Source organism: Bufo gargarizans, chromosome 3, assembly GCF_014858855.1.
Source record: "Bufo gargarizans isolate SCDJY-AF-19 chromosome 3, ASM1485885v1, whole genome shotgun sequence".
NCBI lineage: Eukaryota > Metazoa > Chordata > Amphibia > Anura > Bufonidae > Bufo > Bufo gargarizans.
The window spans coordinates 52928721-53000809 of NC_058082.1; the positions used below are offsets into that span (position 1 = coordinate 52928721).

The 72089-nt window shown below is 46.0% G+C and overlaps 1 protein-coding gene across 3 annotated transcripts; it reads left to right on the top strand.

The window, feature by feature from the left end:
* Positions 1–299: 299 nt before the first annotated feature.
* DLEU7 (deleted in lymphocytic leukemia 7) lies at positions 300–34046 on the top strand. Of its 3 annotated transcripts, XM_044287964.1 has the most exons (4): positions 300–317; positions 26825–26886; positions 29563–29944; positions 33614–34046. In XM_044287964.1, the coding sequence occupies exons 3-4, from the start codon at positions 29588–29590 to the stop codon at positions 33818–33820; spliced, it is 564 nt and encodes a 187-aa protein (XP_044143899.1). In that variant the 5' UTR covers positions 300–317; positions 26825–26886; positions 29563–29587; the 3' UTR covers positions 33821–34046. The 3 variants fall into 3 exon arrangements, with proteins under 3 accessions (XP_044143899.1, XP_044143898.1, XP_044143900.1); XM_044287963.1 differs by lacking the exon at positions 300–317 and having other exon boundaries at positions 26750–26886; XM_044287965.1 differs by lacking the exon at positions 300–317 and having other exon boundaries at positions 26766–26886; positions 29566–29944.
* Positions 34047–72089: the final 38043 nt, after the last annotated feature.

Sequence of the window (72089 nt, forward strand, 5' to 3'; positions counted from 1 at the left end):
TGCTGTCCTCCCTAGTATATAGGCCATGTCATACGTTATCCTCCCTAGTATATAGGCCATGTCATACGTTATCCTCCCTAGTATATAGGCCATTTCATATGTTATAATCTGGAAAATTGTATATTTGCCTACATTTTCCTTTCTTGTCTTTTTATTACAAGTTGAAAAGGTCAAGAATCGTTGGCGGAGCTGTAAGGACCAATTTCGAAAAGAAATGAAGCAGCATGGGCGGAGTGGTTCCAGGCCCCCCTTCAAAAAAGGCCCTATATATTCAAAGAACAGCTGATGTCCCTCCATGACGTCACGGAGCTGCATCCGTAAGTGAATTCTACACACTGACACTACATGTTTAGCGACGCACACTGTATGTAGACTATGTAGGTACTGTGATTGGTAAGAATAGTTACATTTTAAATGTCATAATTGCCGATAGCAACCATTCCGATTACTCCTTTTATGAGCAAAAGTAGGTGAACAACATGACAAGTGGATTATGAATTGTTGCTATGGGCAGCTATGACACTTCTAATTTACCCAATGTGGATAAATGACCCCATATGTTGTTTGTTTGCATTATTTAAATCAACGGGTAGATTACACATTCACTCCCGGGTCCCCTAAAATATCGTGACTGTGACTGTGAGTGTGAATGCGACCCACCCCTAGGCCCTCCTAACAGGGTTAGGTGTCTTTTGTATTTATATAATTTTTTATAAGCACCTTAATTAGGGAACTAAAAGGAAAAACAGTCGGCACTCCTCTTGCAGAATCGTGGTGCTCGCATCCATGGTATGAAAAGCCCACTTACAATGTAGAACAGAACACCGGCACTTCACTGGTAGAATCTTCACTTTTTATTTTAGCATGGAGGAAACAGCGCAGATGTGACACATGTTTCGGCTGTGAAGATTCTACCTGTGAAGTGCCGGTCTTCTGTTCTACATTAATTAGGGAAATGTGGTGACCCACATTCTTTTTTGGTATCCCTCCAGGGTCTCGTGAGGGCAACACTAGCCCAGGTTCGAGGACAGGGAGTCCCCACCACTAGGGGCTGTCCCTGGGCTGAGGAATAGAATAGGGAGAGCAAAGGGACAGATTTTCCACCTCCCTTTTTCCCTGGGTGCTTATTATTGGTCTGTACAGTCGTGGCCAAAAGTTTTGAGAATGACACAAATATTAGTTTTCAGAAAGTTTGCTGCTAAACTGCTTTTAGATCTTTGTTTCAGTTGTTTCTGTGATGTAGTGAAATATAATTACACACACTTCATACGTTTCAAAGGCTTTTATTGACAATTACATGACATTTATGCAAAGAGTCAGTATTTGCAGTGTTGGCCCTTCTTTTTCAGGACCTCTGCAATTCGACTGGGCATGCTCTCAATCAACTTCTGGGCCAATTCCTGACTGATAGCAACCCATTCTTTCATAATCACTTCTTGGAGTTTGTCAGAATTAGTGGGTTTTTGTTTGTCCACCCGCCTCTTGAGGATTGACCACAAGTTCTCAATGGGATTAAGATCTGGGGAGTTTCCAGGCTATGGACCCAAAATTTCAACGTTTTGGTCCCCGAGCCACTTAGTTATCACTTTTGCCTTATGGCACGGTGCTCCATCGTGCTGGAAAATGCATTGTTCTTCACCAAACTGTTGTTGGATTGTTGGAAGAAGTTGCTGTTGGAGGGTGTTTTGGTACCATTCTTTATTCATGGCTGTGTTTTTGGGCAAAATTGTAAGTGAGCCCACTCCCTTGGATGAGAAGCAACCCCACACATGAATGGTCTCAGGATGCTTTACTGTTGGCATGACACAAGACTGATGGTAGCGCTCACCTTTTCTTCTCCGGACAAGCCTTTTTCCTGATGCCCCAAACAATCGGAAAGAGGCTTCATCGGAGAATATGACTTTGCCCCAGTCCTCAGCAGTCCATTCACCATATTTTCTGCAGAAGATCAATCTGTCCCTGATGTGTTGGGCGTCTTCATCAGGTGTCGACTCATAGGTGCGTATGTAGTTGTGCAGCACTACACACGCTTTGATGACCACATTGATATTTTCTGGGGCCAGCTGGATGGGTGAAAGAAAAATCCCAAAGGCGCACTCCACAAACCTTCTGGCCCTACTTAACCTATAATTAAAAGTGCGCCTCTTTGCATCCAAACCTTGAGGTGGATAGAAAGGGCTAAACCCTATCCCCCACAACCACATAAGGCGCTGGTGGGCCAGAGGAGCCTGGCTATGGTACGTCCAGTTGGTTGGACGGAAGCCAGCGACCCATTCTGGAAGCCCGGAAGATGCGAGCATCTGCAGTACTTCCATAGGACCCAATATCTACAACTATAAACCCGTAGTTTGTGTCAGCCAAGACCAACAAAACTACAGAGAAAAACTGTTTATAATTATAGTATTGGGACCTTGAGTTTGGTGACTTCCTAACCCGTATGTGCTTCCCGTCAAGGGCACCAATACAATTTTGTAATTGAGCCCTCTCTCCAGGAAGCCCTGGGCTATATCAAGCCACTGCTGCCTGGTTGGATGTGGCAGCACTGAAACCTTCAGTCTCAACCAAATGGCGGCCCATGTAGCCCGATGGACGCCAGCAATTGTGGAGGTCCTCATTCTAAAATCAAAATGTAGGGGGGGCGTGGCCAAGCTGCAGAGGGAGATGGATGCGTAATCCTGAGCTCCCGCTCCTACACTGCGACTATCACAGCTAAAGCCCTTCAAAGTGCTCCTTTTCGAGACACAGTTCGTCTGCCAGACACCGGCAAAGACCCCCATGATGACCAGGGGAAAAAGAGTGTCGAAAGCGCAAGGCAAGCTGGAATTTTTATTCAGCAAAGACCAGAGCAAAGATGGCGCCGTCGGGGAGAGTGCATCAACAGCCCTGCACACGAGCAGCGACGGAGGGATCAAGCCGTCGCCTCCAAGACGAACGGAGGAGAGGGTCGTGAATCGGAGCCCAGAGACTGCTGCGGCCTCCACAGCGTCGACTTCTCCCTCCCCCTCTCAGGTCAGTCGGCCTAGCTCGGGCGCGGGATCCCCGCTCACAGGGACTGCCTCTCAGGCCTTACCGCCGGTTAGTCCGGAGCAACGAAGGCCGAGGATCCAAGAATCCGGGCACGATATATCGACCACACTGGAGGAGACGGACTCTCCTTATACAGTGGAGACGCTGCAAGCCTTCCCCACTAACGACTTACCTGCCTCCAGCAGCTTGATGAAGCAAATGCTGCTAGCATTTAATAACTCCATGACCGCTCACATGTCGAATTTAATAATGCCACTGCAGGCCACAGTTACAGACTTGAGCAACAGGACGCTGCATGTGGAAGAGAAAATGGGGGAGTTTGCCACCTCTCATAATAATCTGATTGACGACCATGAGGTATTGGCGGCTGAAGTATCATATCTTAAGGCCAAGGTTGCAGATCTTGAGGATAGATCCCGCAGAAATAACCTTAAACTACGGGGGATCCCAGAGACTGTCTCATCAACGGATCTGTTCGATTATATAAAGTGCCTGCTGAAAGCGCTCATACCCACCTGTTCAGACAGGGACTTGATTATTGATAGGGCACACAGGGTCGCCAGGCCTAAACATCTTCCAGAAGGTTCCCCCAGAGATGTCCTGGCCAGGATTCATTTTTACCATATAAAAGAAATTGCACTGGCAAATGCTAGGAAGAGAATCTGTTTGCCGGATCCTTACCAGTCTGTCCAGCTCTTTGCGGACTTGTCTGCGGCCACTTTACAGCTCCGCCGCACATTTTTCCCCATAACATCAGCTCTGCGGGCTCACTCCATAGTATACCGATGGGGATTCCCAGTCAAGCTTCTTATCCGTAAGGACGACTCTGTGGTGGTGGTCAAGTCCGTGGAAGAGGGGAAGAAATTGCTATCTACCTGGGATATCCAGACGGATCCTTCTCATGAGTTGCCACCCAGAAGCAGGATCCCAACTGAAGAAGAATGGCAGGTGGTGGAAAGCAGGCGTAAGAAGAAAAACCGCTGAAGGACTTTGATTCACCGCTTCTGAAGGTGTAGGAGTGGTTGAGTAGTCATTTCCCCATATTGGCTGACTATGTTTTCCCCCAACATACTTGAGAGGCAATTCTACCTGCCTCCAACCTATCAGCCCGATCGCCCGAGTTTAAAGGCGACTCCGGCTTGGATAGCTTTGTTAATATTATGTTTAGTGTTTTCCTTTTCTTCTCCCTTTTATTTTACTCCCCCAGGGTTTCCAGGCTTGAGTAACGACATACCAGATGATGGTATATGTTTTGCTTCTGTGGTTATGAGAAGAGGTTCCTTTATCCCGAAATATACGTATAGGTTCTTAACAATGCTATGTGATCTTTACGATGGTACTTAAATTGGGCTCCCTTAATGTTAGAGGCCTAAACAGCCCATTTAAGCGTCGCATGCTATGGAAAGAGGCTCTTGACCTTAAGTGTGACATTTTTTGCGCGCAAGAGACGCATATTCTAGAGAAAGACGCCCACAGGCTCAAACACAATAGTTTCCCAGTGATCTTACAAGCTCATGATACAAAAAAGAAGAGGGGGGTCCTCCTAGCCTTCAAAAACACGGTGGCGCATTCAGAAGTCTCCACCTTCTTAGATCAAAGGGGTAGATATATCATCCACATCTGTCACCTTAATAACGTGCTTTACACAGTGGTGGGACTATATGCCCCAAACAAGAGGCAGCACAGATTCATACAAAGACTCCTTAACAAAGTAAACTCCGTACAGAAAGGCAGAGTCATTATATGCGGAGACTTTAATACCGTTCCTGACCTTTCCCTTGACACCACTTCCTCTTCCAGAAGTGTCTCTGCAAATCTTGCCCAATTATTGCTACTCAACTCCCTCTATGATATTTGGCGTATTCTACATGCCTCGGAAAGGGATTATACATACTTCTCACCCTCCCACCACTCCTACTCCCGCATAGATCTGATATTAGTAGATGGAAGATCCATTGGCCAAATACAAAGAGCAGATATTGGATTAATAAGGTGGTCTGACCACGCAGCAATTACTGTGGAAATTAAGGAACAGTTCCAATTCCCCCATAGTCAGCTTTGGAGAGCGAATGATTTCATTCTATCTCATTCCCAATATTCACAGGAGATTACTAAAGAACTAGAAGAGTATTTCCTCTACAATTCGGCCTCGGTGTCGGACCCTTCCATGGTGTGGCTCGCGCACAAAGCGTATATAAGAGGAGTCTTGATAAAATTAGGCCACATTGACAAAAAACAGAGGGAAAAATCCCAGAGGGATTTATTATCCCAAATAGAGCAGTTAGAAATAGTTAATAAAACGGCTCCAAGCGTGAATACATCACACACCTTGCAGACCCTCAGGTTGAAGCTAAGGGAACTCCTTTTACATTCTTACGAACATGCCTTGAAGAAAACTAAAGCTAGATATTACTCCCAAGCTAATAAGGCAGGAAGATTACTCGCAAATAGAATTAAAGCAAGAGCCTCTAAATCCCGCATAGCCTTTCTATGGAACTCTACCAAATCCCAAAAAATATATGACCCTAAGCACATCGCCAATCGATTTAGAGAATTTTATTCCCACCTCTATAATCTCGAGCATGACCCCCTCATCACTCCTCCTTCTTCCTCTGACATAGATAAATTTTTGGATTCATTGTCCCTTCCCACCATCGACACGGAGAGGAAAAAAATCTCTCACTTCTCCCATTACAGTAGAAGAAATTCTCGGCATAATCCGCCATCTCCCGAGCCACAAAAGTCCGGGTCCAGACGGCCTATCCAATATGTACTATAAATTGTACGCCCCAACAATAGCTCCCCACCTACAGGCCTCCCTGTCTCGTGCCGCATCGGATGGAAGGATGCCAAAGGAGATGTTAGAAGCTATTATAGTGACCTTGCCAAAACCGGGGAAAGACCCAGACACTCCACAAAATTTTCGCCCAATATCACTCTTGAATGTGGATCTTAAAATATATGCAAAATGTATAGCGAATAGGTTAGCCCCCATTATTCCGACCTTAATTAACCCAGACCAAGTGGGTTTTGTGCAAAAAAGGCAAATTACGGACAACTCAAGGAGAGTCCTAATCTTAATAGATTACGCAAACAGATCTGCTACACCAGCACTCTTCATTACCCTGGACGCTGAGAAGGCATTCGACCGGGTCAATTGGTCGTTTGTCTTCTCGGTGCTCGAGAAAATGGGTTTTCCACACCAAATGATGAGAGCAATTGGGGCACTATATAAAGACCCCTCGGCAAAGGTCTTAGCTAATGGCACCCTATCAGATTATTTTGCTCTGTCTAACGGCACCAGACAGGGATGCCCCCTTTCCCCACTTATTTTTATTTTATCCATAGAGCCTTTAGCCCAGGCGATAAGGAGGTCCCCAGAGATAACGGGCATTCAAATAGGAGATAGGCAACACCGCATTTCTTTGTATGCGGACGACATCATTCTGTCTCTTACTAACCCTGATAAGTCAACATCAGCGGCGATGAATATAATACGCGAGTATGGCGCTCTGTCTTATTATAAAATCAATGAGACTAAGTCGCAGGTCCTCCCGCTAGGATTATCTTCAGATGAACTAATTCACCTGCAGGGAAAGTTTCCCCTAGACTGGAGATCTGGTGATATCTCATACTTAGGAATCCGTCTTTGCTCCACCCCTCACAACCTCTTTAAAGCTAATTTTTCCCAGTTACTACCATCACTTCAATCTGAACTTAACAACATGGCGAAAGCAGAGCTATCATGGCTGGGGCGGATAGCTGCGTTTCAACATCACGTCCTTCCAAAAATGCTATACCTGTTTAGGACCATCCCTATCCCCATCCCAGACTCCTTCTTTAAGCTGTCCAATAAAATGCTTAATAAATTCATTTGGCAGAAGGGTCCACCTAGAATTGCTAGGGGTATAATGAATAGACACAAAAAGAAAGGGGGTCTTAGTTTACCGAACATCTCTGACTATTACATAGCCTCCAGAATCAACCAATTGAAGGAGTGGTGGGTGGGCGATGAGTCTATACACTGGGTTCATATTGAGCAATCCCAGGCTCCCTCACACAACCTTAAAGCCTTACTTTTAGCATGCATTAGCAAAACATCCCCTATCCCGACCCAATCATTCTTTGTCTCCTCTTCACTAGTCATGTGGAAAGCATATGCAAACAAGGTGGCAAATGACCAGGTATCATTTTCACACTTGGCTCCAATAGATTACTTATCTCTGCTTACCCCTGATTTGCAATTGGCAGCTTGGAAGGAGAGAGGAGTGCGGACGGTCGGAGAGCTGTTGACAGACTCGCTGATCAAACCCTTTGAGGTCTTACAACAGTCCTACAGCATTCCGAGTGGAGAAATATTTAAATACCTGAGGGTTAAGCATATCCTTAATGATACTCCTATGACAATTGGCAATGGGGTCTTACAACTGCTGAAACATTGGAACCTTCCCAATTCATCCTCTCCAGGAATTAAGGCTACTTATTCCCTCCTAGGTAACAAACTTTCCTTCGTTAAAACAACCCCGTTCATTGCATGGGAGAAAGATCTAGGACAATCATATACTACTGCCCAATGGACTACTGCCATTGGAGCCGCCTCGTCCCACCTGCATTGTACTACCCATTTTGAATCATACATGAAGACGATGCTGAGATGGTACTATACTCCACTCAGACTTAGGCAGATATACCCGGGAGTGTCACATGCCTGCTGGAGAGGATGCGGAGGGATCGGGTCCTTGTTTCATATACTTTGGGGATGTCCTAACCTCAAGGAACTGTGGGCCCAGATCTTCAAAACAATTTCTCTTTTGACTACAGCCCCAATTTTGCCTGATCCTGCTCTAGCCTTGTTATTTCTAAGGTTAAGCGAGATTCCCAGAGAAGCAAGAGTGATAAGCTTGCACGTTTTTCTAGCAACAAAGTTACGTATAGTGACCTACTGGAAAAGTAAGAGAATACCGTCCCTTTCTGAAATAATTGAATCAGTGGCCACTACTTCGGTGTACGAAAAAATGATGGCATATAAAGATGCTAGAATTAGCAGGTATGAGATAGAGTGGGCAAAGTGGGAATTCATAAAGGATCAGTCTGGAGCCCTATCCGGTCCTGGACCTACTCCGTAGCATTCGAGACACTTGGGGTGGGTTTAAACATCCTACTATGGATCAAGTCTCACTCATTTAAGTTTCAGGGCGATGATATGGGATATGGAAGATTGTACTATTATGGTATGTTGCATCCTCTGGAAATTCTCATCCTACAGGAAACCCTAACCCCTTTATTCCCTCTTTCCCCTTCTAGGTATTCCCTTTTCTATTTTATTCTTTGTTTATGTATCATTTGATTCATGCTGTAAAACAGAGAAATTTGGCGTGATATATATTTCTGTATTACCTTTTCTTCAAAATACAATAAAAACAATTGACAAATAAAATCAAAATGTAATGAAGAAAAAGAATTGCCCGTTGCCAGTTATCTGAAGTGAAAAAAATAAATAAATGAATACACAAAATTGCTCAAGTTTTAAAAATCAACTACATTACTTTACATTATTTAAAGGCGATGTGTCTGGCAATTTGAAATTAAAATAGGCCATGCTCCAAGATTGGGACTCAATACTTTATATTGATATATACTTTAGGCCTCATGCACACGACCGTTGTGTGTTTTGCGATCTGCAAAACACGGATGGCGTCTGTGTGCGTCACGGCATGGACAGCCATTGATATAACTGCCTATTCTTATCCGCAAAACAGACAAGAATAGGACAGGTTATATTTTTTGGGCGGACCACGGAACGGCGCAAGGGATGCGGACAGCACGCGGAGTGCTGTCTGCATCTTTTGCGGCCCAATTGAAGTGAATGGGTCCGCATCCAAGCCCGGAGGCTGTGCATGAGGCCTTAAAAAAAAGGAATAGCATTTAGCTAAATCAACTTCAACACCATTACCATATACACACAGGTGACATATCCTCTTCATTACAGCCAGGATTAGAATAATTAACCCCCGCGGAACTTGAATCTGGTGTGACTAATCAATCACTTGGTAGTGCAACAAGTTACTTTAGACAAAGTGGCTGGCAGAAAAGCACACACAATTAGGCTTCATTCACACGTCCGCAATTCTGTTCCACATTTTGCGGAACGGAATTGCAGACCCATTCATTTCTATGGGGCCGCTCAATGTGCTGCCCGGATCCGGAAATGCGGATCTGCACTTCAGGGTCCGAAATTGCGATCCCGAAAAAAATAGAACGTGTCCTATTCTTGTCCGCAATTGCAGACAAGATTAGGCATTTTCTATTAAGTGCCGGCGATGTGCGGTCCGCAAAATGCAGAACGCACATTGCCAGAGTCTGTGTTATGCGGATCAGTGGATCCGCAAAACACACACTTATGTGTGAATGGACCCTTAATGAATAAAAAAGAACTATATACAATACATGTGTACTACTTTGAAGTACTTAGACATAAAACAGGTAAAGTTATGAAGACACAGGCCATATACAAAACTGCTATGTATTGGCAAACAGTAGGTTATTAACCGCCTCCCGACCGCTGTACGCAGATATGCGTCCGGGAGGTGGTTGCTTTACTCCTCCTGGACGACGCATATACGCGTCATCTCGCGAGACGCGAGATTTCCTGTGAACGCGCGCACACAGGCGCGCGCGCTCACAGGAACGGAAGGTAAGCGAGTGGATCTCCAGCCTGCCAGCGGCGATCGCTCGCTGGCAGGCTGGAGATCCGAATTTTTTAGCCCCTAACAGGTATATTAGACGCTGTTTTAATAACAGCGTCTAATATACCTCCTACCTGGTCCTCTGGTGGTCCCTTTTGTTAGGATCGACCACCAGAGGACACAGGTAGGTCAGTAAAGTCGCACCAAACACTACACTACACTACACCCCCCCCCGTCACTTATTAACCCTTTATGAACCCCTGATCACCCATGATCACCCCATATAAACTCCCTGATCACCCCCCTGTCATTGATCACCCCCCTGTCAGGCTCCGTTCAGACGTCCGTATGATTTTTACGGATCCACGGATACATGGATCGGATCCGCAAAACACATGCGGACGTCTGAATGGAGCCTTACAGGGGGGTGATCAATGACAGGCGGGTGATCACCCATATACACTCCCTGATCACCCCCTGTCATTGATCACCCCCCTGTCATTGATCACCCCCCTGTAAGGCTCCATTCAGACGTCCGCATGATTTTTACAGATCCATGGATACATGGATCGGATCCGCAAAACACATGCGGACGTCTGAATGGAGCCTTACAGGGGGGTGATCAATGACAGGCGGGTGATCACCCATATACACTCCCTGATCACCCCCTGTCATTGATCACCCCCCTGTCATTGATCACCCCCCTGTAAGGCTCCATTCAGACGTCCGCATGATTTTTACAGATCCATGGATACATGGATCGGATCCGCAAAACACATGCGGACGTCTGAATGGAGCCTTACAGGGGGGTGATCAATGACAGGCGGGTGATCACCCATATACACTCCCTGATCACCCCCCTGTCATTGATCACCCCCCTGTAAGGCTCCATTCAGACGTCCGCATGTGTTTTGTGGATCCGATCCATGTATCCATGGATCCGTAAAAATCATGCGGACATCTGAATGGAGCCTTACAGGGGGGGTGATCAGTGACAGGAGGGTGATCACCCTGATCACCCCCTGTCATTGATCACCCCCCTGTAAGGCTCCATTCAGACGTCCGCATGTGTTTTGTGGATCCGATCCATGTATCCATGGATCCGTAAAAATCATGCGGACGTCTGAATGGAGCCTTACAGGGGGGGTGATCAGTGACAGGGGGGTGATTACCCTGATCACCCCCTGTCATTGATAACCCCCCTGTAAGGCTCCATTCAGACGTCCGCATGTGTATTGTGGATCCGATCCATGTATCCATGGATCCGTAAAAATCATGCGGACGTCTGAATGGAGCCTTACAGGGGGGGTGATCAGTGACAGGGGGGTGATCACCCCCTGTCATCGATAACCCCCCTGTAAGGCTCCATTCAGACGTCCGCATGTGTTTTGCGGATCCGATCCATGTATCCATGGATCCGTAAAAATCATACGGACGTCTGAATGGAGCCTTACAGGGGGGGTGATCAGTGACAGGGGGGTGATCACCCTGATCACCCCCTGTCGTTGATCACCCCCCTGTAAGGCTCCATTCAGACGTCCGCATGTGTTTTGTGGATCCGATCCATGTATCCATGGATCCGTAAAAATCATGCGGACGTCTGAATGGAGCCTTACAGGGGGGGTGATCAGTGACAGGGGGGTGATCACCCTGATAACCCCCTGTCATTGATAACCCCCCTGTAAGGCTCCATTCAGACGTCCGCATGTGTTTTGTGGATCCGATTCATGTATCCATGGATCCGTAAAAATCATGCGGACGTCTGAATGGAGCCTTACAGGGGGGGTGATCAGTGACAGGGGGGTGATCACCCTGATCACCCCCTGTCATTGATAACCCCCCTGTAAGGCTCCATTCAGACGTCCGCATGTGTTTTGCGGATCCGATCCATGTATCCATGGATCCGTAAAAATCATACGGACGTCTGAATGGAGCCTTACAGGGGGGTGATCAATGACAGGGGGGTGATCAGGGAGTCTATATGGGTGATCACCCCCCTGTCATTGATCACCCCCCTGTCATTGATCACCCCCCTGTAAGGCTCCATTCAGACGTCCGCATGTGTTTTGCGGATCCGATCCATGGATCCGTAAAAATTATACGGACGTCTGAATGGAGCCTTACCAGGGGGGTGATCAATGACAGGGGGGTGATCAGGGAGTCTATATGGGTGATCACCCCCCTGTCATTGATCACCCCCCTGTCATTGATCACCCCCCCTGTAAGGCTCCATTCTAGGGCTGCAACGATTAATCGATTATATTCGATAACTGGATTAGTTGTCGACGAATCCAGTTATCGAATAATCGCCGATTCGTTGCTATGCGGGCGGGCGGGCGGTCGCTGCATCTTTATTTTACCTTTTTACAATGACGCTCCTGTAACAGCCAGGCAGAGCGGACGGCGGCGTAACGTCACTCACTCACGTGACGCACCTGCTCCGCCTCCTTCATTCATGAGGTGGGCGGAGCAGGTGCGTCACGTGAGTGAGTGACGTTACGCCGCCGTCCGCTCTGCCTGGCTGTTACAGGAGCGTCGTTGTAAAAAGGTAAAATAAAGATGCAGACGTGATTAGTCCGACTTATAAGCATCGGGGCCGGGGCTGTTATGGGGAGGGGGGAGGATCTGTCTATGGCACTGCTATGGGGAGGGGGGTCTGTGTATAGCACTGCTATGGGGAGGGGGGAGGATCTGTCTATGGCACTGCTATGGGGAGGGGGGGTCTGTGTATAGCACTGCTATGGGGTGGAGGGGGGGGGGGTCTGTGTATGGCACTGCTATGGGAAGGGGGATCTGTGCACTGTTATGAGGAAAGGGATCTGTGCACTGTTATGCCCATATCCCCCTCTCCATAACAGCGCCACCCACAGATCCCCCTCTCCATAACTGCGCCAGCCACAGATCCCTCCACATAACAGCGCCATCCACAGATCCCCCTCTCCATAACTGCGCCGCCCACAGATCCGCCTCTCCATAACTTCGCCGCCCACAGATCCCCCTCTCCATAACTGCGCCGCCCACAGATCGCCCTCTCCATAACTGCGCCACCCACAGATCCCCCTCTCCATAACTACGCCGTCCACAGATCCCCCTCTCCATAACTACGTCGTCCACAGATCCCCCTCTCCATAACTGCGCCACCCACAGATCCCCCTCTCCATAACTACGTCGTCCACAGATCCCCCTCTCCATAACTGCGCCACCCACAGATCCCCCTCTCCATAACTGCGCCACCCACAGATCCCCCTCTCCATAACTGCGCCACCCACAGATCCCCCTGTCCATAACTGCGCCACCCACAGATCCCCCTGTCCATAACTGCGCCACCCACAGATCCCCCTCTCCATAACTGCGCCGCCCACAGATCCCCCTCTCCATAACTGTGCCACCCACAGATCCCCCTCTCCATAACTGCGCCGTCCACAGATCCCCCTCTCCATAACTACGCCGTCCACAGATCCCCCTCTCCATAACTGCGCCACCCACAGATCCCCCATAATAGTGTCGTCCACAGATCCCCCATAATAGTGTCGTCCACAGATCCCCCATAATAGTGTCGTCCCCAATTTGTTTTAATATGGCCTTTGAACATATTTTTTCAAGTAAGATCATATAAACCTCTGTTTTGTAATTTTGTCGTTTTTGCCGATTAATCGATTAATCGTAGAAATTAATCGGCAACTAATCGATTATTCAAATAATCGTTAGCTGCAGCCCTACTCCATTCAGACATTTTTTTGGCCCAAGTTAGCGGAATTTTTTTGTTTGTTTTTGTTTTTTCTTACTAAGTCTCATATTCCACTAACTTGTGTCAAAAAATAAAATCTCACATGAACTCACCATACCCCTCACGGAATCCAAATGCGTAAACATTTTTAGACATTTATATTCCAGACTTCTTCTCACGCTTTAGGGCCCCTAAAAAGCCAGGGCAGTATAAATACCCCATATGTGACCCCATTTCGGAAAGTAGACACCCCAAGGTATTCCGTGAGGGGCATATTGAGTCCATGAAAGATTGAAATTTTTGTCCTAAGTTAGCGGAAAGTGAGACTTTGTGAGAAAAAAACAAAAAAAATCTATATCCGCTAACTTATGCAAAAAAATAAAAAATTCTAGGAACTCGCCAGGCCCCTCATTGAATACCTTGGGGTGTCTTCTTTCCAAAGTGGGGTCACATGTGGGGTATTTATACTGCCCTGGCTTTTTAGGGGCCCGAAAGTGTGAGAAGAAGTCTGGGATCCAAATGTCTAAAAATGCCCTCCTAAAAGGAATTTGGGCCCCTTTGCGCATCTAGGCTGCAAAAAAGTGTCACACATCTGGTATCGCCGTACTCAGGAGAAGTTGGGGAATGTGTTTTGGGGTGTCATTTTACATATACCCATGCTGGGTGAGAAAAATATCTTGGTCAAATGCCAACTTTGTATAAAAAAATGGGAAAAGTTATCTTTTGCCAAGATATTTCTCTCACCCAGCATAGTTATATGTAAAATGGCACCCCAAAACACATTCCCCAACTTCTCCTGAGTACGGCGATACCAGATGTGTGACACTTTTTTGCAGCCAAGGTGGGCAAAGGGGCACATATTCCAAAGTGCACCTTTCGGATTTCACAGGCCATTTTTTACAGATTTTGATTGCAAGGTACTTCTCACACATTTGGGCCCCTAAATTGCCAGGGCAGTATAACTACGCCACAAGTGACCCCATTTTGGAAAGAAGACACCCCAAGGTATTCCGTGAGGGGCACGGCGAGTTCCTAGAATTTTTTATTTTTTTGTCACAAGTTAGCGGAAAATGATGATTTTTCTTTTTTTTTCTTTTTTCCTTACAAAGTCTCATATTCCACTAACTTGTGACAAAAAATAAAAAATTCTAGGAACTCGCCGTGCCCCTCACGGAATACCTTGGGGTGTCTTCTTTCCAAAATGGGGTCACTTGTGGGGTAGTTATACTGCCCTGGCAATTTAGGGGCCCAAATGTGTAAGAAGTACCTTGCAATCAAAATGTGTAAAAAATGGCCTGCGAAATCCGAAAGGTGCACTTTGGAATATGTGCCCCTTTGCCCACCTTGGCTGCAAAAAAGTGTCACACAGCTGGTATCGCCGTACTCAGGAGAAGTTGGGGAATGTGTTTTGGGGTGTCATTTTACATATACCCATGCTGGGTGAGAAAAATATCTTGGTCAAATGCCAACTTTGTATAAAAAAATTGGAAAAGTTGTCTTTTGCCAAGATATTTCTCTCACCCAGCATGGGTATATGTAAAATGACACCCCAAAACACATTCCCCAACTTCTCCTGAGTACGGCGATACCAGATGTGTGACACTTTTTTGCAGCCAAGGTGGGCAAAGGGGCACATATTCCAAAGTGCACCTTTCGGATTTCACCGGTCATTTTTTACACATTTCGATTGCAAAGTTCTTCTCACACATTTGGGCCCCTAAATTGCCAGGGCAGTATAACTACCCCCATTTTGGAAAGAAGACACCCCAAGGTATTCCGTGAGGGGCATGGCGAGTTCCTAGAATTTTTTATTTTTTGTCGCAAGTTAGTGGAATATGAGACTTTGTAACAAAAAAATAAAAATAAAAAATCATCATCATTTTCCGCTAACTTGTGACAAAAAATAAAAAGTTCTATGAACTTACTATGCCCATCAGCGAATACCTTAGGGTGTCTACTTTCCGAAATGGGGTCATTTGTGGGGTTTTTCTACTGTCTGGGCATTGTAGAACCTCAGGAATCATGACAGGTGCTCAGAAAGTCAGAGCTGCTTCAAAAAGCGGAAATTCACATTTTTGTACCATAGTTTGTAAACGCTATAACTTTTACCAAAACCATTTTTTTTTTTGCCCAAACATTTTTTATTTTTTTTATCAAAGACATGTAGAACTATAAATTTAGCGAAAAATTTATATATGGATGTCGTTTTCTTTGCAAAATTTTACAGCTGAAAGTGAAAAATGTCATTTTTTTGCAAAAAAATCGTTACATTTCGATTAATAACAAAAAAAGTAAAAATGTGAGCAGCAATAAAATACCACCAAATGAAAGCTCTATTAGTGAGAAGAAAAGGAGGTAAAATTCATTTGGGTGGTAAGTTGCATGACCGAGCGATAAACGGTGAAAGTAGTGTAGTGCCGAAGTGTAAAAAGTGCTCTGGTCATGAAGGGGGTTTCAGCTAGCGGGGCTGAAGTGGTTAATGGATAAGTATGATAATATATAGTATTACCTTAAAGTAATAATAGGACGTTCTTCAGGTGACACACTCCGCCGCATGTTGGTGTCCTGGAAAGTCAAGGTAGGCCTCAACTCCCCCAACAGCCGATCAAACGTAGACACCGACATGCGGCAATAATTAAGGAACTTCAGAGGGTGCGCACGGAGGTCAGAGTACAAATCAACAAATTGACCGTTGCTGGTCCACTGCGAAATTATAGGATGCACCCACATACGCTTCCTCCGTGGTTCCTCCTCAATCATTTCTGGACACTCTCCAAAACAGCAGGAGACCAGCCAGTGCAAGAAGACATGGTCAGCGGATGATACAGTAAAAGTGGAAATCCAATCACCAAAAGCAATAACACAACGCAATCGCATACAAAACTGGCAGCACTCGCAAGCAAAATCGCACAAGGTGTGGGTGCGTTGCGGAAACATGCGCGATTTTTCCGTGCGAGTGCAAAATATTGTAATGCGTTTTGCACGCGCGTGAGAAAAATCGGCATGTTTGGTACCCGAACCTCTTCACAGAAGTTAGGGCTTCGGATCGGTGTTCTGTAGATTGTATTATTTTCCCTTATAACATGGTTATAAGGGAAAATAATAGCGTTCTGAATACAAAATGCATAGTACAATAGCGCTGGAGGGGTTAAAAAATAAAATAAAATTTTACTCACCTTAATCCACTTGCTCGAGCAGCCCGTCTTCTCTTCTGTGCTGTGTACAGGAAAAGGACCTGTGGTGATGTCACTCCGGTCATCACATGGTCCGTCACATGATCCATCACCATGGTAAAAGATCATGTGATGGACCATGTGATGACCGGAGTGATGTCACCACAGGTCCTTTTCCTGTACACAGCACAGAAGAGAAGTCGGGCTGCACGAGCAAGTGGATTAAGGTGAGTTACATTTTTTATTTTTATTTTTTAACCCCTTCAGCCCTATTGTACTATGCATTCTGTATTCAGAATGCTATTATTTTCCCTTTTAACCATGTTATAAGGGAAACTAATAATGATTGAGTCACCATCCCGATCGTCTCCTAGCAACCGTGCGTGAAAATCGCACCGGATCCGCACTTGCTTGCTGATGCTTGCGATTTTCACGCAGCCCCATTCACTTCTATGAGGCAGTGCGTTGCGTGAAAAACGCACAAAATAGAGCTTGCTGCGATTTTCACGCATCGCACAAGTGATGCGTAAAAATCACCATTCATGTGAACAGCCCCATAGAAATAAATAGGTCCTGATTCAGTGCGGGTGCAATTCGTTCAACTCACGCATTGCACCCGCGTGGAAAACTCGCCCGTGTGAAAGGGGCCTAACTGTATAGGGCTCATGCACACGACCGTATGTATGTTGCGGTCCGCAAATAACGGATCCACAAAAAATAAGGATGACGTCCGCGTGCATTATGTATTTTCTGGAACGGAACAGCTGGCCCCTAATAGAACAGTCCTATCCTTGTCCGTAATGTGGAATGGAAATATGGACATACGGAACAGGAATGCACACGGAGTAACTTCAGTTTTTTTGCAGACCCATTGAAATAAATGATTCCGCATACAGTCTGCAAAAAAACAACAACGGAACAGACACGGAAAGAAAATAAGTTTGTGTGCATGAGCCCTTATACAGAGAATGCTATCAGTCACTGGTAATACCACCTCGTGTACTGGTCTTAATCAAGAAAAGGCAAAGATATAAATGTAAAAATTACAACTTTTACTGAATCTTTTCTCACAAACCTATATATCATTCTGCTCAGCTCTTCCTGCTCTATGAATTAAAGAGATAAAGGTACATTTCTCTGTGGCCAAAGGTCCCTATACACTGAACAATTTAGCAGCCGATTGTCAGGAAGGAAGGTCTCCTTCCGGACAGTCGCCTGCTCATCAGTGAAGGAGACCTCTGCCTTTACATGGAACGATCTTCTCCACAGTAAGTGATCGCTAATGATATTGCTTGTCCCCATACATAATCATTGTTTGACGACAGCAGAGTATGTTTAGACGGCACAATCTGCTGGCGGCAAATGATGATTTGGGTGTCTGCCCCAACGATTTTTTTACCTGATGAACAAGCGTTTCGGCATATCATTGCTAAGGAGCATTCCTACGAATACTTGTTAGCGCTTATCTGGACAGCTTCTCGGCCAGTGTAAAGGGGCCTTAAAGTAGCACTCCCACAAAACAGTTGTGGTGCATGATGTAATCTGTAGTGAAGGTGATCTTCCCAGAAGTGACTATATTTGTGAGTTATAACCTCCCGTCTGATCCGCAGCTGTGTCATGTGACCAACTCTTTGCTCTCGCACTGACACAGGACAGGAAGTGAGTTACGTCTCTATTCATTTCTATGAGACTTACATTGAGGCTCCCGTAGGAATACATAGAGACACTGGCTTCCTGTCCAGATATGACATAAGATGCTGTGTTATTTGGAAAGTCAGAGTGCTGGTTACATGACACAGCTGAGGATCAGAAGGGAGGTTATAACTTACAAATACAGTCACCAGTAGGAAGACTACCTTTCCTTCACTACAGTTTACATCATGTACCTTTCTAACAGGTCAAAGAATAAAAATTTTTGTGAAAGTGCTTCTTTAAAGGGGTTATCCAACCCCTAAAATACTTCCCCATATGCCAGGGGCCCTCATAGAGGTTGTACTTACCTGGCCCCCCGGCACCAGCGTGGCTTCTGACACCCGTACGACCGCTGCTGCATCCGGTGTCGGGGGAGGGAGCCAATAAAAGGCTGCAACGGAAACGAGCCTCCCTAGCATCAGCCTCAATGCTAGGGAGGCTTGTTCCAACTGCTGCCTGCTAATGGCTGCTCCCTCCAACATCGGTTGTTTTCATCCGCACGACAGGGAGATGCAGCAGCGGCCGTTCGGGCGTCAGAAGCAAAGCGGGTTCTGGGGAACCAGGTAAGTACAACCTCTGTTAGGGGCTTGGGGGCATATGGGGAGGCATTTTAGGGGTTTGATAACCCCCTTAGGGCTCATGCACACGAACGTATTCTCTTTCCACGTCCGTTTCGTTTTTATTGCAGCCCCTATACGGAACCATTAATTTCAATGGGTCCACAAAAATAAAAGAAGATACTCCGTGTGCATTCCGTTTCCGTATTTACGTTCCGCAAAAAAATTGAACATGTCCTATTATTGTCCGCATTACAGACAAGGATAGTACTGTTCTATTAGGGGCCAGCTGTTCAGCTACGCAAAATACGGAATGCACATGGACGTCATCCGTATTTTTTGTGGATCCGTTTTTTGTGGACCCCAAAATACATACGTTCGTGTGCATGAGGCCTTAAGCATTTTTGTAGCCAAGCACACATTGAAGAACACATGGAAGCTGTCATATTAAAAGTCAATTTTAAATCACCAAGACCCAGAAGAATTTAGGACACTGTCTGACACACTGACCCCAGGACTGAATTTGTCACATGGATTTATGGCACATTACAAGATCTAGAGTCTTCTATAGAGATAGTGGGGGCACCAGGTCTCTGAGATAACATGAACTTACAGACAATAAAGAGTTCACACTTATCTGTAAGCTAATTTAAGGCTCTATTATACAGCCCACTGTGGCAGACGATTGTCAGGAGGGAAGCGTTCCTATTACATGCAGTGATCCCCTCCGCAGCATGGGGAGGAGTGATCGCTATACCATCGCTCATCCCCCTGCTGTATAGTGGTTTGCCAGCGGCAGATTGTGATTAGACACCACGATTTCCCGCCTGAAAATGATAATTTTTTTACATCTCAAAAGATTTTGGTTGCACATGAATGAGCGTTACCAATTCGCATACCTCCCAACCGTCCCGGATCCGGCGGGACAGTCCTGGTACGGAGGAACTATGTCCCGCTTTCTGGCAGCCATCCTTGCTTCCGTAGAAAGCAGAGACAGTTGCCTGTGTATTATGGTGAAGCAGAGAACTGGCTCCATGCTTCATTATTCCTCCCCCTGCCGACTCTCCACATCTCTGGTCTGTGCCGGGGGCGGGGCCGGCTGGCAGTCAGCTTCGACGACTCCTCCTCCACAGACCAGAGCAGCCAATGTCCTGCTGCTGCTAGGAACTAGGTAAGTATGGGCACATAACTGGACATACCACTGGGGGCACAGCTGGGCATATTACTGGGGGCACATAACTAAACATACTACTGGGGGCACATAACTGGACATACAACTGTGGGTACAGCTGGGCAGATTACTGGGGGCACCTAACTAGACATACTACTGTGGGTACAGCTGGGCATATTACTGGGGGCACAGCTGGGAATAATAATGGGGCACATTTAGGCATATTACTGGGGGCATATAACAGGGCATATTACTGGGGGCCTATAACAGGGCATATTACTGGGGGCACATAATGGCATATTACTGCCTGTCAAATTCGCCCCTGCTGGCATTCCGTCCAGCCACATTTACTATAATGGGGGCCAGTGGAGATTCAGTTTCAACCTGATAAATATGCTGAGGAGCGGCCGGATAAATACAGCTGTGTGCAGTGGTATTTGTCAGGCCGCCCCTCTGCATATTTGCCGGGTTGTGGCTGGATCTCTGCCACCCCCCATTATAGTGAACGGGGCTGGACAGAAAGTCGTCAGGGGCGGATTCGACAGGCTGTTCCTGGCTGGAAAAGCCTGCCAGATCTGTTTCACGCAAGTGTTAAACAAGCCTTAGGATCCCTTTACCACTTTATATTCTGTTGGTTTTCAAATGTCCATTTATTACACCATGTCTCTGGTCTTTTTGTCTATATAATATTATCATTATTATTATTATTAATAATACATTTTTAAATATATATAGATGTTTTTTCAGACACTGTTGTATTATGTCTGAGGAAGAGAGTTGTCGAGTCGAGTTGTCTCGAAAGCTTGCCATGTAACATTATTGCTTCTTTTTTTAGGCTAGTTTCTCCAGCAGGCTGTTCTGGCAGGGAGCAGCCTGCTGGACATATCTGGATCCGGCACTGCTGGAAGCTGTCTGAAGGCCCATCAGCCCCATTAACTATAATTGGGTACTGGCGGAGATCGAGCCGCAACCTGGCAAATATGCCAAGAATTAGCGTGATATCACCTGGTCCCCATTATAGTTAATGGGGCCGGCAGGCGCCCTTCAGGCAGTTTCTGGCAGTGCTGGATCCAGACCCTGCTGGAGATGTTAAGCGCTCTTGTGATAATGCTTTTATTCACATATCTTTGCCTCTCCGTGGCTCAGTGGAAAGACAACAGAGAAATCCACTACTTTGGTCTGTAATGTGGACAAAACAATCCCATTGAAAACCACTGAAGGGACACGGATGGCATTCTTGTTTTGTCAGTGGTTAAAAGAAAAAGAGTCTGCTGCTGTTAGCCAATAGAAAACAGATTTATTGCTTTCATTAAGGCCCCATTCACATGACCATATGGTCGCCATGCCCGTGTTGTGGACAGCAAATAGCGGTCCGCAAAACACAGGCACTGGCTATGTGAACTCCATATATCAGTGCGGACACAAGTGACTTGAATAGGTCCATGATCTTCAAAATACAGCAAAAGATAAAATATGTCCTGTCTTTTGCGGTGCGGAGGCACGGACCCGAAATCACACAGAAGGGCTTCCGAGGGGGCTGAGCTACAATGCCAAGCACAGCCGCTATACAATGTACGACGCATTGATGTATTGATGGAAGCGCTCATTGCTTCTGGCACCCCCCTGAGAGTCGGCATCCCCCCCCCCCGTACGCCACTGGTTCTGTCATGGGACAGACCTTCCGTTCCACAAAATACGAAACACACACACGGACGATATCTGTGTTTTGCGAATCGCAAAAACAGCAATGAACATGTTTATGAGCCCTTAAGTAGATGAGGTATTGTTGCTGAGATCTCCACCAGGGAAACTTTGTTACTGCCTTTGGGATCTCAAAGTAATGGTGCAAATGATCCAGTGTCCAATTAATAGGTCAGTTTTAGAGATGAGCTAAATGAATCTATTCATCACATCAGCAGAACTTCTTCATCTGTGAAGGGCTGTCCCTCCATGTAAAGAAATGCCCACCTGTCTCCAAATTGACAAGACTGGAAATTTAGCCTGGTCAAAAGCAGTGATGGCCAGTTCGCAATGTTTGCCAGCGAACACATGCGGGCTGCCATCTTTAGTAAGGTTAGACTCACTCGTCCGGCGATATACAGGTAAGCCCTTACCTGTGCCTGCGCCGCGAGCCGGTCTAAAATCAAATGCGGTCATCGGGAGCAGGCAGTTCCGAGAACAGCCGCCGGGGGCCTTCATTGGGCTGTTCTCGGAACTGCCTGCTCCCGATGACCGCATTTGTTTCAGACCGGCTCGCAGGACAGTCACAGGTAAGGGCTTACCTGTACATCGCCGGACTTGTGAGTTAAGATGGCAGCCCGCATGTGTTCGCGGGCGAACTGGCCATCACTGGTCGTGATATTTATTCTGAAAAGAGGAAAGAAAAAGAAGCTGCTATCAAGACAATCTGTGTGTTGAGAAGCCTGATTCACTTCCACCATTGAAACACCTGTGGTTGAAGAGAGATGTCCACATTTGTCTTTTTGGGGGACACCTGATCACAGCTTTATTATCTAAAAATGGTAATATTCATCAATCCTGGACACCAAAGTCTCAAGTGTTTACTGTAATCTGAAGTCCATACAGCTGTATCTCCTTGTAATGTGGAAGTGTTCAGCGCCTGACCTCAGCTTGTATTCTCATTATAAAGCAGATTCCTGTGTCATCGTTCTCATACTTTGTGAACACACCCTGGGTGTTGCCATATAGCAATCAAAACTATTACACACATCTTGTTTTCATCATTACAGCTATTTTTATGTATATGCAAATCAGCATATTAATCATAATGCAATAATTAACTTTATAGATGTACGGTATTGTCATAGCTACATACTATGGCTGAAAAAAAGACAAGTTCAACAAAGGGATGGTAGAAGATGTGGATTAAAGGGGATTTCCATGTGTACATGCACACGACCGTTGCCTCTCCTTTGCCGTATTGTGGCCCGCATACGGCAGGTCTGCAATACACGGGGCACCGGCCGTGTGCATTCCATACCACGGATGGGGACCCATTCACTTGAATGGGTCCGCAAATCCGGAGATGCGGTGCGGAACGGAACCACGGAACGGTACCCCATAGAAGCACTATGGAGTGCTTCCTGAAGTTCCGTTCCGTGCCTACGCACCGCAAAAAGATAGAACTTGCTCTATCTTCTTGCGGAACGGATGGATCGCGGACCCATTCAAGTGAATGGGTCCGCGATCCGCATGCAGCTGGCCCATGGTCGGTCGGCAATTTGCGGTCCACAGCACGGGCACGGAGGGGCAACGGTCGTGTGAATAACCCCTTATACTGATGACCTATCCTCAGTATGTGATCGGTGGAGGTCCAGCTCCCGGAAAACCATCTAATCAGCTGTTTGAAGAGGCTGTGACACTTCGGTGAGTGCCGTGGCCTCCTCATGGCTTACCAAGCCTTCCATTTGATAGCAGCTGTGCTTGGTATTGCAGATCAGTGCCATTCACTTGAATAGGACTGAGCTGCACCATGGCCATGTGACCGATGAATGTGATGTCACTAGCCTAGAAAGAGGTTGCGGTGCTCAACAAAGCGCTGCTGCCTCTTCAAACAGCTGATCGGCAGGGGTCCTGGGTGTCAGACCCCCACCGATAAGATACTGCTGACTAGAGATGAGCGAACTTCTGTTTTAAGTTCGGCGTCTAAAGTTCGGGGGCGGGTTAGCGGAGAATCCCGATCTGGAACCGGATATGGATTCCGACTTCCGTTGTGGTCCGTGGTAGCGGAATCAATAATCGGCCATTATTGATTCCGCTACCACGGACCACAACGGAAGTCGGAATCCATATCCGGTTCCAGATCGGGATTCTCCGCTAACCCGCCCCCGAACTTTAGACGCCGAACTTAAAACAGAAGTTCGCTCATCTCTACTGCTGACCTATCCTGTCTACATGATAAATGCCATTTGCTGAAGTGAGACCACCCCTTTAATGTTAATCTTCTAAGCCATCAATGGCTCATGCTGTGACCAGCACTGAGCTAAATGCACACAATCAGGATTGCGTGTGGATTTGTGTGCGGAAAATCCGCACCATAGGTTTAGATCTGGCGTGAGCGGGGAGAAGTCGCAGATTGCAGTGCAACTACCTGTTGCACCTGAAATTTCAGAATGATAAATGACCCCAAGTCCCCCAGTTCTACTGGCCTTAGAAGCATCTGATTGGCATTGCATGCGGTTATGTAGTCTATGATCTACAAATACACCCAGATCTTTCTCAATAAGTCACTCTCCTTGTGTCCCAAGCTCTCCCGGCCAATCATGCATATTTATAGCAGTCAGGTGAAAAAGCACATGGCTTATTTTTCGTTCATGGCCAGGTTAATGTGGGTAATCAGACCCCTAGACACTACACTATTGCCTTAATTATATTTTTCATGTTTGGTTTGATTTACAAGGCTAAATGTATTGATTACACTCCCTCAGAGATAAGGAAAGAGCCAGCGTCCCTTTCTCTTAATTCCTTTAGCTGGAGTACGATGCGCAACCATTCATTTGTCGCCTTCTGTTGCTAACATGACAAAGGGAAGAAGGAGACCGGAGACGTGATCCTAATGATCCAATTTTGGGCACCTAGAAGTGTTTGGAAGTTGACAGTCTACAACTGCTGTACCTCTACACACATTACTGCATGGAGCGACTTTTCTGATTGCCCCTACATTGGGTGGAGAGAATGTTATGTGCATCCTCTGCATTATTAGGATTGGCTGCATCTTCGGCTCCACCGTTCACATATTCTGATAAAAAGCGCTACCTAGGCTCTATGTTATGTACTGTATATTACATTTAAAAAATATGAAATATATGTGCTAGGACATGTTTCAGGAAATCGGGATAGAGCATAGAGGCACCGCATCACGCTTTGACGCGATAGGAATCATGGATGTTGCTTTTCGGCTGGGATTTTCATACAGGGTCCATTCGCCATTCGTTAGGTGTAATAGCTATAGGTCTAATAAATGCTATGTTGTTCTTTATTTTCTTCATCTGGGGCTCCAAAATGAAAGTGGATTGTTATCTCCAAAAAGCCCCCCAGACCTTTTGTGTGTGTTGACTGTGTTTACAGGACAATGGCTCTGTGTGCAGGTCTATGGCTTGCACTTTTTTCATACCCTGCTTGTGGGATCTTGGCTGGGACAAGAGGGACAGCAGCTTCCCTGAAGATGTTGTGAGGAAATACCAACTGGAGGAAATCAAGCCCGACTTGTGAAAGCCCAAGATAAGCCACAAGCTCATTAAGCCAAGGACTTGATGGAGTTTATTCCACGACTCTCTGCTGCCACTGTAGAGACTGTATGGACTAATTTATTGTCTGGCAGGTTAACCAACTGTCAGACGGACTTGTCATGGATGGCTGTTCAAAGATCTAACATCTGAGGTCGTTCTCACATGCCTACAATCTGTGTTCAGCCGAGTACTGCCCAAGGTTACCTTTTTTTTTTTATCACCCATTTACACAGGGTCTGTTCGGTGTCCTGGAACATGAACTCGAAAACTCTGTATCCGGCCTATCAACTTTACAGACTGTTTTGCAGGGATCACACTGTTCAGGGCATACTGGAGACCTGGTGTCTTATGAACTGTTTCTAACGGCTGCCACACACGTTCAATAGCTGTCAGCCAAACGATTGTTCAGCCGACGGCTATTTGTCCCGACTCCCTCACAACTCCCTCATACACGTCTGCATTCAGTTCAGCCGAAGGGAAATGTGTATTTAATGGGAAGAGGGGATAAAGCAGCTGCCAGACACTTCTGGTGGTGGCTTAGGGTACTTTCACACTAGCGTTTTTCTTTTCCAGCGCTGAGTTCCGTCCTAGGGGCTCAATACCGGAAATGAACTGATCAGGCATATCCCCATGCATTCTGAATGGAGAGTAATCTGTTCAGGACGCATCAGGATGTCTTTAGTTCAGTCTTTTTGACTGATCAGGCAAAAGATAAAACCGCAGCATGCTACGGTTTTATCTCTCTGGCCCAAAAAACTGAAGACTTGTCTGAATGCCGGATCCGGCATTTTTTTCCATGCATGCGCAGACCGGTAAAACTGTGGAAAAAAAAATCCAAACGGACAGACGGATCCGTTCTTGCAATGCATTTTTAAGACGGATCAGGATCAGTTGGCATACGTTTTCCCGCATTCCTCTACCGCAAGTGTGAAAGTAAACTTATCTCCATTACAACAAAAGGAGAAGACAAAAATATTAATTTTGTTCCATCCTTCTCTCCCCAGACATCATCTGTCAGGGGAGAGTCGGCAGCTCCCCATACACATTATGCTGTCGGTTGAACCCGCTGAGAACGGCACGGACAACAATAGTCTGCATATTGATGAAGAAGAGGAATGACCCTCATATTCCCTCTGTCCCCTTTATGTGTAAATGCAAATGAATGAAGTGAATGGAGCATGCTGGGAGTTGTAGTTTCGTAGCCAGAGGTTGCTGATCCCAGAAATACTTTTTTTTTTACAATATATTGCCCATTTTGAATAACGTGCCTTCACTGTGACGTCCCAGCAATGGACAGATGATTGCCTGATCCAGTGAGCTAATGTGTTATGAAATTCCAGTCTGATGAGTGCTGCCCTATTTACCCTCCCTTCACGTTTTAGTGATGAATCTTTCGGAGCACACGTCCGTCCCTCTTATTTACTCCCCTAACCAGTTGTGTTAGCTTGCTTTATTTACACTGCACCTTCATGATAAAACGGAATATAATTATCTGAGCTGAGTAACAGCCGAATGCTAACCCTGTGTCATTGTGATGTACAGAGACCAGGCAGCAACACTTGGACTTCAGCGATCTTCAGCCTCCAACACTATGGTGATATCTGGTAAGGAAATAGAATTACTGTACCTGCTATTCGCCAACGAACCTTTCCTATCTATGTGTAGCTGAGCCTCTTCACATCTCGCTACCGCTCTCAGTTTAATGATATACCGCAAACGGAAGACTGCGATTTATCCTATAGTGGTGTATATCTGCCATAAGGTTCTTACATTTAGAACTGGCGCCTCTTCATAACTTCGGCGGAACCATCGCAGCGGTTTATTAAGACCAGCGTCTAAAATGCTGGTCTTAATAAATGTGCCCCACAGTACATGCTAAGCGTACACCACTAACATAAAGTGAACACGCTCTTATTATAGGGCAGTGTTTGTTTAGAGATACCATCTATGGATCTCTGTATGGATCTGGTTTTGTTGAATGAAATTGGCCCTCTAGTAAAAGTCATTATAAGGCCTCTTTCACACTACCGTATGGCTATTTCAGTGTTTTGCGGTCCATTTTTCACGGATCCGTTGTTCTGTTTTTTGTTTCCGTTGTGTTTCCGTTTCGGTTCAGTTTTTTCCGTATGCCATATACAGTATACAGTAATTACATAGAACAAATTGGGCTGGGCATAACATTTTCAATAGATGGTTCCGCAAAAAACTAAACTGATACGGAAGACATACGGATGCATTTCCAGATGCATTCCGTTTTTTTTTTGCGGACCCATTGACTTTAATGGAGCTACGGAACGTGATTTGCTGCCAAATATAGGACATGTTCTATCTTTGCACAGAACGGAGATACGGAAACACGGAAACGGAATGCATACGGAGTACATTCCGTTTTTTTTGCGGACCATTGAAATGAATGGTTCCGTATATGGAATGCAAAAAACGGCCCGCAAAACGGAAAAAAAAAACGGTAGTGTGAAAGAGGCCTAAAGCATATTGTATTCTGTTGAAAAAAGTTCCATGAATTCACAGCCCTTAACGCGGGACAGCACAGCAAGCAAAATCTGTTGCCGATCATTTTTGTGACCGCATGAATGATCTATTGTAATAGGTGGTAATTTGTGACACATTTACAACGTCAGATAATCGCTAACGAGCGTTCCTATGAGCGCTCGTTAGCGATTATCTGCGGGATTCTCGGCCCGTGTAAAGGGTCTTTTAAGCCGTGCTCACATCAGCATTGTTAACTCAGGCAGTCTGTACCAAAGGAGGAACAGACTGCTGGAGTTCTCTGTATTCGGCATAGAGGGATACCACTGTGCACCGCCAGATCTCCATTCACTAAAATAGGATCCGGACGCTTTTTGGCATAAATGTCGACTTTTGGATGGATAAAAAATTTTGGGTTTAATCTTTTTCGTCCAGCTGAAAGCCAGCATATATGTCGGATACAGTGACCGGAGTTTACATCGCAGATATGAACCTGTCTTAAGGCTCATTTAGGCTACTTTCACACTAGTGTTTTTACTGAATCCAGCAGGGTCCAGCAAAAATGCTTCCGTTACTGATAATAAAACCATCAGCATCCGTTATGGTTCCAGGTGTATTATCTGTAACATAGACGGATCCGTCATGAACTCCATTGAAAGTCAATGGGGGACAGATCAGTTTTCTATTGTGTCAGATAGTGCGGTTTTCTTTCCATCATGGGATGCGGAGCAAGACGGATCCATCATGACCCACAATGCAAGTTAATGGGGACGGATCCGTCTTGCTCCGCATCCCATGGCGGAAAGAAAACCGCAGCATGCTGTAGGAGAACGCAACCAAACAGAACAGAATGCATTTTGGAGCACTCCGATCTGTTCAGTTACATTTTGTCCCCATTGGCAATGAATGGAGACAAAACGGAAGCGTTTTTGTCCCGGTATTGAAACCCTATGACGAATCTCAATACCGGAAAATAGAAACGCTAGCGTGAAAGTAGCCTTAGCAAGTAGATAATCATTACGATTTGAACGCTAGTGATTCCTAGTGGACAATAATCGTGTAATTTAATTTATCGTTTAAGTGAGTATGTGATCGAATATGAACAAATTTGCACATTATCATTGACGTTGTGTCGGTAGGTCACTTGTGTCGTCAGTCGTCTGCCCTGAACTATTATCTACTCGTCTAAATGAACCATTAAGCAGTGTGACCCTCTCAGGGTGTCCTTTGTGTGGCATACATCTTTCAGTCTTCAACATTTGTTGGCAAATCCAGTATGTTTATAGTAAGCCATATGAGATCATGAGCAAATCTGAACACTGTTAGCCGGATCAGCCCACAAATACCTAAAGACTATGGCCGGCTTTCCTCTAACGTCTACATTTACAGTTCAATATCCGTGTAACCCATAGAGAAAACGTAAATACAAATGAATATTAGTTTATTTGGTCCAAAATATAACCGCTGAATCAGCATTAGGGACAAGGGCATGTTGCAGTAGAATAGCAATGATGCGTGAAATCCCGTGTTCTTCAAACTCATGACTTGTGTGAAGTACAGCAACTTCCTTGTGAATTTGCAACGACAGATAAGATAACCCAGGTTCCTGTAATATATTATTATGCAAGATGTAAATGCACAGCCTGCCTACTAAAGAGGAGCATCCTAATCTGGCTGTGTGAGAGGACTAAGGACACCCAACGTCTCAGGTTACACAATGCAAGAGTGGACCACATGCTGAGATGTTGGAATAAAGTCAGGCTTCTCTCATTTCTCTTGTCATTTACATCCAGCAGCTGAGGAGAAGACACCGTGGATATGCCTGGACCAACACTAGTGAGAGATGTGCTCAGTCACCAAACCCAGGCTTTCACCACACTGATCACCCTTCTGGAGGAGAGGGGTATAAGGTGCAACAACATCTACCTTGTGGAGGGGGCATCAGGCAGTAGCCTGTGCTACACCAGACCCCCTGCTAGACTGACTGACCTGGATCTGGACTTAGAGGGGTCAGATACTGCATCAATCTCTTCTACTAGATCACTTACACTGGCACAAAAGGCTTCACGGAATCGTCTTTCCAGAGTCGCACGGTCTACTCTGTCACTTCTAGTGGTGGAAGAAAACATTCTGGACCACTTGCCTTTGGACCATCAATTTTCTATGCAGCTCAAAGTAAGTACAGATCACTCGTGGTACAAAGGAGAGGGGGGGGGGGGGATATCACTGCTCATCTGGAAAACATCTTTATGATATTTTCTGTTTTGGTTCTTAGAGGGGGGCCCATATGGGGAACCCTCTTTTATAGCACCTTAAGAGAACCACTTTAATATTGCTTTAAAGGAAGCTTTGCCTTATAGCTTCTTTGCAGAATGGTTGAGGTACTATGTGCAGGACCCCAGAATTGAGGACTCGCAAATTGTTACTTAATGTTATTTGACTTATTCTATAACCCATAACTTTGTATGGATCCGTCCGGGTTAATAATCCTGACTCTGCCCCTGTAGGAAGCTAGGAGTTGGACTTAGATCCTCTCTTTGTTCAGTCAGTCAGTTTGTAGCTGAGGAAGGGAGAGAAGCTACATGTGCTCACTCCTCAGAGAGCAATTCAGTATAGATAAGGATAGCACTCCTACTGCATAGGTGGTGGGTGCACGTCTCCTGGGAAAGAGGTCAGCTTCCCATAATCACCGGACAATCCAAAAAGAAGGAAACTGGTGTTTATTCCAAATGCAACGTTTCGGCTGAAGCATGCTTGACAAAGGCTCTTCAGCCATAATGTTGCATCTGGAATAAACACCAGCATCAAATCTATTTGGATTCCCCAGAGAAAAAGGCCTTCAGCCCAGAGAGAAAACCACAGAGTTCCAGAGAGAAAAAGAAAGAACTAGTTGAGTTTGTCAGGAAGGTATTCAATGCTTAAGGCCTCTTGCACACAAACGTTTTATTTTTCCGTTTCCGTTCCATTTTTTGCATTCTGTATACAGACCTTATACGGAACCATTCATTTCAATGGATCCGCAAAAAAAAGAAGGTACTCCGTATGCCTTCCGTTTCCGTATTTCCGTTTTTCAATTCCGTTCAAATATGAGAACATGTCCTATTATTGTCCGCATAACGAACAAGGATAGTACTGTTCTATCAGGGGCCAGCTGTTCCGTTCCGCAAAAATCGGAATGCACACGGACGTCATCCAAATTTTTTGCGGATCAGTTTTTTTGCAGACTGCAAAATACTGAAAAATCCATACAGTCGTGTGCAAGAGGCCTTACCCTGGGTTCAGACCTGAGCGTTTTACAGCGCGTTCCTACGCGCTGTAAAACACACAACAGGCAAGAACCAATGCTTCCCTATGGGAATGGTTCTCACCTGGGCGTTTTACAGCGCGTACGATCGCGCTGTAAAACGTCCGACGCTCAAACAAGTGCTTGAGCTTTTTTTTGGGCGTTTGTCGCGCGTTCCCGCACATAGATATTCGGGAACGCGCGACAATGTGTGCACGCCTGTCTCTGTATGCGCGATTGTAAACGCCCGTACAATCGCGCATACAGAGCGCTCGTTTCAGAACGCTCAGGTCTGAACCCAGGGTAAGAGTGCAATCACACATCTGTGGACCACATAGTGCGAATCTGCAAAATATGGACACCAGCCGTGTGCACCCTGCATCGCAGTGCGGACCCTTTGACTTCAGTGGGTCCGCGATCCGCATATTGCAGCGCATATTGCAGCCGCATGGACCTGAGTGCTTGAGTGTTTTTTTCAATTCAATGTAGGAATGTTTTTCTTGCCCCATATTTTCTGCATGTGCTTTATGTAGAAAGCTCAGACCAGCTGTGATCTGTACTTATCATGACTATCACTACTGTATCAATGGAAAGCACCAGACCTAGATCTAAATCTTGTCACTACGCATACAAAAACTTTGATAGGTTTAATCATTTACAAAGACTTGTGTCAGAATTGAAAGTAAATTGATGGTGGTTGCAGTTTGTAACCGTCTGCCTTATCAGTCTATGGAAATCTTATCTAATCAGACTATTGTCAGTGTTTTCGTTGGTGACAGAAGACAGTGGCTTGTATAGATAACATACAGTATGTTAAAGGGGTTGTGCCAGGAAAAATATTCTATAGTTTTCAAAATAGCACCTGGATCTGAATACTTTTGTAATTGCATTTAATTAAAAATTAAGCATAGCCACTGAGTTATTCAATAAAATATTTCTGTATAGCGCCACCTGCTGTTTGTTCTTTTTCTAATTTCTTTGTCCAGCTCACTGAGATGGCCGCACATGCTCAGTTTTATCCTTCAACTGCCTCCTGAGCTGTGATAGGCAGAGCTGAGACACGCCTCCTGAGCTGCAGCAGAAAAGATACTCCCCTTGAGCTGTGAGCTTGATATAAATTCAGCAGAGCAATGAATGGGGAGATCTTTGGATCCATGTGAGGTACAGGGCTGGTTCTAGGTTTGCTAGAAAGAGATTTTCATGTACTAAAGGTTGTCTGATTTTCATTTTTTAAATTAGTCATGGGATAACCCCTTTAAGCTGTTATCATATTATACTGTAGATTCAATGAAGTAAAAGCTGCCCATGTATATTAGATAGTAGTATATAGGGCAGTCTATCACACAGATACACCACAGATTATAAGTGTCTTTAAGGGTCCATTCACATGTTTTTGCGGAAGCGCGGTCCGGAAGTTTGGGGCCACAGAACGGAAGTGCGGATTTTTTCCGGCCCCAAGTGCGCATCTTTTCCGGTCCCATTGAAAATGAATGGTTCCAGACCATTCAACAGACGTCTGAATGGAGCCTTAGAGGTTGTGTGCCCCTAAACTTGGAAAAAAAGGAAGACCTGTCCCCAGTCCTGCTGCTGCTACACTCCCGGTTGCTTCCGATCCCCATAGGACTAAGAAGCGGCTTTCTCTCATTACTGCTGCGGCCAGTTACAGGCCTCAGTTGTCCCAGAGGCTTAAAGAGTACATTACTGCTGTGACGTAGCGGTCAAGCCGCTGTGACCGCTAAGGCCTGTGATTAGCCACAGCAGTAACGGGACCCAGCTTCTTCCTGGTCCTATGTGGACTGGAAGAGGTCAGGAACAGAGTAGATGAGTCTTCCTTCCGTTTTTTCATGTTCAGGGGCACAGGTCCAGATCAAGGGGGTTGTTGGCTCCAAGTCCAGACAACTCCTATAACAGAGAGTGAGTGCGTATGCCAGGTCACTTCCCCAGCAGAAAAGATGGCAGGGCATCTCCAATCTCAGGACCAGTGGGGCTCTCACCCATTAGACCCTCACTAATCATACTTTAATCGCATGAATTTTTTGTGGGAAAATAAACTCTTTAAAATATATATATTACAAGAAGCCACAGACAACTCTGTCCAAACAAGGTGAGAAATTACCTCCTCCCTACTAGTTTTCTGCACATCAGCGCTGTCACCCAATGACCTGTGCATGGAGCTGGTCATCAGCACCCTGGACCACCACAGATCATGGAGCATACACGGTTGGTGGTACCAGGGAGAAAAGCTGATCTGATTTCCCTGCGCATGCTTTTTGGCATTTGGCAGAGCATCGGCGTCTGTCGGCAGAATACAGGAGTGTCTCATGGCCTATGGCACATCAGACACAGGCTTCCTAAAATACCCCATGTCTGTTAATGGGACAGGCAATATTTGGGGAATGTGATTTCCCTGTGGCTCCTACTTCTATTGTCATATTGCTGCAGATCATAAATGAGAATAGTATGAATTGTAATTTCTCTGCTTATGAAGAAGCTATGATGAGGTTATGATAAATTGTGAACCATCCCTTTCAATTATATATGTGATTTGTTTTCTTCCCCAGGACAGTATAGAGTTCAGAAACATCTGCACACATCTGGCTCTCCAGACGGACGACCGGAGGTTTGATCAAGATCTGAATTTAGCTCAGAAATGCTTATCCACGATAATCACCAATATGACCTGGGATATAACCAATAGGAATTGTGATTTCTGTGAAACCGTCCAGGAGCAGCTAAAACTCATACTACAGAAGCTCCATGAGGACTAGCAAGAGATGCCAGCGTCCTGTGGAGGACAGATGTCGGTGTACTGCAGAGGGCATGTTATAGATTAATTTATTGACTATTATATTCACTACAATATGCCTTGCTCTTCTAACAAAGCTGTGACATGGCCTGGACATGGTCCGACCATTGATATAACCTTTATTGGGGACTGGATATTTCGCCTGCCATTGGCCATTGGGTTGACATGGACTTGGTGTCACACAACAAGTTATCTTCTCCTGATATCACGATTATCATTTTCCAGGTTGATTTTGACTGGTTGTCAGATGATCTGTTTGTGCGGAGGAGTATGAGTATTATTTATATAGTGCTATATGCAATTTTAAAATACATTTTTATTCTGACAAATTAACGATAACAGATTATGAAGCTGGTATTTCACAGTGAAGGTTCAACTTTGAAGAAAGTTTACTAGTAGAGCCACATTGTGGCTGTGAACTTACCCTATGGGCTCTTTCACATGGGAGAGTTTTCCGTCCGAATACAATGCACATAGCATCCGGACTGAATCCTGACCCGTTAATTTCACTGGGTCTGTGTATGCTCACTTTTCCAACCAGCTGCTCCATCCATTTCAGGAGGGCTCCATAGGGTACGGGGCTCCCGTTCTCCGGATATGTGGGGGTCCCGGTGGTAGGACCGCACTGATCTGATATTTATCCCCTATCCTGTGGATAAGGGATAACTTATTATAACCGTTATATTCCTTTAACTAAATAAGGGGGAAGATATAAAGCTGCATGAGCCATTCACCAGCGGATATCTGTAGTGCTTTTGAGTACATTTGGTGTGGTGGAGAGTGTTGGATGAAAGGATCTGAGGAATAATGTTGGAGAGGGGGATGGAAAAGAGATAGATTAGGGGATGTGATAGGCCACACTAAAAAAAGGATAGGTAAGTGCCTAGGCTACTTTCACACTAGCGTTCGGGCGGATCCGTTCTGAACGGATCCGCTCATAATAATGCAGACGGAGGCTCCGTTCAGAACGGATCCGTCTGCATTATTTTAGCATATAAAAGCTAAGTGTGAAAATAGCCTTGTACGGATCCGTCCAGACTTTCAATGTAAAGTCAATGGGGGACGGATCCGCCTGAAGATTGAGCCACAGGGTGACATCTTCAAACGGATCCGTCCCCATTGACTTACATTGTAAGTCTGGACGGATCCGCACGCCTCCGCACGGCCAGGCGGACACCCGAACGCTGCAAGCAGCGTTCAGCTGTCCGCCTGTCCGTGCGGAGGCTGAACGCCGCCAGACTGATGCAGTCTGAGCGGATCCGCTCCATTCAGACTGCATCAGGGCTGGACGGCTGCGTTCGGGTCCGCTCGTGAGCTCCTTCAAACGGAGCTCACGAGCGGACCAGCGAACGCTAGTGTGAAAGGAGCCTAAAACTATGGGAGTTGGGCCTTAGGGCTCATTCAGACGACCACATATATTTTGCGGTCTGCAAATTGTGGATCTGCACAACACGTATACTGGCCATGTGTGGTCTACATTTTGTGGAACGGAGCGGCAAGCCCTATGATAGAAATTCCTATTCGTGTCCACAATTGCGAACAAAAATAGGACATTTTTAATTTTTTTTGCAGGGCCACAGAACAGAAGTACGGATACGGACGGCCTAAGGTTATATTAACACGACCGTGAAAAAATGTCTGTTAAAAACGAGAAAACGGTCTGTTTTTAATGGAGGCTTTTCTGAGAAACAGACGTTAAATACGGTCCCATTCAATTGTATGAAGGCTGTTGGTCAGTGAAAATGGACAAGATAGAAAATGCTCTATTTTTTTACATCCGTTATTCACTGGCAGTAAAAAAAACTGCCGTGCGAATAAAACCCCATAGACTGCCATTGTTCTTAATACAGATGTGTGACAGCCATTAAAAAAAACTCTGTCACACGTCTGTCGGGGAGTGAGAGGTTTGGATTGTGGAGGATGTTAGTCGTAAACCATTTACAGAATGGAGATCTATGGAGGAGAGCTTTGTGTGTGAGAAGTCTCAATTGAATTCTATAATGTTTGGAATGTAATAAAGCACCCATAGAGAAGCATTGGGCTGAGGATTACCTCTGTATTCCTCCGATTTTATCCGGAGGCATACAGAACTTATGTTTCTGCTGATTTCCTAGTGAACTTGGCAAAAACAATATTGTTACGCTCCACTGAATTGTGTATAAGGCCTCCTGCACATGACCATATCCGTTTTACAGTCTGCAAATCGCGGAGCCGCAAAATACGGATGCAGTCCACGTGAATCCCCACTGTAAAAAAAAACTATTCTTGTCCGCAAAATGGACAAGAATTTGATAGGTTCTATAATTTATAGGCCCAAACCCACAGATGCAGACAGCACATGGATCACATCTGTTTTTTGCAGACCCGTAGAAATGAATGAGTCTGTGTGCGATCTCCAAAAAATGGTAATCGGACAGGGACCAAAAATATGGTCGTGTGCAAGAGGCCTTATGGGTGATTTCTCTCCCACAGGAGTTGCTTTTGGGGGCAAAAAAAGCTCACCTTCTCCCTGGCTGTGACTCTCCGCTGCGATTGGACAGCGCTACAGCCGGGGAGAAGGAGACGCCCAGGGAGAAAAGGGCAGTCACCCCCTCCCTGTACCGATGCTATTCATCTACATACCAGGCGGGAAAAGTAAAAGGGGGGCACAGCGGGGGAACGGAGCGCCGCACAGATAAACTAGTAAGTGACCTTACATCCCTGCAATCTGCCCTACACAACCCCCTACTTATATGATAATGTCTGGACCCATGAAAGCTCCTCTGTAAGCCATCTATTGTTTCACACATCAGCCGCATGCTGGGATTTCCTTATAGTCAGGAAAAGAATTGTTAAGCAAATAAAACAGGCAAAAAACAGAGAACTCGTTTACATTTTATATGGTTCCTTTGTTTATCACTTGAGTTTTTTTTTTTGCTTTTCTTAAGAAAATAGGTGTCTGTATAAGTGACGTTAAATTGCTCCAAACAACTTCTTTCCAGGTTATGGCCGCTTTCAGACGAGCGTATTAGCAATGCGTATATAGTCCGGATTTAATGTACCAGAATCCGATGTTAATGAACGGAGCTATTGATACGGGCGTATAATTTCCGTCAGTATTTGTAATCCGCAGCATGTTCGAGTTTTGTGCGGATTATTTTCTAAATACGCACATTACAGTCCGTGCAGGGCATAAATAATGAAGGAAGGAAGAAATACGCATGTAAATCCTGAAGCAATCCCGATGACAATACTGATGGTATATTATCAGCCAGAATACTGACGGATTTCAATACGCTCGTCTGAAAGCGGCCTGTCTCTCTTCTCATTAGGACATTTTACACAGGTTGATAAAGCGGACAATGATTGGGACGGAGGGTTATGGCCAGTCATTGCCTGCTCATTATCTGCATTTATATAAAGCAATGATCATCGATGTACGATCCTCATCCTCATGCAGCTTCCAAAAGAAATTATGATTTTTGGCGCTGCCTGAACAATGCAATCAACCGGCATAACAGCGTTTGTCAGGTGATAGATGGCAAAGATAGGCGACTTTCACATCTGTGTTTTTGCTGGATCCGTCATGGATCAGCAAAAACGCTTCCGTTATACAACCGGCTGCATCCGTTATGAACGGATCCGGTTGTATTATCTCTAATATGACCAAGACGGATCCGGTACTAAAACCATTGTAAGTCAATGGGCGCTGGATCCGTTTTCATTTGTGTTCGAGAAAACGTCTTGCTCCATATCCCATGACGCACTCATAAACACTGCTTTCAGCGCTTTTGTGTGCCTCATGGGAACGCAACAAAATGGAATTAAGCGTTTTCCTCCTATGAAAGATCTCAACACATGGGCCAATTTTAAGGAAAGAGCCTTCATATGAATGTTCGTTATCGATAACTGGACGTCGTGGGCGGATCATCTGCAGGTGAGTTATTGAGGAAGCTCAGTAGCAATTTTCTACTACACGTGGGCAATGATCATCTGGGCATAAGGAGAGAAAACACCAGAATAGAACTTATATTATATCTATAAATGACAAAACAATGGGTCAGTAGGGCAACAAAATACAAACGACATGGCAAGATCTACCTTGCAATAAATACCAGAAAACATTACGCATAATAAGAAAAATATTAAAAGCATAAATTGATCAGAGGAAGGCGCTGGAATTAAAAGCTTCCTTCAATCCCATTGGTACTATTAACCTTAGAGTGGTCATCCATTTACATTCTTTTTGGGACCCATTCTTGTTCTCCTCCTCAACTATCTAGATTCCAAACCAATACATATTTTGTCACATGGACAAATAAGACCCCAGATAAATTACATCTGACACGATAAAGGGTTATTCATCATGTCCAGGGACATAATTACTACAGTAGCAGTAGTGGCTGCTACAGGGCCCCATGATGTCAAGGGGACCAGCCTAGCCCATCACATAATGGGGTCATTTACTAGCATCCTAGACAGTTACCTTTTACTTAAAGGAGTTGGCTCTGAACCCGGACATCCCTCCATTTTCACCCAGGCAGACCCCCTGACTTGAGCATCGGAGCAGTTCATGCTCCGATGCTCTCCTTTGCCCTGCGCTAAATCGCACAGGGCAAAGGCATTTTTTGGAGATCCGGTGATGTACCAGAGCTCTCCATGGGGCTGCCAGGAAGCCCAGTGACGTCACCAGCACTGATGGGCGGGATTTAGCGCTGCCCTAGCAAGTAATACGGCTAGGGCAGCGCTAAAGCCCGCCCATCAGAGCCGGTGACGTCACCGAACACACTTCCGGGCAGTGTGTTATGATAAACAAAAGAGCCCGTGCCCTGCGCGATTTAGCACAGGGCAAGGGAGTACATCGGAGCATGAGATGCTACAATGCTAGCCTCAGGGGGGATGCCTGAGTGAAAATAAGGGTATGTCTAGGTTCAGCTCTGAACCCGGACAACCCCTTTAAAGGGGTATTCCCATCACATACAATGGGGGCATATCGCTAGGACCCGCACCTACAAGGAGAACTGAGCGGGAGAGCTGTGGCTGGAGCACCATGGGTTTCCCGGGGTCTGTCCACCACTAAGCACTGCTCCCCACTGTTCCCATACAAGTGAATGGGAGAGCACAGTGCACGTGTGGCCCCTGCTCCCATTCATTTCTATGGGGCAGATGAAAATAGCCGAGCTAGTGCTCGGCTATTTTTGGTGGCCCCATTAAAATGAATGGAGGGTGGCTGCTCATGCGCAGTGTGCCCTCCATTAATTTCCCTGCTCCGTTCTTATTGTAGGTGCGGGTCCCAGAGGTGGGACCCGCACCTATCAGACAATGGGGGCATATCCTAGCATTATACCCCCATTGTATGTGACGGCAAAACCCCTTTAAGCAAGGTGTGTCCCTGTAACTTTTCTGCACCTTTTGTGCAGCAACAGGACCTTCCTCCAGTTGTTGGGTTGTAGAGGAGAGGAGAAGCCTCAGGGCACACTGCAGAGAGACAGCAGGTTAGGTTAGGACCTGGAAGCTGTCCCTGCAGTCCTGTGTCCCACTTCTCATCAGGATCTCTGCAGCTGCTTATCAGCTGATCTTTTATCTATGCTTCTGACCTGCACTGCTGGGATGGGGCTATGTAATTGAATCTGGCAGCAGAGAAGACTGCCTACATGAGACATCTGTCATAGAAGATATGCAAGAGTGTGTATAAGTGCATATCTTTGTGCCAGTGGTGTACATAGAGAAGTAAGGGCCCCATAGCAAGGATCAAACCAGGCCCCCCACACCGGACAGAAGGGTTACTGCCTAAACCCTTTTCAGTGACCCATGGGCCATTTTTAGTTGTTTCTTTAGAGGGTAGAGTCCTGACCAAGAGGAGATGATCCCAACTGGACTCCTTCTTGTCCTGGGCCCATAGCAGTCGCATTGTCTGCCACTATGGTAGTTACAGCCCTGCTGTGTGCATGTGTGTACATGTATGGCTATCTGTTTTGTAATTGCATTTAATTAAAAATTAAGCATACCCACTGAGTTATTCAATAAAATATTTCTGTATAGCGCCACCTGCTGTTTGTTCTTTTTCTAATTTCTTTGTCCAGCTCACTGAGATGGCCGCACATGCTCAGTTTCATCCTTCAACTGCCTCCTGAGCTGTGATAGGCAGAGCTGAGACACGCCCCCTTAGCTGCAGCAGAAAAGATACTCCCCTTGAGCTGTGAGCTTGATATAAATTCAGCAGAGCAATGAATGGGGAGATCTTTGGATCCATGTGAGGTACAGGGCTGGTTCTAGGTTTGCTAGAAAGAGATTTTCATGTACTAAAGGTTGTCTGATTTTCATTTTTTAAATTAGTCATGGGATAACCCCTTTAAGCTGTTATCATATTATACTGTAGATCCAATGAAGTAAAAACTGCCCATGTATATTAGATAGTAGTCGGTGACCCTATTGTATATAGGGCAGTCTATCACACAGATACACAGACTATAAGTGTCTTTAAAGGTCCATTCACATGTTTTGAAGCGCAATGTTTGGGGCCACAGAACGGAAGTGCGGATGTTTTCCGGCCCCAAGTGCGCATCTTTTCCGGTCCCATTGAAAATGAATGGATCCAGACCATTCAACAGACGTCTGAATGGAGCCTTAGAGGTTGTGTGCCCCTAAACTTGGAAAAAAAGGAAGACCTGTCCCCAGTCCTGCTGCTGCTCCATTTTTCGGCTGCTTCCGATCCCCATAGGACTAAGAAGCGGCTTTCTCTCATTACTGCTGCGGCCAGTTACAGGCCTCAGTTGTCCCAGAGGCTTAAAGAGTACATTACTGCTGTGACGTAGCGGTCAAGCCGCTGTGACCGCTGAGGCCTGTGATTAGCCACAGCAGTAACGGAACCCAGCTTCTTCCTGGTCCTATGCGGACTGGAAGAGGTCAGGAACAGAGTAGATGAGTCTTCCTTCATTTTTTTCATGTTCAGGAGCACAGGTCCAGATCAAGGAGGTTGTTGGCTCCAAGTCCAGACAATTCCTATAACAGAGTGAGTGCGTATGCCAGGTCACTTCCCCAGCAGAAAAGATGGCAGGGCATCTCCAATCTCAGGACCAGTGGGGCTCTCACCCATTAGACCCTCACTAATCATACTTTAATCGCATGAATTTTTTGTGGGAAAATAAACTCTTTAAAATATATATATTACAAGAAGCCACAGACAACTCTGTCCAAACAAGGTGAGAAATGACCTCCTCCCTACTAGTTTTCTGCACATCAGCGCTGTCACCCATGCACTGTGCATGGAGCTGGTCATCAGCACTCTGGACCACCACAGATCATGGAGCATACACGGTTGGTGGTACCAGGGAGAAAAGCTGATCTGATTTCCCTGCGCATGCTTTTTGGCATTTGGCAGAGCATCGGCGTCTGTCGGCAGAATACAGGAGTGTCTCATGGCCTATGGCACATCAGACACAGGCTTTATAAAATACCCCATGTCTGTTAATGGGCTACAGGCAATATTTGGGGAATGTGATTTCCCTGTGGCTCCTACTTCTATTGTCATATTGCTGCAGATCATAAATGAGAATAGTATGAATTGTAATTTCTCTGCTTATGAAGAAGCTATGATGAGGATATGATAAATTGTGAACCATCCCTTTATTATATATGTGATTTGTTCCCCCCCCCCCCGGACAGTATAGAGTTCAGAAACATCTGCACACATCTGGCTCTCCAGACGGACGACCGGAAGTTTGATCAAGATCTGAATTTAGCTCAGAAATGCTTATCCACGATAATCACCAATATGACCTGGGATATAACCAATAGGAATTGTGATTTCTGTGAAACCATCCAGGAGCAGCTAAAACTCATACTACAGAAGCTCCATGAGGACTAGCAAGAGATGCCAGCGTCCTGTGGAGGACAGATGTCGGTGTACTGCAGAGGGCATGTTATAGATTAATTTATTGACTATTATATTCACTACAATATGCCTTGCTCTTCTAACAAAGCTGTGACATGGCCTGGACATGGTCCGACCATTGATATAACCTTTATTGGGGACTGGATATTTCGCCTGCCATTGGCCATTGGGTTGACATGGACTTGGTGTCACACAACAAGTTCTCTTCTCCTGATATCACGATTATCATTTTCCAGGTTGATTTTGACTGGTTGTCAGATGATCTGTTTGTGCGGAGGAGTATGAGTATTATTTATATAGTGCTATATGCAATTTTAAAATACATTTTTATTCTGACAAATTTACGATAACAGATTATGAAGCTGGTATTTCACGGTGAAGGTTCAACTTTGAAGAAAGTTTACTAGTAGAGCCACATTGTGGCTGTGAACTTACCCTATGGGCTCTTTCACATGGGAGAGTTTTCCGTCCGAATACAATGCACATAGCATCCGGACTGAATCCTGACCCGTTAATTTCACTGGGTCTGTGTATGCTCACTTTTCCAACCAGCTGCTCCATCCATTTCAGGAGGGCTCCACAGGGTACGGGGCTCCCGTTCTCCGGATCTGTGGGGGTCCCGGTGGTAGGACCGCACTGATCTGATATTTATCCCCTATCCTGTGGATAAGGGATAACTTGTTATAACCGTTATATTCCTTTAACTAAATAAGGGGGAAGATATAAAGCTGCATGAGCCATTCACCAGCGGATATCTGTAGTGCTTCTGAGTGCATTTGGTGTGGTGGAGAGTGTTGGATGAAAGGATCTGAGGAATAATGTTGGAGAGGGGGATGGAGAAGAGGTAGATTAGGGGATGTGATAGGCCACACTAAAAAAAGGATAGGTAAGTGCCTAAAACTATGGGAGTTGGGCCTTAGGGCTCATTCAGACGACCATATATATTTTGCGGTCTGCAAATTGTGGATCTGCACAACACGTATACTGGCCATGTGTGGTCTACATTTTGTGGAACGGAGCGGCAAGCCCTATGATAGGAATTCCTATTCGTGTCCACAATTGCGAACAAAAATAGGACATTTTTAATTTTCTTTGCAGGGCCACAGAACAGAAGTACGGATACGGACGGCCTAAGGTTATATTAACACGACCGTGAAAAAATGTCTGTTAAAAACGAGAAAACGGTCTGTTTTTAATGGAGGCTTTTCTGAGAAACAGACGTTAAATACGGTCCCATTCAATTGTATGAAGGCTGTTGGTCAGTGAAAATGGACAAGATAGAAAATGCTCTTTTTTTTTACATCCGTTATTCACTGGCAGTAAAAAACTGCAGTGCGAATAACCCCATAGACTGCCATTGTTCTTAAAACAGATGTGTGACAGCCATTAAAAAAAACTCTGTCACACGTCTGTCGGGGAGTGAGAGGTTTGGATTGTGGAGGATGTTAGTCGTAAACCATTTACAGAATGGAGATCTATGGAGGAGAGCTTTGTGTGTGAGAAGTCTCAATTGAATTCTATAATGTTTGGAATGTAATAAAGCACCCATAGAGAAGCATTGGGCTGAGGTTTACCTCTGTATTCCTCCGATTTTATCCGGAGGCATGCAGAAGTTATGTTTCTGCTGATTTCCTAGTGAACTTGGCAAAAAACAATATTGTTATGCTCCACTGAATTGTGTATTAGGCCTCCTGCACATGACCATATCCGTTTTACAGTCTGCAAATCGCGGATCCGCAAAATACGGATGCAGTCCACGTGAATCCCCACTGTAAAAAAAAACTATTCTTGTCCGCAAAATGGACAAGAATTGGATAGGTTCTATAATTTATAGGCCCAAACCCACAGATGCAGACAGCACATGGATCACATCTGTTTTTTGCAGACCCGTAGAAATGAATGAGTCTGTGTGCGATCTCCAAAAAATGGTAATCGGACAGGGACCAAAAATACGGTCGTGTGCAAGAGGCCTTATGGGTGATTTCTCTCCTACAGGAGTTGCTTTTGAGGGGAAAAAAAGCTCACCTTCTCCCTGGCTGTGACTCTCCGCTGCGATTGGACAGCGCTACAGCTGGGGAGAAGGAGACGCCCATTGAGAAAAGGGCAGTCACCCCCTCCCTGTACCGATGCTATTCATCTACATACCAGGCGGGAAAAGTAAAAGGGGGGCACAGCGGGGGAACGGAGCGCCGCACAGATAAACTAGTAAGTGACCTTACATCCCTGCAATATGCCCTACACAACCCCCTACTTATATGATAATGTCTGGACCCATGAAAGCTCCTCTGTAAGCCATCTATTGTTTCACACATCAGCCGCATGCTGGGATTTCCTTATAGTCAGGAAAAGAATTGTTAAGCAAATAAAACAGGCAAAAAACAGAGAACTCGTTTACATTTTATATGGTTCCTTTGTTTATCACTTGAGTTTTTTTTTTTTTTTTGCTTTTCTTAAGAAAATAGGTGTCTGTATAAGTGACGTTAAATTGCTCCAAACTTCTTTCCAGGTTATGGCCGCTTTCAGACGAGCATATTAGCAATGTGTATATAGTCCGGATTTAATGTACCAGAATCCAATGCTAATGTTACTGAATGGAGCTATTGATACGGGCGTATAATTTACGTCAGTATTTGTAATCCGAAGCATGCTCGAGTTTTGTGCGGATTATTTTCTAAATTTTGTGCGGATTATTTTCTAAATACGCACATTACAGTCCGTGCAGGGCATAAATAATGAAGGAAGGAAGAAATACGCATGTAAATCCTGAAGCAATCCCGATGACAATACTGATGGTATATTATCAGCCAGAATACTGACGGATTTCAATACGCTCGTCTGAAAGCGGCCTGTCTCTCTTCTCATTAGGGCATTTTACACAGGACAATGATTGGGACGGAGGGTTATGGCCAGTCATTGCCTGCTCATTATCTGCATTTATGTAAAGCAATGATCATCGATGTACGATCCTCATCCTCATGCAGCTTCCAAAAGAAATTATGATTTTTGGCGCTGCCTGAACAATGCAATCAACCGACATAACAGCGTTTGTCAGGTGATAGGTGGCAAAGATAGGCTAAACACTGCTTTTTAGCGCTTTTGTGTGCCTCATGGGAACGCAACAAAATGACATGAAGCGTTTTCCTCCTATGACAGATCACATGGGCCAATTTTGGGGAAATAGCATTTATATGAATGTTCGTTATTGATAACTGGGTGCCGTGGGCGGATCATCTGCAGGTGAGTTTTTGAGGAAGCTCAGTAGCAATTTTCTACTACACGTGGGCAATGATCATTTGTTGTTACTCTGAATCAATGTTGGTTAATATGCATATTTCCAGCTGTCATCTTGACTAAATCTGGGCATAGGGAGAGAAAACACCAGAATAGAACTTATATTATATCTATAAATGACAAAACAATGGGTCAGTAGGGCAACAAAATACAAACGACATGTCAAGATCTACCTTGCAATAAATACCAGAAAACATTACGCATAATAAGAAAAATATTAAAAGCAAACAAAATTAGAGTGGTCATCCATTTACATTCTTTTTGGGACCCATTCTTGTTCTCCTCCTCAACTATCTAGATTCCAAACCAATACATATTTTGGCACATGGACAAATAAGACCCCAGATAAATTACATCTGACATGATAAAGGGTTATTCATCATGTCCAGGGACATAATTACTACAGTAGCAGTAGTGGCTGCTACAGGGCCCCATGATGTCAAGGGGACCAGCCTAGCCCATCACATAATGGGGGTCATTTACTAGCATCCTAAACAGTTACCTTTTACTTAAAGGAGTTGGCTCTGAACCCGGACATTCCACCATTTTCACCCCGGCAGCCCCCCCCCCCCCCGACTTGAGCATCGGAGCAGTTCATGCTCCGATGCTCTCCTTTTCTCTGCTCTAAATCGCACAGGGCAAAGGCATTTTTTGGAGATCCGGTGATGTGTTGGAGCTCTCCATAAGGCTGCCAGAAAGCCCAGTGACGTCACCCGCACTGATGGGCGGGATTTAGCGCTGCCCTAGCAAGTAAAACTGTTAGGGCAGCGCTAAAGCCCGCCCATCAGAGCCGGTGACGTCACCGAACACACTTCCGGGCAGTGTGTTATGATAAACAAAAGAGCCCGTGCCCTGCACGATTTAGAACAGGGCAAGGGAGTACATCGGAGCATAAGATGCTACAATGCTAGCCTCAGGGGGGCTGCCTGGGTGAAAATAAGGGTATGTCTAGGTTCAGCTCTGAACCCGGACAACCCCTTTAAAGGGGTATTCCCATCACATACAATGGGGGCATATCGCTAGGACCCACACCTACAAGGAGAACAGAGCGGGAGAGCTGTGGCTGGAGGACCATGGGTTTCCCAGGGTCTGTCCACCACTAAGCACTGCTCCCCACTGTTCCCATACAAGTGAATGGGAGAGCACCGTGCACGTGCGGCCCCTGCTCCCATTCATTTCTATGGGGCAGATGAAAATAGCTGAGCTAGTGCTCGGCTATTTTCGGTGGCCCCATTGAAATTAATGGAGGGCGGCTGCTCATGCGCAGTGTGCCCTCCATTAATTTCCCTGCTCCGTTCTTATTGTAGGTGCACCTATCAGACAATGGGGGCATATCCTAGAGTTATACCCCCATTGTATGTGACGGCAAAACCCCTTTAAGCAAGGTGTGTCCCTGTAACTTTTCTGCACCTTTTGTGCAGCAACAGGAACTTCCTCCAGTTGTTGGGTTGTAGAGGAGAGGAGAAGCCTCAGGGCAGCCTGCGGAGAGACAGCAGGTTAGGTCAGGACCTGGAAGCTGTCCCTGCAGTCCTGTGTCCCACTTCTCATCAGGATCTCTGCAGCTGCTTATCAGCTGATCTTTTATCTATGCTTCTGACCTGCACTGCTGGGATGGGACTATGTAATTGAATCTGGCAGCAGAGAAGACTGCCTACATGAGACATCTGTCATAGAAGATACGCAAGAGTGTGTATAAGTGCATATCTGTGTGTACATAGAGAAGTAAGGGCCCCATAGCAAGGATCAAACCAGGTCCCCCACACCGGACAGAAGGGTTACTGCCTAAACCCCTTTCAGTGACCCATGGGCCATTTTTTGTTGTTTCTTTAGAGGGTAGAGTCCTGACCAAGAGGAGATGATCCCAACTGGACTCCCTCTTGTCCTGGGCCCCATAGCAGTCGCATTGTCTGCCACTATGGTAGTTACAGCCCTGCTGTGTGCATGTGTGTACATGTATGGATATCTGACTGTGTAAATGCAGATCAGTGTGTGTATGCGTGTGCCTCCTTATGTGTTCTGTTTCTCCATTCACAGATTCATCAGGGAAATAACTGGGTTATAAATGTGATAACTCCCCTGCAAAATTATTGGGCAAATAAAGCACGCTGGTGCCAAGTCTGAACCATGAGTGGTGTGAACAGGTCTGACCACTTGTTGTCCAAAATAATATTTAACTAATCAGTGGGGCAGGGTTATAATAATAGAAAAATGACACTCCCTGTTCAGAACACCTTCCATCCCAGCACCGCCACCCATCACCTCCCTAATGAGCTTTGTGCAGTGTCCCAGGGGGTCAGTAGTGTAGGCTGGGCTTTGTAGTGCAGATTGACCACTAACCTGGGATCCACTGTCGTCTTCAATTGGGGCAAACACTGGAACAGGCAGGTAGTTAAAGAGTTCGTGACGCCAGTGTCAATTAAACGGTGACACGCCGTGTAAAGTATGGTGGACAAATGAAGCAAGCACAAGATAGCCAACAAAAACTGGAACTTTTACTGAATATCAGTCAGGATAATACATGGACACAGGAAGTGCACAGTTCCATAAAAGACGGTTGGTTTCAGACGAATACAGATGGTTCTTGACATTACAGAAAGGCCGGTCTTAGCGATGAATTATACAGAGTGTTAATTACAGGAGATGCAGTACAGGCGGCTTGCACACTATTCCTGTCTGGTCCCGCTATATGTGAATTTCTCGAAGGTCTAATGCCCTTTATCTGGCGTACCCTTGAAGCTGTCCTTATCTCGTACCTCCTCTGTTATCTTGAGTACCTCTCGCTTTATCTGATCGGCCTCTGTGGTAATCTGTGTCTTGGCTTGTGGCTCACTTATGCTGCTTCAGCTGAACGGATGGTGACTCAGGAGGGGAACCTTTTCCTTGGATCCGGAACCCGGTTACAGGGCCTTTACTACCCTCTCCTAATCGACAGGCTTCAGGCCTGCTATGCTCTCACAGGCCCATAGCCTTGCTTTCTCTCAGACACAGGATCATTTCTGACCTCTGCTTCCCACTGTCTGTCTCCTCTGCTACTACTTCCTGACTGGGCCTTATATAACCTAGGGTTCCCTAGCTCCCTCTAGTGACTCAGAGCTGGAACTACACCCTAGCCGGCCTGCAAAATGCACGTTTCACAGTAACAGGAAAATACATAGCATGACATTATAAGATATTCTATACCAACTTCCCCTTAAATACAGGGGGAACGACAATACCCAAGTGACCCTTCAGTAGTGACGGGGTATTACTCTCCCGTACACTACATACCCCGCTGCTTTAAGCTGAGTACGACCTCGTACTCCATCAGGGCCCGCCCAACTGGAATCATGACCTGCAATAGAGGAAGACACATGCATGCATACAGATATGTCATTTACACTCTTATCAGACCCAATTGGAAATGGCGAAGTGCGGTGACAAGGGGCGTCGTTCTCTTTTTTCACAGGATAGTGAGTGGAACGGGGGCGCTGACCTGGCACAGCGGATGCTGAAGGAACCAGGATAGTCCATGACAATAAATAAGTCCATAATAAATTAACCTCTCAGAGGCTTGCACATAGGAAGTCCATCTCTGGGCACATATACTTGAATAGAAAACCGGTTATTAAATACTGTCAGCAGCACATATATAAAATGACAATACAGGACTCTGACAATACCAGGGCCATGTTATCCTGGCAAGTCCTGCTTACCTTTTAAAATATTGCTGACATAAAAATGTCTTTTCAACCTGAAATGGGGGTGAAAAGGGATAAAATTTGTGCAAAAACTTCAAGGCACAACCGGGAATTCAGCAGCAAACCGGATGTCCCAAACAAAACAAAGGCAGCTGGAAGCCTTGGTACACAGTGGCACGTTATAGAATTAGAATGCCACCGGCCGTGGGTAACTGGCAGCGAGCTTCACCAGCTCTGCCAAACTGGAGGGACAAACGGCCATAACGGAAATGAACAGGAGGGCAAAAGTACTTACAGCCGAGTATCGTGTTCTTCTTCAGACGACGAGTCGACATATGGCACCTGCAGCAGTTGTTCCGGCAAGGACGGCCACATTTGAAACCCGTCTCCCCTGACAATTTTTAGAGGGGGGGGTTTATCTTTCACGGCCTCCATTTCAGCCTCCGTCCTCGGGAATGGAAACCACCGCTCGCCTCCTGCGCAGCCAAGGTCCGCCACCCAGTACACCCGCTTGCGCAGGGCCTCTAGTTCCGCTTTAGTGCAGGTGGTCGGATCCACCGGAGGTCCAGGGGGTCCGGCCGCTGGGGGAACAATGGCAGCGGCTGCTTGGCGCCGGGCCTCAGCGCATTCTTCCGCCCGCTGGCAGCTGTCCAGCCGCTCTCTCTCCTCTCTCACTGGGTGCAGCGTCGACACTGGCTCCTCCCACACACTGGGCCGGTCTACCTCCATCTGAGGCCCGCCTCCCAGGCGTAACTCTTCGGGGACGTCAGCCGCATCATCACTTCTCCAGGTGGGTGGCGCTCCAGGACAATCTCCTCCTTCTTCTTGGAAGGTTTCGGCGCCAAGTTTTCGCGCCTCTGCACATCCTGATGGCGCAGTAAAAAGCCTCATGGCGCCGGCGGCCATTTTAGGTTTCCTGATGCTGCAATTCACTGACAGCAAGCAGGATGATGAAAAGTCCAGTAAAACACAGTCCACAAATGCGATTTTCTCTCTGGGGGTAGCGCAACACAGTATAGCGTCTTTGAATCCTCCCAGGCACAATTATAATCCACAGATTTCAGAAATAAGGGTTTACAGTCTTTGTAATACGGTGCTGGAATGGTTAAAGCACACAGTTCACACTTCTCTGCACTGTAGAAGTATGCGGATCCTGTTCGTGACGCCAAAAAGAGCGATGCAGTGTCCCAGGGGGTCAGTAGTGTAGGCTGGGCTTTGTAGTGCAGATTGACCACTAACCTGGGATCCACTGTCGTCTTCAATTGGGGCAAACACTGGAACAGGCAGGTAGTTAAAGAGTTCGTGACGCCAGTGTCAATTAAACGGTGACACGCCGTGTAAAGTATGGTGGACAAATGAAGCAAGCACAAGATAGCCAACAAAAACTGGAACTTTTACTGAATATCAGTCAGGATAATACATGGACACAGGAAGTGCACAGTTCCATAAAAGACGGTTGGTTTCAGACGAATACAGATGGTTCTTGACATTACAGAAAGGCCGGTCTTAGCGATGAATTATACAGAGTGTTAATTACAGGAGATGCAGTACAGGCGGCTTGCACACTATTCCTGTCTGGTCCCGCTATATGTGAATTTCTCCAAGGTCTAATGCCCTTTATCTGGCGTACCCTTGAAGCTGTCCTTATCTCGTACCTCCTCTGTTATCTTGAGTACCTCTCGCTTTATCTGATCGGCCTCTGTGGTAATCTGTGTCTTGGCTTGTGGCTCACTTATGCTGCTTCAGCTGAACGGATGGTGACTCAGGAGGGGAACCTTTTCCTTGGATCCGGAACCCGGTTACAGGGCCTTTACTACCCTCTCCTAATCGACAGGCTTCAGGCCTGCTATGCTCTCACAGGCCCATAGCCTTGCTTTCTCTCAGACACAGGATCATTTCTGACCTCTGCTTCCCACTGTCTGTCTCCTCTGCTACTACTTCCTGACTGGGCCTTATATAACCTAGGGTTCCCTAGCTCCCTCTAGTGACTCAGAGCTGGAACTACACCCTAGCCGGCCTGCAAAATGCACGTTTCACAGTAACAGGAAAATACATAGCATGACATTATAAGATATTCTATACCAACTTCCCCTTAAATACAGGGGGAACGACAATACCCAAGTGACCCTTCAGTAGTGACGGGGTATTACTCTCCCGTACACTACATTTGTTGTTCTGACTACAGCAGTGGCATGGCCATATACTGCCCCATGACCACTGCAGCCAAGTACTGGCCTCAGTGGTCTCATTCCACATACTGAAGGCCAGAGGTCATGTGTGGTATACAGTACAAAATCGCTGCAGTAACAGGGAGAGGAGGAGCTGCGGCGCTAGAATCGAGGGGGTTCAGGATGATGTTATTTTTGTTATTATTACTGTCCCTGCTGATTGAAAAAAAAAAAAAAAAAACATCTCAGACAACTCCTTGAAGGGAATTGTGGTCTGAACAGTGATATCAAATGTGAAAAGGGATGTGTGATCAGAAAATGACTGTTTAAATCAAGTTTTTATGTTAAACATTTTTTTTTAATTTGTGGTAATTTTTTAAATTTTCCCATGTCCCTATCTATAGTTTAAAAGTCCCTAAAATCAATGCAAAAACTGCACGATTTTATTTTTTTGGGGAAAAAAATATAGCTAGGGACATAGAACATTTAAACTAAAATCACCCAAAAATAACATAAAAACTTGATTTAAACAATAGGTCATTTTCTGGTGACACATTCCCAATGTGGCCTAGTAGTATTTCTTGATGTGATCAGGCAAGGAAGTTCCTATGGAACTGGTAAATGTCCAGGTTCACGGGGAGTCTCATTCAAGTCTTTTCTAGTTCCGCCCCTGATCATGTCAGATGTACAGTAATTTAGTTGGGGTCTAATTCTTTGTTATTTGTCCATGTTACAAAATATATATTGGTTGTCTAGATAATTTAGGAAGCCTATGTGACGTCACATGGTCCCTATGGGAAGAGCACAAAGCGCTCATGGAGTGCCGCAGCATCTTCATACAGCTGAAATACAGAGCTGAACCCGGACATACCCATATTTTCACCCAGGCAGCCCCCCTGATGTTAGCATCGGAGCATCTCATGGGAGGGGTTGGAGGGTGCACAGAGTGGCTTGGGCCTGCCCTCGGTGCACTTAACTGCTCATGTGCATATGGATTTAAAGTAGTTATTCTCTAGAATGAAGCATTGGATCGCTAAGTGAAAATAAATTACATATAGTATTGGGGGCAGCTATAACAACGTTACATTTACACAAGTACGCTTATAAATGCTGTGATACTTTACCCAATACCTAAAACCGCAATAGGGAAGAAAAAACCCAATCACTCAGATTTCAACATGTCCTAGCTGCCTGGGGATCTGTGGATGACACATACCGTTTATAGCATCTCATGCTATGTGTCATCCACAGATCCACCCCATATCAGTGTCATATCGGATCCCTCTCCCAATAAGGCCCCATTCACACATCCGAAATTTGCGTAACGGAATTGCGGACCCATTCATTTCTATAGGGCAGCACGATGTGCAGCCGCATACGGAAAGGCGGTCCCGCACTTCCGGGTCCGCAATTCCGTTCCCTGAAAAAAAATGCGGACCCGCACATTGCCGCTGTTACGGACGTCTGAAGGGAGCCTAACAGTGTCATCCACAGAGTGGCACAGATCGGCCGCTCCTTCCTCAGTGCGCCTGCGCCGGGTGTAGATGTAACGTCATCGGCGCAGGCGCATTGAGGATGGAGCGGCCGAGCGAGCATCCTCCTCTCAGTGCGCCTGCGCCAACTGAAGACCAGTACGGCGCAGGCACCAGATTTTGAACGCAGACAGGGCCAGCCAGAGGACGAGCGCGTTCGCTGGCCCTGTCAATCAACATGAGGAGGGGGCGTCTTTATGAAAGTAGGATACTTGCTGGTAGGGAGCTCATTTACATATTATAAAAGTCCGTTTTTTGAAGAAACTACCCAACCAAAATGAGTAAGAGCACTATATATTAATATATCGCATTATAAGGAATTTAAGTTGCCAAAAAAAAAATATGACTTTAAGCAGCTGCTGCCAGTAGATGAATGAATCAGAATCAGCTCGTCTCACTGCCACTGAGTCTGACTCAACTGGTCATGTCCTGGAGCCGGGGGCGGAGCTGTGGGCGGAGCTGGGGGCGGGGCCGGGGATGCGGCGCGGCGGCGGTGGGTGGAGACTAGAGAGTTAGACCGCAACTGCACGAGTCCGAGACAGATCATCAGATGTGAAGAAGATGTCCGGTAGGGCTGCCTAGTGCCTACACAGTGCACAGCAGCGCAGCATAGACACACTATTACCAAAATGAATGGGGGACATTTTAGTTGGGGGGGGCACATGGGGGGGCACAGCTTGATGTAGGGGGGGCCGTGGCCCCCTCTGGCCCCCCCTGGCGACGCCACTGGGTATGGAGGAAGAGGGCAGTCAGCGCGTTGATGTCCAGGAGGGTCATGATGGCAGATGGGTATTCCTGGTGGGGTAAGGGGGTCAATCCCCACCTATTCCTTCCTTCAGTATCTAATGGGGCTTATTCTCTTATTTTATAATACCATAATATTTTAGAATACCAAAAAGGGTCCTAGGAAAGCCACCCCTAAAATTAAAGGAAGAGAGTTTGCTGTGTGCAAGAAAAAACTCGCTCCTTCCTGGTCTAAGTTATGTCAGCATTGCATTAACAAGGTGGTAGAGGGGGAATCCCCATCACTACTTCAGAGTATCAAAGATATTGTCAAATCTGATTGTCATACCCGATACCGAATCTTACAACGAGAATGAGCAAGGAGAAATCTTAGATAATTCAAGCTCTTCCTCAGATGAAGAATCCACGGGTAGACCTTTATTTTCCCCTGAGGATATGGATTCCCTACTCAAGGATATTAGAGCCACTATGAAGGTGGATGAATCCAGGGAACAGAAATCCATTCAAGATATAATGTTTGGTGATCTGGGTCACAAAGAATGTAGAGTTTTTCCATTAAATGAAAATATAAAATATTTAATTCAGGAAGAGTGGAAAATACCTGACAATAAGTTTTTTTTTATCCCTAGAAATGTTAAAAGAAAATATCCCTTTGATGAGGGAGAGTCATCATGTTGGGATAGGCCTCCTAAGTTGGATGCCCCTGTTGCAAAAATTTCAAAAAGATCTGCTTTGCCTTTTGAAGACCTCGGCACTTTGAAACACCCAATGGATAGACAGAGCTGTACCTTAAAAAAGTATGAGAGGCCTCTACTCAGGCCTTTAAGCCAAATATAGCCACTACCTCTACTGCCAGGTCCTTAAAATTATGGCTACAGGAATTAGAATCCCATATCCAAAATAAAACATCCGACCATCCCTAAAGCAGTGGACTTTTTTTCGGACGCTTCGGCTGACGCATTAAGATTAAATGCCAGATCCGCGACTCTTTCCAACTCAGCTAGAAGAGCAATTTGGCTTAAGGGGTGGTCCAGTGACACAGGTTCAAAGAATAAGCTTTGCTGTATCCCGTGCCAGGGAGACTTCCTTTTTTGGTCAGTTTTGGATGACCTTTTAGAGAAGGCCTCTGACAATAAGAAAGGGTTTCCCGTTTCCAAACCACCTAGGAGGCAGCAGTTCTTTTCGCAGAAACAGGAGAGTCTTCATCAAGACGGAGAGAAAACAGAGTCCACTTCAGGCCCCAAGTCTGGTCTGCAATGACGGTTACTGTCCGGTGGGGAAAAGACTATCTCTTTTTTTGCTTGGGCTTGGGAAAAAATATTGGCAAGCCCCTGGATAAATCTATATATATAAAGAAGGATGTATGTATATATGTTCCGCGATTACTCAAAAACGCAACCATCGATTTCAACAAAACTTACTATACACAACCCTTGCTACCTGGAAAGAAATCTTGTGGGGGTCACAGCTCTCTAGGGCGTACCGTTCCTGAGATATTCCCCAAAAATGACCTGCATTAGCTAATACAAGCCTGCAAGTCTTTCTCTTCATATCCCAACTGCCATACACACGGTCACATGTCGCTTATCAGCCAATAGAAGCTCGCAGGCTCTTAGTCTACACATACACACAGTTTTACTCCAGGTTTCCATAACAACCCAGCCATTTTTCTTCACTGCTGTAGGTCAGCTTTAGGCTGGGGCTACACAACAACATGTGTCGCCCGACAATAAGTCACACGACATATAGGGCACAACTACATTGCTACATGTGTTGCGCAACATTGATGTCGCACCAATGTCGTGCAACAAATTTTATAATGATAGTCTATGGTGTTGCACTGCGACAAGCAACTGTCGTGTCGCAGTCGCAGCATGTCACATGTTGCAGTGCGACACCATAGCTTATCATTATAAAAACTATTGAGACAAAATGTTGTGCAACATATGTCATCGTGTAGCCATAGCATTAAAGGGGCAGGGCGCTGTGGAGGTCACTGTTAAAGGGGCAGGCACTGTGGAGGTCACTGTTAAATAGGCGTTCACTGTGGATGTTACTTTTAAGGGGACAGGCCGCTGTGGAGGTCACTGTCAAAGGGCCGGACACTGTGGAGGTCACTGTTAAGGGGGCAGGGTCCACTATTAAAGGGGCAACTGCTGTGGAGGTCACTGTTAAGGCAGAAAGGTACTGTGAGGTCACTGTTAAGGCAGAGGAGTACTGTGGAGGTCTCTGTTAAGGGGCGGGCCCCTTAGGAGGTCACTCTCAAGGGAGTGGGGTGCTGTAAAACTCACTGTTAAAGGGGCGGGCTGCTGTGAAGGTCAAAGTTAAGGGGATGGGCTGCTGTGGAGGTCCCATTTTAAAATGGCGGGGCACTGTGGGGGGGCAGTGTTAAGGGGTGAAAAATTTGGTGAAAGAATTAGCACTAAAAGAAGAAGTTTTTTCTCTTTTAAACAAAAATGTACTAATTCCCGTCCCAGACTCAGAAGTAGGGAGAGGGTTTTATTCGTCGCTGTTTCTCGTACCTAAGCCAGACGGATCTTTCCGAATGATTATAAACCTGAGAGACTTAAATCAGTACCTCAAATACAAGAAGTTCAGAATGGAATCCGTACAGTCTGCAATAAAACATATTTTCAAAGACTGTGTCATGGCTACCATAGACATAAAGGGTGCCTATTATCACATCCCAATTCATGTCGACTTTAGAAAATACCTCAGAGTTGCTGTGTCTATGGAAGGACAGGTTCATCATTTACAATACAGAGCCCTTCCATTTGGAATATCCCAGGCCTTGAGGCTTGTTACAAAGTTAATAGCAGAGGTTATGGCCCACATAAGAGAAAAATACATTTTAGTTATTCCTTACTTGGACGATCTGGTGGTGGCAGAATCTGTAGATCCTCTAACCTCTCGTCTTCTAGAAGTAGTAGACATTCTAGTAAATCTTGGGTGGCAGATAAACTGGGAGATATCAAACTTGACCCCCTCACAAGAATGTGTTTTTCTATGGCTGATCCTGGATTCTGCGAATCTACGATGCATCCTCCCTCAGCACAAGATAACCAGGATAATGAAAGACCTGCAAGTCCTAATAGCCCCAAAACATCAAACTATCAGTCAAGGGATGGCAGTACTAGACAGAATGACCTCCACAATACCAGCTGTAAGTTGGTCCCTGTTTCGCTCCAGGACGCTTCAGTGGCAGATCTTAAAATAATGGCAGAGATCATTGTCTCCGCTTGAGGCCCCTCTGTCTCTCACCCCTCAGGCCATACAGTCCTTAATCTGGTGGATAGAGCCTTCAAATCTGACTCAGGGCTTCCCATGTATTCTACAGAAACAAGTAACCATCACCACGGATACCAGTCCGACCAGGTGGGGGTTATTTTGTCAGTGGGGGGTTCTGCAGGCGGTGTGGAATCCAACAGAAAGCCAGAACTTCCAAAATGTGAGGGAATTAAGAGCGGTTCTGCTAACCTTAAGAGCTTTCCTGCCCAGATTTCAGGGAAAAGGAGTAAAAATATTCTCAGACAACACTACAGTAGTATCTTACCTAAACAGACAAGGAGGGACAAGATCAGAATGTCTTATGTACTTAATTGCAGAAATTTTCTCACTAATTATTCCTTATATTCCTTTTATCAAGGCAGTACATTTAAAAAGGTACAGAAAAGAGGGTGGCAGAAACCAATTTGATCAGGGAGAATAGTGTTTGAATCAAGAGGTCTTCAATCAGATAGTTAAGCTTTGGGGTCGTCAGCTAGACCTTTTCGCAACCAGACAAAACAAAAAGTGCAGTCTCTTCTTTTCCCTAAATCCAAGAGACACTCCGCTAGGGATAGATGCCTTCTCCTTTCCTTGGCCGGATCAGCTTCTGTATGCCTTTCCTCCTCTAAGATTTCTTCAGAGGGTATTGCAGAAGATGAGGCAGGAACAGACGAGGTTCATTCTAATTGCGCCTTTCTGGCCAAGAAGAACCTGGTTCACGTGGCTGAGAAAGCTGTCCCTGTCAGATCCATGGATTCTTTCGGACAGGCGGGATCTGTTATTCCAGGGGCCTGTCTTTCATCCGGAAGTAAAGAACCTTCATCTGGCATCCTGGTATTTAAAGGGGAAATCTTAGAGCGTAGGGGTCTATCCAAAGAGGTTACTTCTACCCTTTTGTCTTGTCGGAAAGAAATAACCTCCACTATCAACCTTAGGGTCTGGAAGACTTTCTTAAAGTTCACTAGTGCCCTGGTTGATCCTTTAAGTCCTCCTTCCATGCCTAAGATTTTGGATTTCCTTCAAAAAGGTCTTAATAAGAACCTGTCACACTTCGGTGTGGGAGGAAAACACCCCACCGAGCATAGGAGGGAAGGGGGAAACAGGGAATCAGGCCTGAGAACTAGGGAAGGAAGATGGACACCTCCTAGTGAAAATCCTAACCAAAATCCTGACTGACTATCAGTATGAACAGACCCCAAATGTAGGTGAGTTCACACGCAGGAATACCTAGAGTCCTATCTATCCCTATAGGACCCTGGTACTAATGGCAGGGATGAGACTACCTGTTCCGCCAAAAGGAAGGACGAACAGGAGTCTACTTCAGGCCTAATACAAAAAATTGGGAAATGCAACACACAGAACCCAAACAAAATACAAAAGGGAAAGGAAAGATTAAACCATGTGTTGCCAGTCTCACAGATCTCCTGTATGTCCGTGACAGTACCCCCTTCCTTCTATGGGTGACCTCCGAGCACCTGGGACTGACCTTATTCGGGTGAGACCTGTGAAAAGCTTTCACCAAACGACTGGCATTCACATCAGATGCCGGTACCCACATCCTCTCCTCTGGTCCATAACTCTTCCAGTGAACAAGATACTGAAGAGATCTACGGAGAACTCGAGAGTGAATTATCTTGGCGATCTAAAATTCCAAACTACCGTCCACCATGACAGGAGTGGGTGGCAAGGAAGATGGCTCCAAAGGTTCAACATATCTCTTCAACAAAGATTTATGAAACACATTATGAATTTTCAGGGCCTGAGGAAGTTCAAGACGAAAAGCTACAGGATGAATAATGGCAGTGATCTTACTGTATATGGACCAATAAACCTTGGACCCAACTTCCAAGAAGGTACCTTCAACTTAATATTTCTTGCGGACAGCCACACAGAATCACCCACTCTTAGTTCCGGACCATTCGTACGTTTCCTGTCAGCCACACATTTATACAGTACTTGTTGCCCATATTCATCAAGATATCTAGAATTTTCCACCATATAGATGACAATGATGACGAAAAACGTTCCTCCTCAGGGATACCAGTAGTATCTGAACCAGAAAATGTGCCAAACTGCAGGTGAAACCCATATGCCCCAAAAAACTGCGACTTCCCAGTGGACTCCTGTCTACGATTATTTATGGCAAACTCTGCCAAAGACAAAAACGAAGACCACTCCTCCTGGTTCCCAGAGACAAAACATCTCAAGTAAGTCTCCAGACTCTGATTAGTGCACTCCGTCTGTCCGTTCGACTGAGGATGAAAAGCCGAAGAAAAGGTTAGTTGTACCCCCAGTCGAGTACAGAATGCTTTCCAGAATCTGGAAACAAACTGAGAGGACTATGTGTCAGCCTGTAGTACCTGTGCACGCGCTAAGGTGACTCGACTTCTGGATCTCTACTTCTGTTGCCCATGTCATCCAGAACATGGACTCACTTATCCATTGTGGGGATCAGCTCAAACAGTGACTTCAGGTGTCATTTAAACAATAGTCTTTTATTTTGCTCAAACACGGCTTTAAACAAATGCTCGCTTACTTCAGCGGGTAAACACAAAGAAACACAGTTCATATGAAAAATGGTCTAACTCACAGTCCTCTGTAGCTCCAGAGTTCCACCACTTGCTGGAGAGGGGGAAAAAAAGATTAGGCCACGGCAGGCTTATCCACAGCAACACACCACACACCTTTACTTCCAGTCTGTTACACTTCCAGACTAGGAACCACACCCCCAGCTCTCCTGGGATTCCTGGCTTAAATAGGCCAGCCAACACCTGGCCTGGATACGTGGGAGTAGTCATCCCACCCTGCTCTTTGACTACTCCAATGAAACCCGGCCCGGATCAGCTGCAGCTAGCAGCTAAACTACCTCTAGCAACTGTCAGTAACCTAGGGTTACTGACGAAACATTACCGGTTCATTTCACTGAGGCCAGGCACCTCGGTGACACGTATCTATCATCTATTATGGCACCTTGTGCCTTCTCACATATCCCCCCCCTCTGTCCAAAGCCGGGGGCTTGGACATCTTTAGCCCCCAGACTGTGTACCCTTGACAGGGCGTCCAGCATTCCCTTGCATCTTGCCTGGCCTGTGTTCTACTGAGAAGGAGAACTCTTGAAGTGCAAGGAACCAGCGGGTAACTCGGGCATTATTCCCCCTCTTCTCTCGCATCCACCTTAGGGGAGCATGATCTGATACTAACCTAAACCTCCTTCCTAGTAAATAGTACCTCAGGGAGTCTAGTGCCCATTTTATGGCCAGACACTCCTTCTCAATGATGGCATAATTCCTTTCTGCTGGGGACAGTTTTCTACTCAGGTACATCACTGGGTGCTCTTCTCCATTCACTACCTGAGACATGACTGCACCCAGACCCACATCGGAGGCATCGGTCTGGACCACAAACTCACGGGAGAAATCCGGGGCTATCAACACTGGTTGCTTACACAGGGCCTGTTTAAGCTCTTGAAAGGCCCTTTCCGCTTCTGGAGACCACTTCACCATAGCAGACTTTGTGCCCTTTGTCAGGTCAGTCAGGGGAACCGCTATTTCTGCGAACCTGGGGACAAACCGCCTATAGTAGCCCACAATACCCAGAAATGCCTTGATCTGCTTCTTAGTTAGTGGACGGGGCCAATTCTGAATTGCTTCTACCTTGTTAAGCTGGGGTTTAATCTCCCCTCTCCCCACTACGTAGCCCAGGTATCTGGTTTCCTCCATGCCTAGGGCACATTTGGCTGGGTTTATCGTAAACCCCGCCTTCCTTAGAGCATCAAGGACGGCCTGAACTTTTCTGAGATGGCTTTCCCAATCGCGACTAAAAATGACAATGTCATCTAAGTACGCCGCGGCATACTCCTTATGGGGCCGTAGTACTTGGTCCATAGCCCTTTGGAAGGTGGCAGGGGCCCCCTGCAAGCCAAACGGCATTCTTACATACTGAAAAGACCCCTCAGGTGTAGAGAACGCAGTCTTCTCCTTAGCCTCTTGCGACAGTGGGATCTGCCAGTATCCTTTAGTGAGATCTAAGGTGCTAATATACCTTGCGGGGCCTAGCCGTTCGACCAGCTCATCTACCCTGGGCATAGGGTAAGTATCAACTGTGGACACTTCATTAAGCTTGCGGTAGTCATTGCAGAATCTCCACTCCCCGTTTGGTTTTGGCACTAACACTATGGGGCTGGACCAGCCACTTTTAGACCTTTCAATCACCCCTAGCTCCATCATCCTCCTAACCTCTTTGGAAATCACGTCCCGGCGGGCTTCAGGGATCCTATAGGGTTTTAAGTTCACTCTCACTTGGGGATCTGTGAGGATCTCATGTACTATCACATTGGTACGGCCAGGGGTTTCTGTGAAGAGATCCGTATTCCTCTGCAGCAGTTCCCTAAATTGTTGTTTTTGGGAGGGGGATAGGGTCTCTGAAATTTTAACAGCTTCAATGGTGGACCCTTGTTGAACCACCAGGCAAGAAGCTTCAGGTGGGTCTCTCTCCTTCCAGAGTTTGATCAGATTGACATGGTATATCTGGTAGGGCTTTCTCTTCCCTGGCTGGTGTACCCTATAATTGACCTCTCCCACTTTTTCCACTATCTCGTAGGGACCCTGCCATTTGGCTAGGAATTTGCTTTCGACAGTAGGGACTAACACTAACACCCTATCTCCCGGATTAAACTGTCTTAGACAAGCGGACCTATTATATACCCGGGCCTGTGCCTCCTGAGCCTGAAGCATATGTTCCTTTACAATGGGCATCACCCTTGCCATCCTCTCTTGCATCTGTGCTACATGCTCTACTACACTTTTGTAGGGAGTGGCCTCACTTTCCCACGTTTCCTTTGCCACATCCAAGAGACCTCTGGGGTGTCTGCCATATAGTAATTCAAAAGGTGAAAAACCTGTGGAGGACTGGGGCACTTCTCTAATAGAGAACAGTAGGTATGGTAACAGACAATCCCAGTCCCGCCCATCCTTCTCTACCACCTTCCTCAGCATGGCCTTTAGGGTCTTATTAAAACGCTCCACCAGGCCATCCGTCTGAGGATGGTTTACGGAGGTTCGCAGCTGAGTGACTCTTAAAACTTTGCACAGTTCCCTCATCACTTTTGACATAAACGGGGTCCCCTGATCTGTAAGAATCTCTTTGGGAATAGCCGTTCGGGAGAAGACCTGGAACAACTCCCGGGCAATATTTTTGGACGTGGGGTTCCGTAGGGGAACAGCCTCGGGGTACCGGGTAGCGTAATCAGCGATTACGAGGATGTACTGATGCCCCCTAGCGGACTTCACCAATGGGCCTACCAAGTCCATTGCTATCCTTTCAAAGGGGACCTCAATGATTGGTAAGGGAACGAGAGGGCTACGGAAGTGTGCTACTGGGGAAGTGACCTGACAAACTGGACATGATTGACAGAATTCCCTAATCTCTCGGTAACACCCCGGCCAATAAAATCGTTGTAGGACCCTCTCAAGTGTTTTGTCTGCACCCAGGTGACCACCTAACACATGGGAATGGGCCATGTCCATAACCATACGTCGATATGGTCCCGGGACTAGTAGCTGCTCTATCACTTCGTCCTGTATCTTGGTCACCCGGTATAATAGATCCTGATTCAGGGCAAAGTGTGGAAACCGTTGGTCGACCCCGGGCTCTTGCGGAACCCCATTAAGGACCTCCACATTCTCTAGTGCCCCTTTTAAGGTCAAATCTCGAAGTTGGGCCGTACCAAACTTTCCCCGGGATACCTCCAAGTCGGGGACATTTTCCTCTGGGGTATCCTCTTCCTCATTGTCTCCCAGTAGGACAGTCAGAGGAAACTCCTGGGTCGCCTCTGGACTCCCACCCACAGGGTTGCATGGGCCGGCGCGGTGATTCGGCATAGCAACCTTTGCCCACAGGTCCCAGAACAGGGGGCAGTCACGGCCAATAATAACCTCATGCAGTAAGCATTTCACTACTCCCACATGGTGGGTCAGGGCAGTCCACTCTGTCTCCAGAGTAACCTGGGCCACCGGGTAAACTCTGGTGTCACCATGAATACATGTGACTCCCAGATTTTTCCCAGGGACCAACACATGAGGAAGAGAGGCCGAGATCAGGGTGACCAAGCTCCCTGAGTCCAATAGTCCTGAGACCAGAGTTCCATTGACGGTTAGTGTACACATCTGGGGTCCCTCCCCCCCTGTGGGTATGGCGCTGCAAGCTGGCTGCGCAAAGAGGGAACTGCGCCGGCCCACAGAACAGTCCATGGGCTCCGTGGTGAGGGGACACTGGGCTACCATGTGACCTGGGGCCCGACATCTCCAGCAAATGATTTCCCGAGAGATTCCTCTGGGTATGGGTTCAGGCATCCCCCTGGCCTTGACACGACCCTCTCGAGTAGGCTTGGCCCCTAGTCTCTGACTATCTGAGTCCTTCCGGGCCCCCCAATATATTGATTTCAGGTTTCCTGGACTGCCCAGGGACTTCTCCATGGCATGGAATCTCTCCACTAGTCCCACCAGGTCATCTGCTGTCTGGGGGTCACCCTGTGTAACCCAGCACTGAATGGGGTGAGGAAGGGAGTGCATGTACCGGTCCATGACTACACGCTCCACCATTTCAGCAGGGGAGCAAACCTCTGGCTGCAACCACTTTTGAACCAGATGTAGCAAGTCAAATAGCTGGGACCTCGGAGGTTTGTCCAGGCAATAGGTCCAGTACTGTACCCTTTGGGCTCGCACTGCCAAAGTAACACCTAGCCGTGCCAGGATCTCGGCTTTTAATTTGGGGTACTCTTTTGCGTCCTGCAGGGCAAGATCATAATAGGCCTTTTGGGGCTCCCCAGTTAAATACGGGGCCAGGACTTCAGCCCAATGATCCGGTGGTAGCTTTTCCCGGTCAGCCACCCGCTCGAACACCGTGAGGAAAGCCTCGACGTCATCCTCCAGGGTCATCTTTTGTAAAGCTTCCCTTACAGTCCTCCTGACACGGTGACCATCATTCGGAGTGGGAGGAGTTAAACTCTCCCGGGTGCGAACGGCGTCGGTCAGAACGGCCATCTGCTGGATGAGCAGCTTGTTGGTCTCTTGCTGGGCTTGCATGGCGTCCGTATGTGCTTTCTGTTGCTGCAAGTTTGCCTGCACCAGGTGCTTAATCACTTCCTCCATGGCGGCTGGTGTGGGTTGGCTCTGTGTTGCAGCTTTGACCCAGGACATGTAATTCGACCGCGGGTTTATGCCCGCATCCGACACCACTTGTGGGGATCAGCTCAAACAGTGACTTCAGGTGTCATTTAAACAATAGTCTTTTATTTTGCTCAAACACGGCTTTAAACAAATGCTCGCTTACTTCAGCGGGTAAACACAAAGAAACACAGTTCATATGAAAAATGGTCTAACTCACAGTCCTCTGTAGCTCCAGAGTTCCACCACTTGCTGGAGAGGGGGAAAAAAAGATTAGGCCACGGCAGGCTTATCCACAGCAACACACCACACACCTTTACTTCCAGTCTGTTACACTTCCAGACTAGGAACCACACCCCCAGCTCTCCTGGGATTCCTGGCTTAAATAGGCCAGCCAACACCTGGCCTGGATACGTGGGAGTAGTCATCCCACCCTGCTCTTTGACTACTCCAATGAAACCCGGCCCGGATCAGCTGCAGCTAGCAGCTAAACTACCTCTAGCAACTGTCAGTAACCTAGGGTTACTGACGAAACATTACCGGTTCATTTCACTGAGGCCAGGCACCTCGGTGACACGTATCTATCATCTATTATGGCACCTTGTGCCTTCTCACACCATGGATTTTATCACTGATCTACCTAATTCTTCAGGAAAGACAGTTATTCTGTGTTAGTCGCTTTAGTAAAATGGTGAACTTTACAGTGTTGCTGGGCCTACCTAATGCTAAAACACTTGCACAAATGTTTGTTGACAACATTGTGAAACTTCATGGCATTCCCTCTGATGTGGTCTCGGATCGTGGGTCTTAGTTTGTTTCCAGATTCTGGAAGGCATTCTGTACTCAATGAGTACATTGAGCTGAAGTTATTGATTCAGGAAGTCTCGCAAGACTTTGTGCAATAACTTCATAAATTAATTTGTACTGTAAAAAAACATTTCCCGAACTCGGGTTCAGTTCCAAGGTGCCACTTGGAACCGAACCCGAGTTCGGGAAATGTTTTTTCACAGTACAAATTAATTTATGAAGTTATTGCGCAAAGTCTCGCGAGACTTTGCGAAGCAATGACTTAGGCTCGTCGGAGACAATACATTCTAATACTGTATGGAGCTCCTGCTTCATACAGTATAAGAACAAAGTTTTATGCAAATCGACTTCGGATGTTTCATCCGAAGTCGATTCGCTCATCCCTAGCAGGAATACCTAGAGTCCTATCTAGCCCTATAGGACCATGGTACTAATGACAGGGACGAGACTAACTGTTCCTCCAAAAGGAAGGACAAACAGGAGTGTACTTCAGGCCTTATACAAAAAATAGGGAAATGCAACACACAGAACCCAAACAAAATACGAAAAGGAAAGGAAAAACTTAACTTCAAAGAGGCTATGGAAGCACCAGGAACTCAGCCAAGATCCAACCACAAACAATCCACAGGCACAGAAGCTATAAACCGCACACCATAGTGGGAGAAGCAACTATACATAGGGAAGGTTAAATGACCACATAAGCAACACCTGGAGGCAAGGGGTGTGGCCATTACCAGAAACAACACAGACACCTATTGATCCACAAGGAAAACCTGTCAGATCAAACCACATGTTGCCGGGACTTCACTGTCGCCGGGACTTCTGTATGTCTCAGTATGTCTGTGACAGAACCTGAGACTTAGCACTCTTAGGGTTCATTCACATGCCCGCAAAATGGGTCCGCATCTGTTCCGCAATTTTGCGGAACGGGTGCAGACCTATTCATTTTCAATGAGGCCGCAAAAGATGCGGACAGCACAAAGTGTGCTGTCTGCATCCGCAGTTCCGTTCCGCAGTCCCACAAAAAAATAGAATATGTCCTATTTTTGTCTGCAGATACGGACAAGAAAAGGCATTTCTATTATAGTGCCGGCCATGTGCGTTCCGCAAAATGCAAATGCACATGGCTGGTGTCCGTGTTTTGCGGACCGCAAAACAGTTGTGGACGTGTGAATGGACCCTTAAAGTACAGGTGTCTGCTCTGAGTGCCTTTTTTTATTTCCCCATTTCTAATCATCCTTGGAGGAGGTTTTTAACCACCTCCCGACCGCTGTACGCACCGATGCGTCCTAGAGGTGGTTGATTTACTCCTCCTGGACGCATCGGCGCATCATCTCGCGATAGCCGAGATTTCCTGTGAACGCACGCACACAGGCGCGCGCGCTCACAGGAACGGAAGGTAAGCGAGTGGATCTCCAGCCTGCCAGCGGCGATCGCTCGCTGGCAGGCTGGAGATGTGATTTTTTTAACCCCTAACAGGTATATTAGACGCTGTTTTGATAACAGCGTCTAATATACCTGCTACCTGGTCCTCTGGTGGTCCCTTTTGTTAGGATCGACCACCAGAGGACACAGGTAGCTGTGTAAAGTAGCACCAAACACCACACTACACTACACCCCCCCCCAGTCACTTATTAACCCTTTATGAACCACTGATCACCCCATATAGATTCCCTGATCACCCCCCTGTCATTGATCACCCCCCTGTCATTGATCATCCCCCTGTAAGGCTCCATTCAGACATCCGTATGATTTTTACGGATCCACTGATACATGGATCCGGATCCGCAAAACGCATACGGACGTCTGAATGGAGCCTTACAGGGGGGTGATCAATGACAAGGGGGTGATCACGCATATAGACTTCCTGATCACCCCTTTGTCATTGATCACCCTCCTGTCATTGATCACCCCCCGTAAGGCTCCATTCAGACGTCCGTATGATTTTTACGGATCCACTGATACATGGATCGGATCCGCAAAACACATACGGACGTCTGAATAGAGCCTTACAGGGGGGTGATCAATGACAGGGAGGTGATCACCCATATAGATTCCCTGATCACCCCCCTGTCATTGATCAACCCCCTGTCATTGATCACCCCCCTGTAAGGCTCCATTCAGACGTCCGTATGATTTTTACGGATCCACTGATACATGGATCGGATCCGCAAAACGCATACGGACGTCTGAATGGAGCCTTACAGGGGGGTGATCAATGACAGGGAGGTGATCACGCATATAGACTTCCTGATCACTTCCCTGTCATTGATCACCCCCCTGTCATTGATCACCCCCCTGTAAGGCTCCATTCAGACGTCCGTATGTGTTTTGCGGATCCGATCCATGTATCAGTGGATCCGTAAAAATCATACGGACGTCTGAATGGAGCCTTACAGGGGGGTGATCAATGACAGGGGGGTGATCAATGACAGGGAAGTGATCAGGAAGTCTATATGCGTGATCACCCCCTTGTCATTGATCACCCCCCTGTAAGGCTCCATTCAGACGTCCGTATGCGTTTTGCGGATCCGATCCATGTATCAGTGGATCCGTAAAAATCATACGGACGTCTGAATGGAGCCTTACAGGGGGGTGATCAATGACAGGGGGGTGATCAGGGAGTCTATATGGGTGATCACCCCCCTGTCATTGATCACCCCCCCTGTAAGGCTCCATTCAGACATTTTTTTGGCCCAAGTTAGCGGAAATTGTTTTTTTTTTTTTTTTTTTTCTTACAAAGTCTCATATTCCACTAACTTGTGTCAAAAAAAATAAAATCTCACATGAACTCACCATACTCCTCACGGAATCCAAATGCGTAACATTTTTTAGACATTTATATTCCAGACTTCTTCTCACGCTTTAGGGCCCCTAAAATGCCAGGGCAGTATAAATACCCCACATGTGACCCCATTTCGGAAAGAAGACACCCCAAGGTATTCCGTGAGGGGCATATTGAGTCCATGAAAGAATTACATTTTTGTCCCAAGTTAGCGGAAAGGGAGACTTTGTGAGAAAAAACAACAAAAAAAACAATTTCCGCTAACTTGTGCCCAAAAAAAAAAATTTCTATGAACTCGCCATGCCCCTCATTGAATACCTTGGGGTGTCTTCTTTCCAAAATGGGGTCACATGTGGGGTATTTATACTGCCCTGGCATTTTAGGGGCCCTAAAGCGTGAGAAGAAGTCTGGGATCCAAATGTCTAAAAATGCCCTCCTAAAAGGAATTTGGGACCCTTTGCGCATCTAGGCTGCAAAAAAGTGTCCCACATGTGGTATCGCCGTACTCAGGAGAAGTTGGGGAATGTGTTTTGGGGTGTCATTTTACATATACCCATGCTGGGTGAGAGAAATATCTTGGTCAAATGCCAACTTTGTATAAAAAAATGGGAAAAGTTGTCTTTTGCCAAGATATTTCTCTCACCCAGCATGGGTATATGTAAAATGACACCCCAAAACACATTCCCCAACTTCTCCTGAGTACGGCGATACCACATGTGTGACACTTTTTTGCCGCCTAGGTGGGCAAAGGGGCACACATTCCAAAGAGCACCTTTCGGATTTCACCAGCCATTTTTTACACATTTTGATTTCAAACTACTTACCACACATATGGGCCCCTAAATTGCCAGGGCAGTATAACTACCCCACAAGTGACCCCATTTTTGGAAAGAAGACACCCCAAGGTATTCCGTGAGGGGCATGGCGAGTTCCTAGAATTTTTTATTTTTTGTCGCAAGTTAGTGGAATATGAGACTTTGTAAGGAAAAAAATAATAAAAAAATCATCATTTTCCGCTAACTTGTGACAAAAAATAAAAAAATCTAGGAACTTGCCGTGCCCGTCACGGAATACCTTGGGGTGTCTTCTTTCCAAAATGGGGTCACTTGTGGGGTAGTTATACTGCCCTGGCAATTTAGGGGCCCATATGTGTGAGAAGTACTTTGCAATAAAAATGTGTAAAAAATGGCCTGCAAAGTCCGAAAGGTGCACTTTGGAATATGTGCCCCTTTGCCCACCTTGGCTGCAAAAAAGTGTCACACATCTGGTATCGCCGTACTCAGGAGAAGTTGGGGAATGTGTTTTGGGGTGTCATTTTACATATACCCATGCTGGGTGAGAAAAATATCTTAGTCAAATGCCAACTTTGTATAAAAAAATTGGAAAAGTTGTCTTTTGCCAAGATATTTCTCTCACCCAGCATGGTTATATGTAAAATGACACCCCAAAACACATTGCCCAACTTCTCCTGAGTACGGCGATACCAGATGTGTGACACTTTTTTGCAGCCAAGGTGGGCAAAGGGGCACATATTCCAAAGTGCACCTTTCGGATTTCGCAGGCCATTTTTTACACATTTTGATTGCAAACTACTTCTCACACATATGGGCCCCTAAATTGCCAGGGCAGTATAACTACCCCACAAGTGACCCCATTTTGGAAAGAAGACACCCCAAGGTATTCCGTGAGGGGCATGGCGAGTTCCTAGAATTTTTTATTTTTTGTCGCAAGTTAGTGGACTATGAGACTTTGTAAGGAAAAAAGAAAAAAAAAATCATAATTTTCCGCTAACTTGTGACAAAAAATAAAAAGTTCTATGAACTCACTATGCCCATCAGCGAATACCTTAGGGTGTCTACTTTCCGAAATGGGGTCATTTGTGGGGTGTTTCTACTGTCTGGGCATTGTAGAACCTCAGGAAACATGACAGGTGCTCAGAAAGTCAGAGCTGCTTCAAAAAGCGGAAATTCACATTTTTGTACCATAGTTTATAAACTCTATAACTTTTACCCAAACCATTTTTTTTTTTTTACCCAAACCATTTTTTTTTTTTGCCCAAACATTTTTTTTTTATCAAAGACATGTAGAACAATAAATTTAGCGAAAAATTTATATATGGATGTCGGGTTTTTTTTGCAAAATTTTACAGCTGAAAGTGAAAAATGTAATTTTTTTGCAAAAAAAACGTTAAATTTCGATTAATAACAAAAAAAGTTAAAATGTCAGCAGCAATGAAATACCACCAAATGAAAGCTCTATTAGTGAGAAGAAAAGGAGGTAAAATTCATTTGGGTGGTAAGTTGCATGACCGAGCGAAAGTAGTGTAGTGCAGAAGTGTAAAAAGTGGCCTGGTCATTAAGGGGGTTTCAGCTAGCGGGGTTGAAGTGGTTAAAGCAGTCAGTAGTATTTCTGCCTTTTCAGCTTCTCCTCCTTAGGCCTCATGCACACGACCGTTGTGTGTTTTGCGGTCTGCAAACCGCGGATCCGCAAAATACGGATGGCGTCCGTGTGCATTCCTCAATTTGTGGAACGGCACGGACAGCCATTAATAAAACTGCCTATTCTTATCCATAAAACGCAGACAAGAATAGGACAGGTTATATTTTTTTGCGGACCACGGAACGGAGCAACGGATGCAGAGTTGCGGACAGCACATGGAGTGAATGGGTCCGTATCCGAGCCGCAGTTTTGGCGGACCAAAACAACGGCCATGAGCATGAGGCCTTATACTAACATCCTGGAGGACAGAGTGCTCATTAAACCGGACCCATCTTCTTAGCCCAAAGTGGTCTCTCTTTTTCATAGGTCCCAAGATATTGTTCTCCCATCTTTGTGTCAGTCCCCTAAGAATGAAAAGGAAAGGAGGCTCCATTGTCTAGATGTTAAAAGATGCCTGCCTCAATATCTGAATATCACCAGTCAGTGAAGGAAATCCTCCAGACTGTTTGTGCAGTTTGGGGGAAAAAACAAGGGTAATAAGGTGTCTTCTAGAACCCTAGCCAAATGGATAGTAAAGGCTATTCTTTTGGCCTATTCCTTGGCGGGGGAACCTCCACCTTTTGGTTTCGGTGCTCCCTCAACTAGATCTATTTCTACTTCATGGGCAGAAAGGGCCAATGCATCCTTAGAGCAAATCTGTAGGGCAGCTACATGGAAATCTCCGGGTACCTTTTTTCGACACTAGAAATTAGATTTAGACTCCAATGAACGATTATCCTTCGGGAGGAAAGTGTTAGAAGCGGTAGTCTCCCCCCAAGCTAGTTTCTATTCTAGTCTTCTCTCAAGGGTGCTATCATGGGTGTAGGGGAAATTCAGGATTACTTACTGGTAATTGTTTTTCCATGAGCCCATGACAGCACCCAGGATTTATTCCCACCCTATGCTTTCAGTTTCATATCTATGAAATACTTATGTAAATATATATATATATATATATATATATATGAAAAGAAAAGAAAAGTGTGTTTTAGTATGTTTAGGACAAGTTCTCGCAATTAACTGGTGCTACAGGGGCAGAGCCCCTCCTTAAGAGCTCTCCACAAAAGTTCCTGTTTCCTGTCCTGGATGGAGGTGGTCTCTCGAGGGTGCAGTCATGGGCTCATGGAAAAATGATTGCCGATAAGTAATCCTGAATTTCTGGTGACAAATTATTTTTAAAGAGTAACTTAAATTTTGTATAAATTTTTGTTAACCTGTCCTTAATGCCTTAATAACACTTTTTGTAATATAGTTTATTAATATATTTAGTATCTTTATTCTACTTTTCCCTCCCTAAGTTGCACGTTTCCCTGTGTGCTGAAAATCTACTTCTCTGTACATTGCTGAATCCGGAGTACGGAGTTGACATTTTTATGGGGCCACAGCGCAGTGAGTATGGGCAGTAGAGCACATTGCTGAACCTGCCCGTGCCCCCTGGAGGTTTACTAACTCCTGGCATAGCACATGGGTACTTTGTCACCATGTGCTATGCCAGGATTAGCTGAGCAGAACGGGCACCTGCCTGTGCCTGCTTCGCTAAGCTAAGAGCTGACATGCTAACATGCTTCCTGTCCAGATATGACAGAAGATGCTGTGTTATTTGGAAAGTCAGAGTGTTGGTCACATGACACAGCTGAGGATCAGAAGGGAGGTTATAACTTACAAATACAGTCACCAGTAAGAAGATTACCTTCACTACACAAAATTTGTGTGCAAGTGCTTCTTTAAAGGGAACGAGCCTACCTAACGTCACTAGCGATGCTACGAAGGCTTGTCCATTTCGCGGCCTGCTATTGGCTGCTCCCCCCATTGCCGGATGTTTTGATCGATAGGGAGATGCAGCATTAAACTGCCCAATATTGAGGCAATGCAAGACCTAATGTACGATTACAGAACCATCAGCACCTGTTTACATTTAAACTATTAGGGTACGGTCACACAGAGGTTTTTAGATTTGAGGCAGATCTGCCTGCAGGATTTTTTGCCAAAGCCAGAAACCAAAAGTGGATCCACCAGGAAGGGGAAGTATAAATCTTTTCTTCATATTTCTGATTCCTTTCAAATCCACTTCTGACCTCGTCTAAAAAACTCTGTGTGTCTGTACCCCTACACAGGCCAATGAAAACTGAATGTGGGAGGAACGATTGCTACCCCAATCATTCCCCCTCATTCAGTTCTCATAGTTTCTGTCCACACATCCAATCCGCATCTTTTGTGGATCAAATGAGGACGCATTCATTTAAATGAGGCCACAAAAGATGCGGACAGCATACCATGTGTTGTCCGCATCCACACATCCGTTCCGTGGCCCCGCCCAAAAAATAGAACATGTCCTACTCTTGTCTGTTTTGCGCATAAGGATAGGACATTTCTACAGAATTTTAAAAATAAATGGCGCCACGCACTCCGCCGGGATCCGTGTTTTGTGGATCCATGATTTGCGGCC

Coding starts and splice junctions, on each gene's coding strand:
- DLEU7 (XM_044287964.1), top strand. CDS start 29,588: ATGCCTGGACCAACACTAGTGAGAGATGTGCTCAGTCACCAAACCCAG. Junction 29,945..33,613: donor AATTTTCTATGCAGCTCAAA/GTAAGTACAGAT, acceptor TTTCTTCCCCAG/GACAGTATAGAGTTCAGAAA.